The sequence below is a fragment of the Ictalurus furcatus genome, chromosome 14 (genome assembly GCF_023375685.1).
Source record: "Ictalurus furcatus strain D&B chromosome 14, Billie_1.0, whole genome shotgun sequence".
NCBI classification, from domain to species: Eukaryota; Metazoa; Chordata; class Actinopteri; order Siluriformes; family Ictaluridae; genus Ictalurus; species Ictalurus furcatus.
The window spans coordinates 16,607,264-16,679,352 of record NC_071268.1 but is presented as its reverse complement, the minus strand read 5'-3'; the positions used below and the strand labels follow the sequence as shown (position 1 = coordinate 16,679,352).

Here is a 72,089-nt window from a genome sequence, read left to right as displayed (position 1 = left end):
CTTTAACCGGGAAATATTTAGACTTTTTAAGTTTTAAAAAAACGTTTTTTGTAAAAAAAATAAATAAAATAAAAATAGAAAAACTACACACACACACACGTGTAGTAACTGGATGATGATGTCTGCTGTAGGTGACTGCTCTGAGGCGGCAGGTTCGGCCCGTTTCAGGAAAGATGAACAGGAAGGTCCTCCTACCCGAGACTGTACAGGACTCTGCCCACAGAATGCCCAGCACACGCACACACACAGGATCAGGAGCTCCAAATGGAACCAGGTATGAGTTACAAATCTGTATATATGTGTGCAAATGTGCATGTGTAAATACAGTACTGTGCAAAAGCTTTAGACACCCTATTTTTTTTTTAGTACAAACTCTGTTAAAGATTTTTTTTATTTTATGACTTCTACATTATCATGTCAGTGCAAAAAACATTTTAGATTTACAAACATTAGTTTTCTAGCACAAAATGAAATGTTACAGAAAAATGTTTGTATGTTATTAAAGAAAGCAGCATAATACGTAAGAGACACTTTTCAGACAAAAAACACAATGAAGGCTGCTGGGTTTTGCAGCAAAAATAAGAAGCAAGTGCGACAGTCAAAGTCTCCAGAAGAACCGTGATTGGTTCTGCAACATGCTCAATAACACTTACAGCTCATTTCCTTATAAAACTGCACTAATTGTACCTGAGACTACTATTTTTATTTAAATTTTTTTGTCACACAAATATTGACTTTGTTTCATTTACTACTGTTTCCTGCTCTGTACTGTATTTTTAAAAAATGTAGAAACATTTCATTTCATTATTTCTAAAGCATTTCTTTGCATGTGCCTAAAACTTCTGCACAGTACTGTATGTGTTTTGAGGTCATGCCTCTTCTAATAGCTGTATGCGTTCAGCAGACTGTACCATCGCAGACCTGTGGGGATTTACTCTACCCGCATAGCACGGGTTAAATGGCAGAGCCTAGAACGACGCATCTCTGACATCATCATGCAGCGCATGACTATCTCCAACATGGAGGCAGATATGAATCGCTTTCTCAAGGTGAAAAAAAAAAATATATATAATCTCTTAAAAGACCCACCACCTTTCTCATTTTGCACTCATTCAGTAATTCAATAAATTCACAGTTCATAAATTCGAATGTAGCTGTCTTTTTGTTATGAAGTAAACATGAAAATCCAATATGTTGAAGCATAAAAGAACAGAGCAGATGTGGCAGTGAAGCACTCTCATTGTGCCCATAGCAACGGGAGGATCTGACACGCCGGAGAGACAAGCTGAGCAGGAAGAAGGAGAAGATGGCCGCCGAGGGTCCTGAAGTCGAAAAAGCCATACAGTCTCTGAACGAGGAACTGGAGTCCTTGTTGGCCAACATCGACTACATCAACGACAGCATTGCTGACTGTCAGGCCAACATCATGCAGATGGAGGAAGCGAAGGTGTGTTACATTGTTACAAATAAGTGTGGTACATGTGAGATCAATTGGACAAATGATTGCATTCAGAGGATACGGATTATAAAGCTATTTAGAAAAGAGCATGTGTGTTTGCGTGTGTAGGAGGAGGGTGAGACGATGGATGTTTCAGCTGTGATCAGTTCCTGCACCCTTTCAGAGGCTCGTTTCCTCTTGGATCATTTCATGTCCATGGCCATCAATAAGGTACCAAACATTGTATTAACAGTACAAAGACATTTTTGGTAGGCAGCAGGAAATGCATCAACCTTCACTCTATTTTTGGGAGATGATATAGCCATGCTTGGCTTGGAAAACAAATTGACCTAGTATAAGCCTTCTCAGGTTGGTAGCAGTTGTGCAGTGGTGAGAAATGACGATGAGGATAACACATGGTTACATCAGTGTATGTTCTAACAAAGGGTTATCTTTGGTGCACTTTGAGTGGAATGTTTATACTTAAGAATGCTTTGGTGCCTGTTATCTATCTATACAGTACATTGCTCTTATTGAAAGCACTGACAAGTTTCTGACATATAGCAAAATGTCCTTGTGAACACAGCCTTACAGCTGACCCTGTGACCCTTCAGTTCATTTGCATTGTTATAAGTAAACCTCCCACCTTCACATTGTTGTGTATCCTTCTACTACTTTCCATCCAGTGTTGAGACAAAGTGATAGAATTCATTTGAATGTGTCATCTAAGTCTGTATCCACTGGCTCAGGGGCTACAGGCGGCCCAGAAGGAGTCTCAGGTCAAGGTGATGGAGGGCCGGCTCAAGCAGACTGAGATCAACAGCGCCACTCAGAACCAGCTGCTATTCCACATGCTGAAGGAGAAGGCAGAGTTTAATCCGGAGCTGGACGCACTGCTTGGGAACGCTCTGCAAGGTGAGTCTCTCTGCTAATATAGACTCCGAGAGATCCCTCATTTGCTCTGCCCAGCCCTGTGACTACTCATACACTTTATGACTTGATTGCTGTAGCTGTGCTGCACTGACATTTAAAGTTTTAAATGAGATGTTTGCAAATACATAGTAAAATATTAATTTCAACAGGGCTGGTCAGATCAGCACACTGCATGACCTGACCACAAATGTTCTGATTATACTCCTGAATAGATGCTGAATTAAAAATGCTCAAAAAGTAATCTCAGATTTTTAAAACATGACATTTGTTCGTTTTTGACAGCATCTCTTCAGCAGCATTAGACCGCTGTGCTTTTTTCTTTCTTTTTTTGTGTTGGATTGGATTTGTTTGTTACAACTGGGGGAATGTGTTTTTGATTTGTTTGTGTGTTGCCTTTTTTCTGTTCCCCCTATTGCCTGAATTGAAACAGAGCTAGGTAACATGCCTCTGGGTAAGTACCAGATGCCATCCTCCCTGTACCGCATTCTGAATGCATGGGTCTCCTACGTTAAACTAACCACAGACTAGCAGTTTCATCTGCAGGTGCATGAAGCATACTGCTGTGAGGCTTAACTTCATCCCTCCACCCCTCCTTTCCTCCCTTCTCCATGCCAGTGGGTCTTACATGTGCTTCAACCACACAATTAATCACACATTAACCATTTGCATAAGCTGAAAGCCCAGGCCCCTGACAGGTTAAAGAGGAACCTTCCATAATAGCTGGTTCACGTTGGTGAACACCTAATGCTTTTTATGCTCCTCGAGACAACTTGTCCTGAATTTCCTTGCTCTGTAACTTGGACATCATAGCTTTTCGACCCAGCTGGACAGTATGGATCCATGTTTCAAAGCCGAACAACAAGCATGGCAACACTGAGCTCATATTATCCTCATTTGCTTTCTCTGTGATATTAATAGACATCTCAACTAAGACTTATTTAACAATTTTCTTAACTCTAGATGAGAGAGACTATTGCAGCCTCTGAAATACAGTAAAACATCTGGAATGGACTCTAAAGTACTCGGACGTGTATACATTTTTAGCACCATTTTGTTTTTGTCCTGTTCAGAGAATGAAGATGACAGTAGCAGTGATGAATCAACACCGAGTCCTGCAGCAGATGGAATGTAAGTCAACAATCAGTATTTAGTCACTTCCTTTTAATATACAACGCCATTAAGGATGTCTCAGGATTTTTTTTTTAATGGTGTGTTTGTGTAAGTCTTCTGAGTTTAATGAGCGAAACGATCTCATTCACTCTGTCTTGTTGCAGCACCATGACCTCTGACCTAATGAAGCTCTGTGGAGAGACCAAGTCCAGGAGTAAGGTACGCTTTCTGGGTGTCTGTAAATACTTTCAGTGATTGAGTAGTCTCATAGAGGTAAGGCAAGAGGAATGGACCACTCAGTTTTTTTTTTTATAGATGCATACATCTATACTGTGTGTGCAATTACCACAGACAATCATTTCAACTGCAAAGGACTCAACTCATCAGTATACATACACAAATGTATAACAGGAATTCAGAATTACAGCTATTACACTGTAACCATAAAGGGCTTTAGGATGACACAGACATGAATAAAAAGTGCTCTTATGTAGTTTTATCCTAATTTTCCACACCGCACCACATGGTAATAAGTGTCTAGTTACTTACACTTTCCCTGAGGTTTTGTCGAGTACATGCACTATCAAAGTGAAATGGAGGCAAACAAATGGAGTGCTTAATTTACAAATACTTTAGACTGAAGATTTTTATAAAACCATAATCATAAGTGAGTTTTGAGTAAATGGGTTGTGTTCATTCTAGGGATGTCACGAGAACCGATACTTCGGTACCAAATCAGTACCGACATTCTTAAAACGTGACGGTACTTGCTTTTCTGCACTATCGTTGGAACGGATTCTAATGGAGGTACCGAGGTTGCAATTCTTCCAGACCTGATGGGGGCAGCAAATACACACAAGTGTTTTAGTCGGTCCACAAGTGGTGAAGAAGAAGAAGAAGAACGCCTACAAGCACACTGGAAAAACTACAGAAGATTAGCTTAGCTTAACAAGTTTAACTCCGCCCCGACTCGTTGAGAGGAAAAGAGAGGAACGCTAGTATCGGTTTCCGGTGTGCAACCGATGCTATCGTTCATTTCAAACAAAGCGAGGAAACAGCTGGAAAATATTATGTTTGTTTGAGGCAGCTGGCATTGTAGCCGTGATACCAGCTAATATTATACTCCATGTAATGTTTTGCGATAGCCTGTTAATTGTTAACGACGGTAACACATTGCAATGTTATAAACTACCTCCTAATCGGCCATCATGCATCGCCATTCAGCCCGTATCCTGTCAGCTAAATGTAGCCTAATGTCACTAATAATTATTCAAATGTTCATGCTTTTAATCAGTGTTTGATAACTAAAATACCCCTCTCTCTCTCTCTCTCTCTCTCTCTCTCTCTCTTTGCCAGTATCAACCAGAGGAGGATGTCCTCCAGGAGAGTTTTTAATTAATTTTTTTATTTATTTTATTTTTTACTTTGGTATTTAGTATCGTGTACTTTTGGTGGTATCGGTACCGACTACTAGATTTTTGGTATCGTGACATCCCTAGTTTATTCCTCAGTACAGGAGAAACCTTTAACAATTCTTGTTTGTTGTAATTACATATATGCTACAGTTGTGGTAGATGGAGATTAGGTTGAACACCGCTGGAGTATTCTTTTGAAAGTTAAATAAAATGATACTTCTTATCTCTCAGTTAATGCCACCAGTTGATGATCTCAGTTGAGTCTACCCCACATTGGCTTGCAATCGTTTCTGTAGTTCTATAATAGATAACACCGTTTAGATCAAATTCTAGCTTTGTTTATACAGGCTCGCAGAAGAACCACAACACAAATGGAGTTGCTCTACGCAAACAGCTGTGAGCCCGGCCTTGACGCACCCAGTGGAGAATTCACCGGTCCTCTCCACCCGATGGCTGAAACCCCTGAAGGTGGCACGGACGAGTCTTTGAGCAGTACGCTCAGGGAATACATGCTCCCTGCTGCTGCCTTATCCTCTAGAATGGGAGGCATGTAAGTCGGGTAGCAATCTAACAGTTCAGCTTATGCATGCACCAGGACTGCTTTTGCTTAGCTTTATGTATGCCTGAAGCATTTGCCTAGCATCCATGTTTTTCCAGCACTTTTCTCCTGCTTATTACCTTCATGGCATGATTTTATTCCTGGAGCGCAACAGCTAAACTTTAGCACAGGCTTGTTAATTAGCTGAATCAGGTATGAAACAAATCATTAGTCCTACATGAATGAAACTGCTTCATAAGTTGGATCGCCATCATTTTTCATCGATAACAAGTATAGAAGCCTAAAATGATACTATAGCAAAAAAACAACAACAATAAGACAAATTAAAAGCATTGTCTGACATTCTGTAGTTGTGTGTGTGGGACTTTTTTTTTTTTAAACCCTCTTCCCACCTTTATTTTTGTTTGCATCAGCTTGCAATATTTTCTAACATTAGTAAACACATTAGTCATTTAAACCACTGTGACCCTGACCAAGATGTAGCAGTTACTGAAGATGAGTGAATGAAGGCAGTAAATGTGTCACACACTGCCACACAAGCAGCAGCACCATTTACTCTCTCACGTTAATGAACATTGTCTTTCTTTGTCTCGCAAGATTCTGATCTCACGTGAACGAAACGCGACTTATTTGTTGAACAACCATAGGAGCCGAGTCCCAATGCACATCTTTTATCACAGTGTTTATGATTGATATTATATCGTTTGCGAAAAATTACATTCTTTACTGTATAAATGTCTTCCCCTGTATGATTTAGACATGCCAATGGCCCTGAAAATGATTTTGATTGCAGTTAAATTTGTAACATTTTGCATTTAAAATTAGACAATTAAATTTTAAGAATCCATTCATAATTTTATGTTGAGGGGTCCACATAAGTCTCCACATTTCTGTTTTGAACGCCAAGTGTTCTCAAGTTTACTTAAAAGTACACTCCTGGGCCAAAAAAAATGGGCCAAGCCTAACTGGCAAAATATTAAGCTTTTAATGTTCTGAACAGAAAATCATTGGTCAGAAAATTAGCAAGAATTAAACAAATGCACTCCTGAGACCTCCTGTGCCTGCCTGTACCTCCTTCTCCTTATTTGCTCGTTTACTTTTGTTGCAGTGAACTGTTTGGGGGGAAAAGCTAGAAACTGGGAAGTTCATATATATATAGTCTTCTGTACACAAAGATAAAATCATGATAATGATTAAAGTATTTGATGTAAAATTCAAACTAACACATGTCTGGGCATGCAACATTTAAATAAAGTTAAGACAAAATCAAATCAAATAAAAATAATAAAAAACTGTCCAAGTTTAAATGTTTAAAGAAATCAAAGGGAAAAGCTACCATTTTTTTTGCCCAGGAGTGTAGACTACATACAGTTAGGCTACAGATCACTAGGATTTTTTGCTAAAGAGCCTATGTGCTTAATAAGGTGCACATAAAGTATGAATTCCTGGCTTGGCTCCACACAATGCACAATCTGACTCATTTATAGACAATACAACAATTGCTGAATCCTTTTAATCAAGTACCAGATTTGTATACTCTTTCTGTTTTGCATGCTGGCTTCCTTGTCCCTTTTTTTTGCTTTTGTTTTTATGTTCAGTGGATGCTTGTGTTTTTATTTTATGTTTCTGTCTTTTACGTCATTAATGGAACTAAAACTAGACACTCTGGCTCCAGACCTCCGTCGGGGCTGGAAAAGCGAGTGCCGGAAGCTTCTCCTCTCACCCGCAGGAAGACCTATGACAAGGGACAAGCAGCAGCCGACAGGGCTAAAGCCCAAGAGATAAAACAGTAAGATCTAGCACCATCCTAGTGGCTGGAGGACAATCCTGCTCCCTCTGTCTGTGTGAACTATATTTTGTGTAAATTACCTGCCGTATTTGGTGGGCAAGAGAGCAGTACACACAGCAGGATCTCAATTTGGAACTGAACAGTTTTTCTCCCTAACCATGTCCCCTGCTTTGACGAAAGCATGCGGTTTTGCTTGCGGTTGAGCCGAGGTTGCCTGGTGTGAGCATTCCTACACTGAATGTCTGACAGCCTAGTCTGAAATTAGTAAAGGGATTATTTTCCAGACAGCAGCACATTGTGCCATGAATAGCACAGTGTGTTTTTAGGCCCAATTGGTGCCTGATTGGTGTCCAAATCTATGACCATTATACACAGTCATAGAATATAAAGTGTGTAGCTCTGAACATTCAGTGTTCAACTTGCCCCTCAAGTCCAAAACAAATATTTACCCAACTCTGATACATAATCCTGCAATAACATGCTGTAAACCGCACTATACCTACTTCTCTGGACTTGTCCAGAACAGAGATCTGAGCTTGAGCTAAAGAAACCTGGCTGGAAATTTGTGCCTTTTGATTTCCCTGTTTTTTTTTCTTTAGAAACAGAAGTTAGAAGTCAGAAAGCCTGTGAGTAATATGGTCTACCTCATAGCATTGAGAATTAGACATAGCTCATAGTCTAGTTGTGTGTGTGTGTGTGTGTGCGCGTGTTCCTGCTTGGAGAGCAATGTTCAGGGCAAGCAGGATATTTTCATCTGTCTGACACCCTGGTTTTTATGATCAGAGTCTCAGCAAATTAAGTATGCAGAGGAGAGAGAGCACTACTACAGCTGCACAGTATATAAATAAGAGTCAAAGTGCTCCTGAGTGGCACAACAGAAAAACTTTCACCTTGTTTTAGGAGATCGTGAGTTCAAATCCCAGTGACGCCACAGCCATCCATGGTCGGGAGCCCAGGAGAGCAAATCTGCCCCTGCACTGAGTGGGAGTGGTGGATCTCCCCTGTCAGTCAGAGGACTATAAACTAATCAATTCTGGTTATCTGTGAGCTCATGTATGCGGACGAGTGAAGTTAGCTCTGAGGGTGTTCGGCTGCACTGTGATGTACCATGAGCAATAGTTTGAAAAGTTGTGGTGGCTGGGAAGAAGCATGTATTCGCCTTAGTTGGTAGCTGTCATATGATGGGGGAGAGCTAGCTTGTGGGATGGAAATGGTAAATGAATGTATTGGGAGAAAACAGGGCGAAAGAATCAGAGTAACTTCTGTGTAAATGTGAGGTATGCTAATTTGAAACATTCCCATTGGGCAAATATACAATACATACATTATACATATATACATTAATGTACATAACAGTTATGAAACTGTGATAATATATTAACAATAATCTATTTTTGATACACACCGCATTACAATGGAAATATTCTTTAGTATTTCCAGATTAAAGATATTTTTAAGATTATCCAGTATCTCCTCTCACACACATCTTCATGTTATTCCTGTTCTTGCAAGGAATCCATGTAGGACACCACAGAGCAATAAAGCAGTTTTGCAAGTGTTTGTTTTAACTTTTTTAAATTAGCATACGTTCTTTCTGGACCTGAGACACAGAGGTTGGCTCTGTTTCATGAGATGAAGGTTTGGTTTTGATTTGTTTTTTCATTTTTGTTTTCTTTTCTTTTTATGTTGCAGCATGTGGCTGAAATGCTGAACAGTGGTGCATGTATATCCATGCATGCTCTGTTATAGTGTTATCCTTACAGATCACTATATTTTAATGATTGCTGCTGTTTGCGTGGAGAAATGCGTGCAACATGAATTGCTTGCTGTGGATGAAATCAGCCCTTGCTGAAATCAGCCCTTGAAAAATCTGCACTTGGTCTGACAGTTTGTATGTGTGTGTTTATCAGAGGAGTGATAAACCCAGTACCTGCGTCGAAGAGCAATCGCGGGGGTACTCTGCAGTGCGTGCATGTGGCTGAGGGCCACAGCAAAGCCGTGCTGTGTGTGGATTCCACTGATGACCTCCTCTTTACCGGATCTAAAGGTCTGACTCGCGTGTCTGGCTTCAGTCCTGATGGCTGACTTTCAGACCTCCTCTGACTATCCTTTCAGTTAACTTGGTATTAATGAAAACATTTCAGAATATTCTCCTGTTTCAGACTCAGATTTTATTGCCCTATACAGCTTCTAATTTTAATATGATCCAGTTTCAAACTTTGTCCTCTCCTGCTATGATCATTTTAAAGGGGTCATAATGATGCCTTTTAATGTTTTCCTTTTCCATTAGTGTATAATGTATATGTTTGTGCATGTATAAGATCTGCAAAGTTACAAAGCTCATAGTCTCCCACAAAGGGATTTATTCTGTCTAACAGATGACACTTCTCCAGACCTGCCCAAAACACCTCGATCCAAGTCCAGATATTACTTCCGCAAACGTCTACATCACTAGTAGTAGTAATTTTATATTTTACTCTTCACATTTTTACACTTTGAGTACATTGAAGGAGTGCCTTAATTTGTAGTGTGGCAAAAAATCTGATAAAACCAAGGTATTTAAAAAAAGAATAAGCACACTTGCTAAAATAAAAATACATCATGCCAAAAAGTACAAAAAAAACCACCCCAAAAAGAATCAGTAAAATGATTGATTAAACAATCAGCTAAAATAGTTTCATATACAAAAGGGATTATGAATGTAACTCAGAAACAGGGGCACAAGTAACGTGAAGTAAATGGACAAAAATAAAGAAAATAATTAAAATAACTATTGTTTAATGGCCTTTAAGCTGTGTTTTAAAAAACAAGTTACACAAGTTCACTAAAACCCACCATTGGGCTGTGGTCATGTAATATTTGTCATATTTCTGTAATCAGTGCATTGTCTGTTCTCCCCCTCAGACCGTACATGTAAGGTGTGGAATCTGGTGACTGGGCAGGAAATCATGTCTCTGGGTGGCCATCCCAACAACGTGGTGTCTGTACGCTACAGCTCCAGCATGGTCTTCACCGTGTCCACCTCCTACATCAAAGTGTGGGATATCCGCGACTCGGCAAAGTGCATCCGCACCCTCACGTGAGTTCTCTCAATCCCTACAGCACATACTGTAATGCAACGCCCTCAACAGAGAGTAAATAGAGTATTAATCCAAAATAAACCAATATAGAAATCCAAATCCTACAGGGCTCAAGGAGAAACACAGATCAGGGCTTACTGACTGAATCATCAAGAATTAGATTTGTTATTTATACACATCTGATAAATTCCAGGGGGTTTAATAGTTTTATGATCCGCTGTATGTCATGGTCTTCAACAAGGATGACTGTTAAAACTGCTGATTTACAAGTCTTGCACCGAATTCATGCTCTCATGTGCTGAGCGCTATTGGAACGAATTGCACCAAAGTAAGTAGGTATCTTTATGTAAATGATAATGCGTCTTCTTTTCTTTCTCAGGTCCTCTGGTCAGGTGAGCACAGGCGATGCGTGTGCGGCGAACACCAGCCGCACGGTGACTACAGCTGCTGGAGAAAACCAGATCAACCAGATCGCCCTCAACCCTACAGGCACAGTGCTGTACGTGGCAGCTGGCAACTCCGTCCGCATGTGGGACCTTAGAAGGTACACACTCTCAGATTATTAAGCCTAGATGTACTACAGCTGCTTATGTTATAATATGTTTGCGTTAAAAAAATAAATGTGTCTTAATATTGTCTCAAGTTGGTGACAGGAACGTAATAAACTTTCTTTATGTCTCGCTATCGTAAGGTTTGTTTCAACAGGAAAACTGACCGGTCATCTCGGCCCAGTCATGTGTTTGACTGTGGATCACTCTGGCATTGGCCAAGATCTGGTCATTACCGGCTCCAAGGATCATTACATTAAGGTGTGTGTCTTGCCAGTCTATGTGGTGCTTTAAACTACCAGGAAAACTTTTTAATACACTCAGTGATTTATTAGGAAACTATCTGTTTAGACCATATGCAACGTTGATGAATAAGGGCCATTGTATAGAAGTTCTATACTGCTATTATGTTATGCCCTGTATAGTCAGAATACAGTATACAGAAAAAATAGAAAGTAATTAGAAATTTTGCTTAAGTGTGTATTAGAGAGGCATTAACTAAAATGTTTAGTTTATGATTTCATCAAGATATATGATAAAAAGATGCCTCTTAAAATAGCAAAGTTCACCTCCTTTGTCATGCTGATGTTTGCTCTGCCTGTGGCTGTGTAAAATTATAGGCTTCTATTCAAAATTTTCCCGATACATAAGCCTTCAACATCCTGTTGCAAAGTTTAAAGTTATTTGATAAGCTTAACCTGGATTGTTCAGCAGAGTAATCTAGTGCTGCTGACATTTTGTCATTTGCATAAATCAACAGACATTTTTTTTCAAGAGAGAATTGCAAGAAAATGACAGATTTTTCCCCATCCCTGTTGTGTATTTGAAGATGTTTGATGTAACAGAAGGAGCTCTAGGCAGCATCAGTCCTACTCATAACTTCGAGCCTCCGCATTATGATGGGATTGAGTCAGTGGTGGTGCAGGGAGACTGTCTGTTCAGTGGCTCCAGAGATAATGGAATCAAAAAATGGAACCTGGCTCGAAAAGACCTACTGCAGGTAAGCTTGATAAATCTAAGAGCCGCCTTCTGCGGGCTAGAGAGAAGATTAATGTTCAGTCATGCAGTAAGTGAATTTTGTCAAGGCTGTAGTGCTGCATGTAAATTATAGAGCTAAATCAATTTAAAAAAAAAAAAAAAAGAAGTTTTTTTAAAAAGCTAAAAAAAAACAGCCGAGAGTGAACGGGTGTGTCTTTTGAGAGTGTATGTATTGGACTGGAAGAGTGAAGTATCAGATTGTGCGTGTGCGTGTGTGTGTGCATGAGCAGCAAGTCCCTAACGCTCATAGGGACTGGGTGTGTGCGCTGGGCGTCGTGCCAGGTTCTCCTGCTCTGCTGAGTGGCTGTAGAGGGGGAGTTTTGAAGCTCTGGCACACAGACACACTGAGTGCGATCGGAGAACTCCGGGGACACGAGAGTCCCATCAACAGCATCTCCACTAACAGCAGCTTATTGTTTACTGCATCAGAGTGAGTAATCAAGACACACACACAAAGACGCTCACACCCACTGGGGCTATCAGAATGAATTCAAATACTATTTACATTTTTAAAATATTTATTCATTCAATAGCAAATAATCCACCACTGAATGATTTTATATACAATTTTCACCTTTTCATTCACTTATGATATCCTTTTTATTACATGTTGATTTCATTTTATGAAATATTTTTAAAAAATGACCAAAGTATGTAAGTGAAAAGGGATATTAAAATGTAAGTAGCTAACAATTTAAAACCGGCATTTATTGGAGTAAAAAATAAGGCCTTAATTAACATTAAAAGGTCTTAAAAATGCAACAGAACCGACACCGTAAAGAAGATTTAGATTTTATTTTGGCTCGTTGCTGTTTGAGATGGTAAACCCATGGGACTGTGTTGCACTCGGAGTGTTTGTGCGGCTCATCAGTGCTTTAGAGTGGCTCGTTCCACAGTAAACGCCGCTCCACACCAACTTCATCTCCGTCTGGGCGGTGAGTTTGAGTCGCTTATAACCTGAGTTTAGATAAAACACGCGCCAGATTCACTTTGGTTTCACGTTAGAGTAAACTGAAACATTTTTGTGGGCAGAGGTTTACAGCATTTCACCCGATTAGTAATGAAAAGTGAATTTAAAAAACTTGCCAAAAAAAGGAGGTCTTTTTGCAGTTTTCCACCAAAGTAAAAGTCACAAAGTCTAACACATAAAAGTGAATTAAGTCAGAAACATATTACTATTATTATATTACTATTTGTACCCCAAATAAAAAGATTATTATTATTATTATTAAGTATTTTTCAGTGCAATAGTAATATTACAAAATAGCAAAGTTCTTTTTCTATTTTCTTATATTTATAACACTACTTGTTATATTACCCTGGCATTAAATTACAAACTCGTAAGCACTGCTGCGAGGGGGTTTCTAATACAGCTCTGAGAGAGTGATGGTAAATTTGACATCTTTTTCTCTTCTGACTGTCGTAATCCATCGCTCTATATTTGTTTTCCTCTCTTGGAAAGTCATGGAAAGGAAATACTGGATTATTTTTTTTCTTTCACTGTTTGAGCAAATGGTAATGCAAAAAGGATGGATATTTGCTCTGGTCTCCCATATCCCTCTATAGAAGATTACCCTGCTATAGTTTACTTAAACCCAGAAATGGACGCATATGCACAAACACAATCCATTATAACTGATGTATCGTGTAGCATGATTGAAGTGATGATCAGGTCTTAAAATTTTTGTCTTGAATATGGTATTAAAAAGTATTCAGTTTGAAGTGTTGATACCTGCAGATACCCTGTGGAGTCACTCATTTATTGGGCATATTAAACAAGAAGAACTTGCAGTATATATTGTGAATAGTATAAATTGTAAGCAGGAAGTTATTGGAGTTTAGTCACAGTTTTATGTGGCAGTTGCTAAAATTAAAAAATACATATTTCTGCAGTTTTTTTTCTTTGATGCCGAGTCATCTAAAAAATATAACAATCTAGCTGAATATCAGCAATAAAAAAAAAATGCTGAAAGCGAATAAATAAAAATAAATTTGAAACATGAAAGCTCAAAATAAAATTATTTACACTGCCTTCATTGCCTTTGCTTATAATAGTGGCAGTATCCAATTAATATTCCTATATTGAAGTAATGGAATAGAATTAATATAGGACAGCTCTACAGTACAAAATTTAACAAGCCTGTTTTTTGTTTTCCTCTGCCTGTGCAGTGATCGGACAGTGAAGATCTGGCGTGCGAGAGGAGGTCTGGACAGCACTGACATGACTGACGTTACCGATGAACCTGGCAACAACTGACTGTCCTCTCGTGTCTCATGTGGCTAACTTCTCCTTGTACTCTTCCCTCACCCGCTAAAGCAGGACGTCTGACGTATACCAACATAGAAGAATAATGCCTGAATTTAGAAAGGGGATGTAAACAGACTGGAATCTGCTACTTCACCACAGCCATTTCTCTTGTGTGGTCTCTACATGTGTCTTAATAGTGAAGCAGTGCTATGGAAGCTCAATCAAATCTCAGTACAAAGTAAAGCTCCTTTATACTCTGCAGCTTCTCTATACTGATCCTGATTAACCACTGGGAGAACCCTGCTGCACCAGGTTTATTTGAACGTGAGGAGAGAAGGAACCGGACTGTCTGTAGCTGGCTTCAGTAGGCCGGTTCTCTGAGCTTGTATATGAACTCGTGCTTCTAGACCTTTGCACAAGCACTGGGCGCTTTACACACATGATGCGTACTGAATAGCTGTAGCTTTGCATTAAGTGGACTAACTGGAATCACCACGCCTTTAAATTTCTGTCTATATGTTTGAGCCTGAAAATCATTGGTGACCAAAGTGTGAAGTTCAACTGTACTACAATCATTAACTTATTAACAAAGCCAATAATAATATTGCATTCTGTAGATATAGAATGTTGCTCTCTCTCCTGCTTTCTTTGTCTTAAGCCCTACTCAAGCTGGATTAGTTTTACTTGTGAAGGAACTCTAATTTATTGCAGACTGTCCCAGATGTACTATCAAGTTAAAAGTATCTTAACTAGTAGAGCGATTGCTCTGCTCTACCATAATGATGAACCTGATGATCTTTTACCTTCTGTCAAAAGTCGCATCACATTTACAATCACATTTACCTTCTGTCAAAAGTAAAGTAGCTCTCCTTCGGTAATACTAGTCCACTAGGTAATGTAATAACTAAACCTGAGAGAAGTGTGCTATGTTATTATTATTGTTATCGGGTGATGTGCCTGTGGCATAATTCCGACATGGACATCCAAGGTATGACATGTCAATCCTGACTATCTATGGTAATTTAGGAGAAATTACACAGTTGCTTTATCTTGACCAGACAAATCCCTTACATTACATAAATCCAGCCTCCTATGCCTATTTTCTCAAGCTTTCACTCAGCTCTTGTGTTAATGTCCTTGCTGCCTTCTTGTTAACACCTGGCTGAGGTCGTAGTAGGTACACTTACTAGTTCCTGTACTGTGTGTATGTACAGTATGTGGACATAGGGAAGTGCAGTGGTCTCTGTGTGCTGGTGTACATATCCTCCTGCTTCTGTTTCTGCCACATTCATTCACGTTCATCTGTGGCATAAATACATATATAACCCAAGTAGTGCCGATGTGTATGCAGTTACGGTTAATAACCCCAGTACGTTGTGCAATCATGTCTTAGCCTCTAGGTAACTAGCAAACTTGGAAGCCCTTGGCTTAAAATCAGAAAGAGTAGACCAGGATTTGAGAATGCTGATTAGGAATGACTCAGGATATCAGTTTAAACGTTCTCTTTCTGTGTTGTGATGGTTTGAGTTATTCTGCTCACTGGATGGGTTGGTATGATGTCCTGATTTTTCGCTGGGTTTGTAGATGACTGACGTGTTAGCAAGCAAATGTCAGATGTCACATAAATGAAATGCCATCTGTCAAAATCCCACGCCACTGTGAGTGTGTGTGTGTCTGTGTGCTCGTGTGTAAGTTATCGTAAGGGCAAATCTAAGGGACTGAAATTGGACCCACTGGACACTGCAAATAGCTTCTACCAAGCCGTTGTGAGCATTTGTGTGGCCCAGATCAAGGCTTTGCAGTGGAGTCGTGCCTACAGTAACCTTTGTGTGATCTCTGTGTCAGTAAACCATTTTGTCCACTTGAGGGAGGTCTTGTGCTTTGTAACACTCTAGATCAGTGGTTCTCAACCGGGGGCGGAGACATCGGAATGGGGGCGCAAATTGTTTTCAAGAAGAAAAATCACAGACAGGGCATCATCTGTGCATCTCATTGCTTTTCAAATACAATGTGCATAAATAAATTTTAAAAACCCCGCATTCCCTCTGTATTTTCTTTTTGCTGGGGAGGCGGAGTTTAGCCTGCCTTTTATGTAGCTCTCAGTGCAGACCAGTGCTGCCAAATTAGCGACTTTTCAGACCGCTTTAGCGATTTTTTTTTTTTTTTTAAAGGCCCTAACGACAAATCTAATAAAGTTTCTGGACAAACCTTAGCAACTTTCCAAATGTCGGCAGTCCTGTCCTGTAAGCGCGAGATGTTGTTTTCCCGCTGCACTCACACCTCTCTCTGCGTTTGCTCTGAGAGCCGGAGTGTGTGACACAGGCATGAATGAACTGCGCATGTGCACGCTGCGTTGCCATGGACCAATCACTTATCAGCTTCTATTTTGTTCTGAATTTAAACAATTTAATTTGACCATTTATTCTTGTCATGCGTTTATTATTCACTCACACTACAGACACGTTTCAGAAGGTCAGTGACTACCAACCTACCGGATTCCTAATTAGAAAAGGTTTATGGATAAATTCATCGCACGTCCCAAAAGGAGTTGTGGCGGCGATGCGTCGTCAGCACCAACCCCTAAGAGTGTAAAAGACGAAAGTATGACATGAGCTATCTTCAGTTTGGCTTTACGGTGGCTGGGACAGATGCTGAACCGCTGCCCAGGTGTGTTCTGGCAAACACAGTTTCTGGCAAATGATAGCATGAAGCCATGCAAGTTGAAGCGCCATTAAGAAACCAAACACCCGACATTCAAAGACAAACCCTTAGATTTTTTTTTCAGATTAAAGTTATCTTGCCTTGCACAACAGAAACACATCAGCAAACACACATCAGTGTCTAAGAGGCGTCTAGAAGCGTCCTACCACGTCTCACAACGAGTTGCGAAATCAGGAAAACCTCACACTATTGCCAGGCGCTAATCTTACCTGCTGCCAGAGATATCTGTCAAGTCATGTTTGGAGTGAATTTCGCACAGCAGATTGGTGACATCCCCCGTTTCTAACCACACCGTTAGCCGCCGCATATCTGACCTGGCACGCGACGGTAAGTAGCAATTGCTCGCCAACATCATGCAAAGTCAGTACTGTGTCCTGCAGCTTGATGACACAGCTGATGTTGCAGGATGATCACAGCTGCTTACCTGTCAGATATATCAAAAATGATCATATTGAGGAGGACATTCTTTTGTGTCGGTCTCTTCCAGCACACACAACTGGTGAGGCATTGTTGGAAGTTCTGGTGGGTATATACGGGTGCAGGCACGTCATGGGGGAATGTGTTGGGATTTGCACGGACGGGGCTCGTGCAATGACTGGGAGGGTTCATGGTCTGGTCACTCGTGTCCAGCATTTATCCCCTTTAGCAAAGTGGACCCACTGTATGATTAATCCTGAATCTCTCGCATCAAAGAAAATGCCTGAGTCTCGAGTCAGTTTTAAAGCAGGCCGTGCAAATGGGCAATTTCATTAAAGCACGGCCATTAAATGCACACGCGTTTTCCTTGCTTTGTCAGGAAATGGGAGCCTAACATGATCAGCTTATTTCACACTGAGGTTCGCTGGCTCTCCAGAGGTCGGGTTTTACATCGCCTCTACGATCTGCGTTCAGAGGTGAAGACGTTTCTTGGTGCTGTGAAGTCCGAACTTGCGCGGTACCTGGACGCCCCCCAGAGGTTGGCGCAGTTGTCACACCTTGTAGACATTTTCGACAGGTTGAATTTGTTCAACACGTCGATGCAAGGGAGAGATGCCAACATCTTGCTTCTTTCAGACAAAGTCAGTGCATTCGTTGGCAAATTGGATCTTTGGCGTGATGGGCTGATGAATAAAAATGTTGGCATGTTCCCCGACTTCGCTGACTGTGTGCAAGAGACAGGGATAAATATCTCTCCTTTGATTAACACTCAATATGCTCAACATGCTGAAGGACTGAAACAACAATCCGGAGGTTTTTTCAGTGAGGATTTCAGTTCATTTGCTTGGGCCAGAGATCCCTTCAGTTGCCCAGGTAAAGACCTTTCAGTTGACCTGGAGGAGCAGTTAGTGGAATTAAAGAGGGACACCAGATTGCGACACCTCTAGTGCTCTTGCTCTGTCTTCGTTTTGGTTGAGTGTGATGACTGAATATCCTCACTTGTCTCATGCAGCCCTAAAATTACTTCTTCCATTCGCCTCGACTTATCTGTGTGAGGCCGGGTTTTCAAAATTGACTGTCTTGAAACCCAAGTACCGAAATCGGCTCCAGGTGGAGGATGACATCAGGCTTGCGCTGTTCAACACTCTCTGTAAAAAAGAAGCAGGCGCAGGTGTCCCACTGACTAATCTAATACTGTCATGGCTAAAGAGACGCGCCCTTCTTCCCAGTTGACAGCATTCATATGCGAATGTTTTTAGAATGTAAGATGAAATAGTCCACGTTATTACAGCCTAGTTCTCTTGTTCAAAGTAGTTATAGTTATTCAGAAACATTTTATATCATTTCATGTTCCATACCTGTCCGTTATATAAAATGCATAAGTTAATTTAAAAACTCATAAAATTTATGAAAAGTCATTTTAAAAAAAAGTACAAAAACACAAAAGCAAATATCTATCTATCTATCTATCTATCTATCAAAAACAGATTATAGGTTGGTTATATCTATCTTTGTCTGTCTATCTATCTATCCATCTATCTTTCTGTCTTTTAGGTTATATCTATCTTTGTCTGTCTATCTATCTATCTATCTATCTATCTATCTTTCTTTCTGTCTGTCTCTATCTATCTATCTATCAAAAACAGATTATAGATTAGGTTATATCTATCTTTCTGTCTATCTATCTATCTATCTATCGATCGATCTATCTATCAAAAACAGATTATAGATTAGGTCATATATAGATAGATTTGATATAGAATAGATAATCATTATACCTGGTCTCCTCCAATTGGGGGGGGGGGGTAGCTTTAGTTACAAAAGGTTGAGAACCTCTGCTCTAGATGATCTCATCAACTATAATATACAGTTTATTTGTGTGTGAGTTTGGCTTATGCTTGAAGAATCAGACCTGTGGTCACTTTTATTCTTTCTGTGTTATTTATCAATGTGCAAGTGCTTGCCTCCCGTCTCGCTTGCCTTTCAATATTATCATAACATGGTTGCACCTGGGTTCAGGACAGTGTAGTGGCTGAATAAAAGGCTAGACTGTCATTCTATACCGACTACTCGTTCTATGGCATAGTCCTCATAACAAACGCATGAACATCATGGCAAAGGTAAAATATTTATCACCTTGATGCACTTGTGACAACTTTTATTCTCTTTGAAGATATTTTTTCATTCCTGTCTGAATGTCAAAATGCACCTGGCCCATCAACGTGGTTTTTCTCATCTGTGTAGGTGAATTATTTATGACGAAAGTATAAAAGGCATTTTCTCTAGTAGAAGTTGCTCCATGCTGTCAAAGTTGTCTCATCTTCTTTGCATTTTTTTTTTAAAATATATCTTTTGTGCATTCTTGTCATTATGGCTCATACTACTCCAAGTTTCCTTTGCAGTTCTGAATAAAACATGAAAAAAAACTAATAATGCATCGGTCTGCTCCATTAAATCCACAACATTGGTATGCAAAGAATCTTTCTAATGTAAAATCTGGCAAGCTGTTCTTGCCTCTGGGTGACCACAGGCATCTCCCTGATGCCATTCATTAAGACTCATAAGCATGCATGTGAGCTATTAGGAACCCTCAATTCGTTAGTGAATGATTTTAGGTCAAATGATCAAATTCTCATTTGTCTGATTGCTCTCAGTTGGAGTTTTTGCGTAACATTTCAATAAACTTCCAGTGAGTCCTTCATTAACATTTAGATTGCAGTTGCCATGCTAATCCAGGATCTGATTGCGACTGAACAGAAATCACAAAGCTTAACTCTGCTCATAACCCACGGAGACCAAGAAGCCATCAGTGGCTGTGTGCAGTGCAGGAGATGTCACCTGATGTCCATGTGAGGGATTGTGAAATGCCTTTTCACAGTGGTGACCACCAGGGGCATTTGTGTTAACATTTTAAAACGTGTTAAGTTAAATATAGAACATGGCCTCAGTAGGTCATCAGACTTGCATGAGGGAAAGGCACTGATGCATATTAGGTCAGAGGCCAACTCTCTATCTCTCTCTCTTCCTGGCAGAATTTAAGATGAGTCACGGATCATCTCATCTCTCTCAATTATTCCTGCATATTTTAGTTCATTGATGCCTTAGACAGCATGAGCAGAAGAATTTGGTTAAAAAAATTAAATAAAAATTCGGATGTATCTAGGAATGCTGCTGTATTTCTGGCTAAACTGGGTACATAAACACATCATGTGATTGCTTTCAGGGTATAGAATTTGTAAGTGCAGTCGATTTGTTGCACAGCTTGTGTGCACCCTCTCTTCCCTGACCTTCAGTGGCCTTCAGTGAAAAGGAACCTCCACATGACCACCACTGACCAGTTTGGCTGGTGGACTCACCACAGCAGTCACGCTGACAATGGCATCTTAGTGGTTTATTTTGTTGTTGTTGGTTTATTGTTACCGCTGTGTTGAGAATCTTTGAACAGCAACCAAATATCGGTATCTAACCAGCAAAGTGCTGTGGTCCAATAATTGACCATGTTAAAGTATGGAGGTTGATACACACAAGATCTATTACTGTAACCCTATACGATGTACCTTAACTCCTTCTGCCATGACATCATGATTGCTTTATTAAAGTGCCCTGTATGTGTACATACACTCTCAGTAATAAAGTACTTTTCTTTGTTGCTGGGATCGAGTCTCAAGGGTACATCTTGTGTACCTTTGGTAGTCTATGTATCTTTATATCTAAAGCAATATAAGGCACATATATAAGTGGATCTTAAGGACCACTGACACACCTTTAAAGTTGTACTCTAATAAATAGTTAAACATACAGTACATAGATACTTAGATACATACTAAAAGTACAAAACATTTACCCTTGATGATACCGTACCACACCAGCGACAAGTAAAAGTACCTTGATGTCTGAGAGGGTTAGTGTTAAAAATTTAGCGCCGTATACACTGATACCAGTAACACTTTACAATAACAGTAAAAGAATAATCATGCACTATTACCTGAATTAATACTTACTTAAATATGAACTAGTGATGAGTAGTAAGGAAGAACTGACCTTAACTATGATGTGAGTCTTATGAATTCATCGCTGAATAATGACCACCTTAAGTGCATGTTTGTTGGTTAATGTATTAATTAACATGTAAGGGTAAACTAAATAGAAACACTAGTTTTATATGGTATTAGATAATAGTGTCTGCTTAATGAATAAATGTTACTGTATTAGTTCCCCCTTGTGGGCAAAGGAGCAGTGGCCCAGGGCCTAGCCTCCCAGATAAGGTACTAGTTAGTGATACTGGCATAATGGCTTGACATTGGACGTATTAAGGGACCGTCTCTAAATTTACATACGACATCAGTATACATGTTTCTAACTTCAATAGCATTTGAAGGGAATGACTTACAGTCCGAATATAATTAAAATGTTACATGTTAAATTCCCCCAACACATCTAGAACTTAATAAACTATAAAATAACCTATATGCTAATGCAACCGAGGCCGAAATATGAGAAACAGAAATAATGAATGAATAGTTTCGCTGGTCTTCAGGCTATGCAGCCTGTTAGTTCACCTCACCTCCTGATCCGAGTCGTTCTTTCTTTTGTCACGTCATATTTGTCACATCTGTTCCCCAGAAACAGAAAGGATCAGTTCACATCTTGAGTGTTTGGGTTCGAGTCTTTCGTTCATCCCGTTTCCGGTATTGCATGGTGCATTGTCTATGCGGTGGTAACCGGAAGAACGAACGACTCGAACCCGAAGGCTCGAGATGTGAACTAATCATTTCTATTTCCGGTACAGAACAGATGGGATGTTGCAGCGCATGCGCGGTCAAAAATGAACGAATCACTCTCTGAAACAACTCGCTGTTCCCGAGTCATATTAAAGATTCGTTCAGAATGAACGACACATCACTAGTACTAATACAAATAAGGATTTGAAGACAAAATGCGTGGAGAATGGCGCAAAACAGGTTGAGATTAAATGATTGGTGTGTGTTCATTATTAGTGCGTCCTTCTACGTGTGATAAGCATCAGTGTACATGGTGAAAATAATCCAGCGCCACAATGTTGTTTGTGTGCGCAGCTGTATATGGCAAATTATATAAACAATTTGAAATGATGCACGTTTAATTCATATTCTTTCTTATAGAGCAAGTTTCATTTAGTTTACCCATATGTGTTAATTAATACATTAACTAACAAATGTGTACTAATATGTACTTAAGGTGGTCGTTATTCATGCATGATTTCATAAGATTGGAGTAGATCATGTTAGCTCTTCATTAGTTCGTGATTAGTACATGCTTTAACTCATCATTAGTTCATATATAAGCTAGTATTAAATCAGGTATTAGTGCATGGTTATTCATGCACTGTTATTATAAAGTGTATCCCACATACCAAAACAAAGATGCCAAGATAAATACCCAAATACCATCTGGTCAGCAGTGATCCTCTGGCGGTTTCCCTAACCTATAATGTAGGCTAGATTATATTTATACTGATTGGTCCTTTTTTGGAAGGACCACCAGAGATGTACATAATATAATGTTTTCCGTGATGGAAAATGAGGAAAACACTGATCACGCCTCCTGGTGCTCTCTCTTTCTCTCCCGCCTGAATTAGCAGCTCGCCTGTGACGTAGCGCGCGCTTCCGCCGACCCACAGCGGCGCCGAGAATGGAAAGGAGCTCTCCTCACCAAACGCTCTCTTAGTGCCACATAAAGCCATGTCTTCGAGGAACAGTTTCCCGAATTTGGCGAGTATCTGCGACTGGGAGCCTCTCATCTCTGCCATTCCTGCCACCAAAGTTGAGCTCACGGTGTCGTGCAGGTGAGTGACGCGCGCGCGTTCTGGGCTGCCTGGCTCTGTCACGGCGCACGCGGACGCATCTGGCAGGAAAAATTTCCGCTGAAACCAGAAGAAAAGATTTGAAACGCCGCAGTTGGAGATGTTTTCGGATTATTGGCAGTGTGATATGTGGTCCATATCAGTATTTATTTTCTGTTTTCCCGTCACATTTACAGAAACGCGTAGTAGCTCTTCCAGAGCCTCGCTCGTGTGAAACGGAGTCCCCTTTACACAACCCAGAACTGAGATGTAGCCTAATCACGCATTTTCACATTACAGCATGTTTATTGAATTCTGAATAGTTGATTTCTTTTCTGTTCAGCACTCAGTTGCCCTCAGTGCCCTCAGTTGCTGCATGTTAAGAAGTTGCAGGCTGCAGTCATCGTCCAGTTCTGTGCACTGTCTATTCACTGTGTCTGTGCACTGTGTATATGCACTGTATCTATGCACTGTGTATATGCACTGTATCTATGCACTGTGTTTTTGCACTGTGTCTATGCACTGTATATGCACTGTATCTATACACTGTGTATATGCACTGTATCTATGCACTGTGTCTATGCACTGTATCTATGCACTGTGTCTATGCACTGTGTCTATGCACTGTGTCTATGCACTGTGTCTGTGCACTGTGTATATGCACTGTGTATATGCACTGTGTCTATGCACTGTATATTCACTGTGTCTATGCACTGTCTATGCACTGGGTATATGCACTGTATTTATGCACTGTGTATATGCACTGTGTATATGCACTGTGTCTATGCACTGTGTCTCTGCACTGTGTCTATGCACTCTATATGCACTGTGTCTATGTACTATATATGCACTGTGTCTATGCAATGTATATGCAATGTATATGCACTGTGTCTATGCACTGTGTGTCTACGCACTGTGTTTATGCACTGTATATGCACTGTGTGTCTACGCACTGTGTTTATGCATTGTGTGTCTATCCAGGGTGTTTAGGTTGCTGCTTCCCATTGCACTTACTGGTACTGTCATGATTATTGACAGCCCTCATATATCATAATTAGGATTGTAAGATTTTAGAGGTAACCGATAATTAAGCAAATTGAGCATTCTGTTCAGCTTATTAAGGTCAAGTTGGTCATAATAAACGAAGAACGAATCAGCTGGCTTTTATTGGATCATAATTATGCAATACAGTCCTAATAGCAGAGATATTTTTGTTTGTTGTTAGCCTCTGGATTAATTTCCATCAGCACTTTTGAATTCAATACTGACTGTTGAAATCTAAAACTGTCTTCACGAAGTGTCATAATTTCCCCTGACATGATAGCATGATCACTGGTTAGACTGAGCATCCTGACAGAAATGACAAAGAATTAGAGCATCACTGTAGGTTATATTCTTGGGTGAGGTAAGAAATCTGGTGACACACCTGAGAAACACTTACGTCTTATTTCTGCAAGTACTGAAATTGTAGTACTGAACCAAAGCTGTAAAGAAATTGATTATACACTATTCTTTTTAATATAATGACCTGCTCCCAGTCTTTGTCTATTCATAACCTAAATATTTGGATTTTTAATATGTGATTGTGTAAGCAGTTTATGCTTTCATTCACCAAAGTAATAAATAAAATGTCTTTAATATAAAGGTTCCACAAAGTGTATCTCTCTTTGTGTAAAATACATATAATATAATAAAAGTAAAATATAATGTCATTTGTTTACCAGGAATATTATTGCATTTCACAATTCAGTGGTCTGTGATAAAGTTGAACTTTGAATATAAAAAATTAGGTTGCTGAGGTTAGATAGCAGGTTAACTAATTTATACTAGTTTTTTTTAGCCAAATGTATGGTCACTGTACTCCAGCAACCTTAAAAAAAACCCCATGGTTTGGCTTGGGTGGTTTTTGCCAATTGTGTGCAGGCTATTATTTATTTATTTATTTATTTATTTATTTATGATTACTTATTTTCAGTCATACAATTTCTGACAAAGTGTTTGAGAACAGCTTTCTTACCTAATATACATTAGGGTATGTAATTAAACATATTGCTACAATGGTTAAATGTATACATTAACTCTTATACTGATTTTGTTCTTCAATATAGCCTCACATAAATAATGCCCATGTTCCTTACATAATATGTTACCTGTATTACAGGTATCAAAAAAAAGTGTGAATGTTTTAAAGGTGTAGTCAGAAGTTAGATAAAACTGGCTCGAAATCCAGTCTGCACCCCCCAAAACACATGACTGTGTTGCCTAGGCTAGAATGCATAAATGTTTTTCCTCTGAGCAGGTACTTTAGTAAAGCTACCAGGATGTTAGGGGAACTTGACCAGATTTGAAAGCGTGTTCTGACCTAAAATTGCTGATTCCAACTATAAGTCCAAAATTGCAGAAACTGCAGAACTAGCATCGCTGCCAACCTGTCACAGGCTGTGAGTGCACCAGAAATAACACGATAAATGTACATATTAGTGTAATAGACATGTATTCTTGTTTATTCAATGGCCTCAACTATTATAGCTCCAAACAGTGAACTTTCAGCTGCAATGACTCTGCAGTTTTCCTCAGTTTTAACATGTTAGATGCATGTTAAACACTTGAAATAAAGGACAGTTTTATTAGGTGAAAACACAACTAGGTTTCTCTCTCACACAGATCCTAACCTTTTAGTTAACCTTTTAATAGTCAATAGGCAAGGAGTGTCTTTATTGAAGACTGCAGTGTTTTAGGAGTCCGGTCAATACATGCAAACAGAGAAAAGAGAAAGGACAAAGGTGTCATGAATCTAATTCTAAAGCTGCACCAAAGAGCACAGCAAATCTTAAGACTGTGTACTGACCCCAAGAGCATAGTCACCAACAAGAAGGGGGGCTCTAGCATAAAATCCATCCATCCATCTTCTATACTGCTTATCCCACAGGGTCGCGTGGAACCTGTAGCCTATCCCAGGGAGCATCGGACACAAGGTACACCCTGGACGGGGTGCCGATCCATCACAGAGCACAGGGTTCTAGGATAATATTTTTCTGCCATTTAACACCTAATCAAAGTAATGTCTCTATATTGCAAAAAAAGTCATATCTACATTTGCTAGATAAAACATTTACGTATTAACTAACTGTTAATACATATCTGTGCTTGAAACAAAGTGTATTGAAAAAATACCACCATCCATTTAGACTGCATTTCTTAAAGAAATCTTGTTCATGTTAAAACATCTGGCCTCTAAGATTAGTTATAATGTTAAATTACCGTACATCCTACGATACCGCCTATCAGACAGATGACAGTAATGGATGATGCCTCTTTAATATGTCTACTTAAAAAAAATTATTTGCACACCACTATCCTGTCACTGATGTCAACTTTAAGACCTGTTACCTGATCTGCCTGACAGGATGGAGGTATTTCCATAATTAACTTTTTATCATTTTTAGAAGCTGGACAGAGAGCCATATAACAGCTTTATCTAGCAAACACTTTCACATTTTATATAATGCAAGAATTTTACAAGCATCAATTTGCAAACAGGAATATGGAGACAAAGAAAATGGAGCATGTACAAATTTGCATGTGGCTTTTAAAGAGTCATGGCTCAAGTGAGAAAGTTAGAAAATATTTCATATATTTATACAATGCAAGCTCAATATTATCCTTAATTATGTTTTAATGATAACTGATCAGTAAATGAAGTTTTATCCTCTGAATGGTCTAGTGATGTGTTCTTAACATCCCTTTGCCTCCTATTGACGCAGATAGTGGCAGAAACCTGTGTTCTAATGGAATCCTGACCAAATTGGAATCTTTATATACTTACAAGCTTAATGAGCCAGGGATATTAGCTTGTTTACGATCAGCCGTTGTTACTGCCAAGCCTTTATGGATTAGTTCAGCACTGAACATTACTTTCTGTCGTTATGGAAGATAATTGTACACCTCGTGAATTTTAGTAGAAGCTCCTTTAAATTAGAATATGTAGGGATTGAAAGTATTACAAAGTGAGCAGGTGACAAAAGAAGACAACATAAAGACAAGAGTACAGAAATAGCATTCCTGTGTTCATCAGACTGCAATTGCAGGTGACAGCCAGCCTGTAACCTAGCTGGCTGACCTTATCTATCGGACTGTAAACAAATCACTTCTAGGAAGAATAGGTTCCATCTCCCTTATGTCTGAGCTTGCCTTTGAATTCTAATCATGTCTCTGGTGTGAATATTAGGTCATTTATTTAAAAAAATCGGGACTGTTCCACTACCATAACTCACGTTACAGCATACTAACATTATGTATGCTATTATACATAATCTTGACGGAGCGTTTCGAATATTGGAAACAAATATAGTATTCATACAAAGGACGCAAAAGGTTTGCACATTGAAATGCGACAGAACCCATAGATTACACTCTATACGTAAAATAAATGAATTCAGCAAGCTCATTAATTCCGTAGTACATACTGTATATGCACTGTGTATCCTCATTCCTACGGGCTTCATCTCATATGTTTTGAAATGGTAATCCCTATTCTTATTACAGCAGATGTATTCCTTTTCCTCCAAAAGCTGGAAGATAATAATAATAATAAAAAAAAGATATGCAGATTTCTCCTGGCAGAAGTCCCTTTCAGAAGCACATGTACTGCTGCATTAGTTTCTTTGTATAAGAGTTTTATGTTGCTCTCAGCATTGTGCAAAATTGTGCAAAAGTGATGGCCATTTTTTCTCATGAATACAGCATAATGGATTTATCAAAAATAATGACAGCAAGTGTCCTTTGTGTGTAAGAAATCTGTTTTGACTAGTCATATTGAGGTGTAAATCTGTTCTATAATCTTAGAAGAAAAAGTTCTGAGCTGGTAAATTAGTCATATAATAATACAATCATATAATACTATAGTAATAGTAATACAAATATAGTAATATTAATAGAGTAATATAGTAATGCAATAATGTAGTAATAGTAATACTATATTTATATATTAATATAGTAATACAAACTAATTTGGTGAGTTTTTATTACTGCCTTTAAAAATGTTTTAATAACTCTGAAATTTGTCATAAATATTCAGCATGCTCTTATGTTTGCAAATTAGTAGCTTTTTCCACAGCTATATTTTTTATTATGAGTTGCATAGGTTAAGAGTGGGTTTACCATCATACCTTTTCTTCCAAGATAATTTGTGTAACAATGTAGAAACTCTAACCACATCGAAATATCATACAAATTTCTCATCAGATCAAGAAAAGTTGATAAAGCGTCCTGTTTTTGGAGGTCCCTGATATACTGGGTGAATATAGTATTTTGAATGACATGGTAGGACTCTGCTGTTCTGGGATTTTAAATGGAAATGTGCTGTTTTGTTGTAGGGCTAAAGTGTAAATCTTTCATGAGAAGGATTCTCAACACACTTTCTTTCTTTCTGCATAGGCTCTGATAGACTCTGATATATAATGTGTTGAAAGTGCCATAAATGTTGAGTGTTCAAAGCTCTCAGTTCTCACAAGTATTCTGCATAGTATATGATATGTTGTTTGAAATGCTTGAGTCTTGAGTTTGTTAAAGTAGTCTATATAGCATTTTCAAAATATGTTATTTGACCATATTATGATTTTAATATGCTTACAAATAGGCATTTAGATGATGAGAGTTCAGCTGTAGTGTGTCATGCAGCACCTATTCTTTCCTTTTTCAGTGATGCCTCATGAAATCATTTGGCTTATAATAGTGGAACACACACATTCTGTCTAGCATGGAGGAGCCGGCTATCACTTGGTATCAGTTTCCATGGTGTCATAGAGGAGAGAAGTTGTGCATATGCACTGACAGAATTCCTCTGGCCCTTGCTGTTCTACAGTGCCCTCCACTAATATTGGCACCCTTGGTAAATATGAGCAAAGAAGGCTGTGAAAAATGGTCTTTATTGTTTAACCTTTTGATATTTTGTTCACAAAAATACTCTGCTCTTATGGATATCAAACAATTGCAAACACAACACAGGTTTATCTAAAAAAAAAAAAAACTTGTTAAATATATGTGTGCCACAATTATTGGCACACCTATGAATTCATATGAGAAAAATATATTTGAAGTATATTCCCATTGATATTTGACATTTTTTGTAGTACACCTGGGTGACTAGGTACAGGAAATTGTTCAACTATGACTTCCTGTTTCACATGGATGTAAATATGAGGTACCACATAGGCAAAATTCCCTTAGTCATTCATAAGAATGGGTAAGATCAAGGAATATAGCTGTGATGTGCAACAAAAGGTTGTCTATAAGAAAACAGCACAAGCATTGAAAATGCACTTTTCCACCATCAGGGCAATAATTGAGAAGTTCCTGTCAACTGGAAATGTTATGAATCAACCAGGAATTGGACGTGTGTCTATATCGTCTCAACGCACTGTGAAGAGGATGGTTTGAGTGGCCAAAAAATCTCCAGGGATCACAGCTGGAAAATTGCAGAAGTTAGTTGTGTCTTGGGGTCAGAAAGTCTCCAAAACTACAATCCGAAGTCACCTACACTACCACAAGTTGTTTGGAAGGGTTTCAAGAAAAAAGCCTCTACTCTCATCCAAAAACAAACTCAAGTGTCTTCAGTTTGCCAGACACTACTGGAACTTCAAATGGGATCAGGTTCTATGGTCAGATGAAACCAAAATAGAGCTTTTTGGCAATAAACACCAGAGGTGCTTTTGGCGCACACATTTGGCTCCATAGCCATATGGAACAATACTCATGGTTATAAATGGTGGTGTGTTGATTTTGATGTATGTTTTGGATCATTGTCCTGCTGTAATAAAGACAATTTTTCACAGCCTTCTTTGCTCATATTTAACAAGGGTGCCAAGTAGTAGTGGAGGGCACTGCAGATGCATCACTCCTCATCAATCACTCCCACAACCACAAGGAGTTCAGTTCTTTTCAGAGGCATTAACTTTCTGCGTTTCCCTAGAAATTGGGAAAATTGTCCTAGATGTTCTTAACGTTCTCATGGCTTTCACATCATTACTTAAATTTGTTGGGTTTTTTAATGGGCTTTGAATAAGTAATATTGTCTTTTCCTGCCTCTGAAAATGCATTTCACCCAGAGAAACAGTCATGAAAGGTTTATGCTTTAATGTATGACTGTGGGAATAGAGGAGAGATGGCACATTCTGGGTCATTCTCTTTCAACCTTGCATATGTGCCATATGGAGACTTTGTTCAGGGTCCATTTTGATACAGTGGAAATCGCTAGAAACGTAGCATTATTAAAGCTGTTATATTTATTATGGGTTCTTAAAGTTATTGGACTATTTGTCCTGCCACATGAATTGGATGGGTTTAATCCATGTTTAAATCCAAAATCTAATTAAAATCTCAAAAAACAATAATTAATATCAGTTTGAGTCTACAGAATGTAATGGAGTGTGTTCTGTAAGCACGTGGGTTTTTTGGGAGTTTTTTTGCCGTTAAAGGGGTTCAGACAAATTTTGAGAGCCTGTTCTAATAACCTACATTTTTGGATTGTCCCTATAAAGTTATATGCTTCATCAAGTAACTATTCATGATCATGTGTATCCGTTTAAGACCTTATATTTGTGTAACCCTGTAAGTATTTTCACCCTCGATTTCTATTTCTCATCACGCACATGATGACATGCTGATATGTTAAGCTGAGCTGCAGTGTGTGAATAGTTTGATATTATGGCTTCTGCTTGAAGACTCATGCACTGCTACTTGGGGACTCAAGAACCAAAGCTCAGATTAAATCATGGACAAAAACAAACAGGAGAAACATGCATGGCTGCACACAGTCATATTACAAAATATTTGGTGTGGTCTATTGAAACATTCTTCTATCCTTCTTATTTTTTTCTTCTCTATTTTTTTTTTACAGAAACCTACTAGACAGAGACACTTTCTCTAAATCTGATCCAAGTAAGTTTTTTTCTTTAATACCTTCCATATGTCTCACATAACATCGCTTTATTCTGTGCTTGAGTGATCTTAAATGTGATTGCACCATTTTTCCCTGGAGCGGTATATAAAAAAAAATCAAAATGTTACAGTTGTGATGTCATGCTTATTTCAGTCCTCACATGCCAAAAATAGCTTGGTATAGTTGTTTCATTTGAGTGGACCTCAGCTACACTGTAGTCATCATTATTCGCAGCACTGAATGATATTTTATTCTGAAACCTCACTGACAGAAGAGATGAAAACAAATCAGTGTTTACTTTACCTACTGGGGGAGGCAAAATAATCTGAATCAGTAATCAGTCTAGCCCAAGCTATATTACATTTACAGAGCACACTAGCCTGGACGTGAATGTGGCAAGCAAGGCTAATGCTTAAACAGCGTTTCAGAGAATATTACTGATGATTTGCTTTGTGCCAAATGTGCGCGTGTGTATGATTTTCCATTAAAAGTGAATTCAAGTATTTTATGTTCTGCTCTTTTGCATGAATAGGCATGTTAGTCTGTTGTCAAGTCTTACAAAAAACAATCCCACACACATCTCACTTGCAGTGTAGGCCCTGCCCATTTTGGGTTCAAATCAGAATACAAATACAAATGTCAATGTTTTGAGCAGTAAATATCAGAATCGGATAGTGGCATTGCAATACACCCCTACACTTAAGCACACGTATTTCTACAAAACATCGGGTACAAAATGATCAGCACCCACTCAGTTAATATTTACTAAAGCCTTCCCTGAAGCAAATAACACCACTGAGCCTCTTCGTGTAATCTCTAACAAGATTGAAGACACTTCTCCAAGCAGAACATTTTAAGCTGTTTGTGTTAATACAGCTCATATCTGGAGACAAGGACCACTGGGTCATCGCAAAATATAAATTTAGTATGAATAATATGCATTCCATATAATAAGGTATTATATTATGCTGATGCAGATAATTTCTTACGTTTTATGGACTTGTATGGGCTTAAATTATAATTGTGCTTAATGATAATTTAGTTGTAATTTTAAAAATAAATTAACTGACTTGTGTAGGTCAACAGTGATCAGTCTGTTTTGTCTAGAATACTTTATTTTCTCCTTGGTGATAGAGAACATAAAGATTTGATCAGAAGGTCTGAACGATTAGTTAATCACATAATACTACTGAAGATATTTTGCTAAAATATTTTTATATTACTTATCTTACCTTAGAGTAAGGTTTACCTAAGAATTAGGGTGTATTTGTGAGTATTATTGTGTTATCGCAATTAAAAGTCGACTCCAGTTGTGGACTCCTGGTTTGATTCAGTCTCGCACCTCCCTGAGCGCTCAAGTCTTTGTATGTTTTTTGACTGGCCTTGGTACCGGAGAAGGCGTTCTTTAGGTGAAGCGATCCATTTAATTGAGGCTTCAGCTCCGATAGCAGTCTGTTATTCTCAAACATGCAAAGAGAGAATTTGATGGTTAATATAGCCTAATACTTTGTAGTCTCACATATCTGGCATATGTAACACCATGTAAGGAGTTTTTACAAATTAAGCAGGAAACCTACCTGCCACCTTCCTCGACACTCTCCTTAAGGCTTACGTTCCCTCACACAATCTGCGATCGGCAAACTAGTGGTGTCTACTCAGCGTGGCTCAAGGTCCCTTTCCAGGACCTTCAAACTAACTGTTCCTCATTGGTGGAATGAACTTCCAACCTCAATCCGGACAGCAGAATCTGTGACTATCTTAAAAAAAAACAGCTAAAGACCCACCTCTTTCATGAGCACTTAACTAACGCCTAAAACGCCACATTATTTAAATAAAAAACTAATTAATTAATTAATTACTCTGGCACTTACACCTCTACTCTGTGCACTTTGCTTCTCTAGAACTCAATTAAAAGATCTTGTATGGTAGCACTACTATGGTATTGTTCTCCGCTTGATATATCGCTTTGTTTGTATTTCCTCATTTGTAAGTCGCTTTGGATAAAAGCATCTGCTAAATGAATAAATATAAATGTAAATGAAACCTGCAGAGAGTGAGAGAGAGACAGAGAAGGAAGACAAGCTACAAATGGAGAAATTGATCAAATACAGCACTCGATATACAAAAAGCTTATGCACAAATGGAAATGAATCATGTCATAACCTTTCCTAATGTAGCCCATGTAACAAATGTACACTATTTGGCCAAAAGTTAATGGACACCTGACCATCACATCCATATGTGGTTCTTCCCCAAACTGTTGCCTCAAAGTTTGAAGCACACAGTTGTATTGAATGTATTTGTATGCGGCAATATTACAGTTTCCCTTCACTTGAACTAAGGGGCACAAACATGTTTCAGCATGACAATGCCCCTGTACACAATGGAGGTCCATGAAGACATGGTTTACCAAAGTTGGTGTGGAACAACTCGGGTGGCTTGAACAGCGCCCTGACCTCAACCCCACTAAACAACTTTAGGATGAACTGGAGTGCTGACTGTACACAGGCCTCCTCACCCAACATCAGTGCAAGACCTCACTAACACTCTTGTGGCTGAATGAGCAGAAATCCCCACAGCCACGCTCCAAAAACTAGTGGAAAGCCTTCATAGACGAACAGAGGTTATTATAACAGCAGTGGGTGGGGACTAAATATGGAATGAGATATTCAAAAGCACATATGGGTATGATGATCAGGGGTCCACAAACTGTTAGCCATACAGTATAGATTAGTATATATTGTATAGAAGTTTTATAATCACACACCTGACCTAATATGCAACATAGACAGCTCTCCAATTCAGAGCTTGTTTTTTTTTTTCTTGAGACCACTGACTACTCATGAATATTCAGAAACCAAATGACACCAAATGAATTCATATTGATTGCTTGATGAATACTGCTTCTCAGACAAACTTTCATAGGCCAGTCTGGTGCAGAATATAAAGTAGAAGAGGAAATATTCAAATGTGAGGGCTGTAGAGAACGAAATTATGACTCAGTACATTAAAAGAATAAACACACCATGGAAAAGCTGGTTTTATTGGTTATATTCTGAACAATTTATAATGCATCTTGCTGCCAGTGAAAGAATTAGGCAGACGTATGGTAAATAAATAAAATCAGCTTTAGTAGTATAGTATAATCACAATTTTAAAAAATGGTGGAAACAGGCATCCACAGTAAATTGAATTTTCTAAACCAACCCATAATTTTAAATGCTTAACGCTTGTTAAAGGCTTCTTTTTTTACAGTTTGCTAATATACATACTTTTTAATATATGCAAATTTTTCCTTTGTTGTTCCCTTTATGTCCTGCCATCCTCAGTTCATTTGACTTTTGCTTTTACCCACGGCATTGAATTATTCACAAATGTCATATATTGCATCTCTCTCTCTCTCTCTCTCTCTCTATCTCTCTCTCTCTGTGTGTGTGTGTGTGTTTCTTTAACATCTAATCTTGCTATGGCTCAACCTCTCCAAGGAAAACTGAACATTCTTTTCACAAATTACTTGCAAGACATTCATTACTTGCACAGTTGATCAAATTGATCAATTTGTCAAATTGGTACTCATTATTTGGAACCTTAGTAAATCAGGGCCTCAGATTAATGAGTTGATACTTATACAGAAACTCATACAGACTCAGCAAGGTAATATAAGGGTACACAATTAAATTAGCTCAGTAACTAATAGCAGTGTGAAGAAACCACAATAGGTACGGATATGAAAAATTTTCCGAGTGTTGTTGCTGTTGAGTGTTGTTACTGCTCCCTAATGACAGAATACATGGTGAGCCCATTTTCACTATACAACCTACTGTAATATTAAAGATACATGAGCCTGGGGAGGAGTACTGTGCCGAGACGAGGAAGGAGCACTGAACAGAGGCAGGGAACAGGGAAAGATAACAGCAAAGATTTTGAGTCTGCGCCAGGGTGAGGTTCGGATGGAACAAACTGAGCACACGACGATATAGCCTGACCTGTCCAGAATATATCTCTGACCTGTAGAAAAACATCAATACATTTTGCTAAGATGTTGTACACTCCATACACATATCACTAAAAATGATATTGTATTAATGGGTATTAACTAGTGTTATCTGAGGTAAGATGTATGTCTTAGATGGTATTAATGTCTTCCTTGCTTAAGAAAGACGTGTTGTAAGCTGGTATCACTGTGTTACATCATGTAATGTTTATATGGACGTGTGTTAACACTGGCAAGCAGCACCACATCATGGGGGGACAACCAGAGAAGCTGTCCCAGGCCTAAATCTGGTGGGGACCCAGGAGGGGTTTTGACATGCAGAATAAAACTATCTGTAATACATCTATTTAATCAAGCTGTGAAGGTCAATATGTAGGTCTATGCATCATGTGCAGCTCATCTGATAAATGAATTTTTCCTCTAGTTGTAAAATGGTTTGGTCTGCTGCATTTTCCAGCCTTTCGTGGCTAATTACAGATATTTTCCCATTTGTAGGGGGTCTGTGGCTATTAGTTACTTTAATTCATGCCAAAAAAAGAAAGAAAAAAGGAAGATGGACTGGTTAAGTCAAGTTCTTTAAATATTTGAATATTGCATTAGTATGAGTTATAGTTTCATTATGTATTACAGCCGTTTACATTTGGCGTGTTGTGTGTTACGTGTGTTTCTTTGGGGGCACTTGCTAAATAGTTTGTCTCTAATATGCACTGCACATAAGGTGGCAAGCTTCAGTTAGTACTCAAAGTACCATATACCAAAGTACAATATACATGTGGGTATGTGCATTTAGTTGAGAGTGCAGGTGAAGGTGTGCAGATTAAAATGCAATATTTATTCCATGTGATCTACTTCATAAAAGTGTGTATCACTCCTGCTGTGTGTTTGCCTGTATGTATTTGTGTTCTTTTAACTGCGGGATGCAGCTGTTGTACTCCAGCTGATGACGAGCCTCTTACACTCACAGCTTTAAGGGACATACAGATGCGTGTGACTGCAGGCTTCTCATTATTCACTCACACAGCATGGCTGATTTCACTCACTCCCTCTTTCCCTCTCTCTCTCTGTCTCTCTCTCTCTCACACACACACACAATGTGTGTTTTAAATGTACCAACTATCTGTCCTTGCAGCTGAGTCTTCCCATTACATATGTTGTAATTTGACCTTTTCAGTTGTTTGTAAATTGCAAATGTTTCCTTCGTTTTTCAGAATTTAGAGTAAAGTAAAACATTTTAGTATGTGTGGGATGAAGAGGGTTTGCCAAAGTGTGTGACACAGCTCCTTTTTGGTTTCAGCACTTTTTTGGCATGAGTAAGGGGGAAAGATAGGATGATGGAAAATAGAGAGTATTGCATTCTCTCTCTCTCTCTCTCTTGTCTACTCGCCTTCTCTCATGCACACTCGTGCGTTCCTTCCCTGCTTCTGGTGACTTTGTGAGATTTACAGGGCCATCAGCTGCAGCAGTAGTGTGCCTGTAGAAGCTCAGCATCTCTTCTTGCTCTCATGCACCCAGGCACTTGTGCTGACTCCATCTCTTAGCCTTGCTGACGTGATTGGGCCAGTCGCACAAGATTAGAGCGCCTGACTACACACTCCGGCCAAAAGACACAAAATTCAGGGGTTCCAGCATGCTAAATATAGATCTATTCTCATGCTGGACAGCCAGCGCTGTGTGTGTGTGTGTGTGTGTGTGTGTGTGTGTGTGCATGTCCATGAGTGTATCCCTGTATTGTCTACAAATAATGAAGAGTATGAAGTAGAAGGGTCATGATGTGTGTGGATTCTGGCTATTACACAGCTGAAATTCTTCATACACACACACACACATACACACACACACACACAATCTCATCTACGCGGACAAGACTGCTCCAGAATGTAATAAAGCAGCACATAACTCCTGAGCTCTCTGCATAAACTCCTGAACTCTCTGGGGTCCAGTTCCACTGGCAGGTTAGAGATTATCACACACTCAGACGATGATAATGCTTCTTTTTAATTAAGCATATTTTTAGAAGCACCCTGATGGAAGAACAGCCCAGCAGATGGACAGAACAAGAGAGAAGCTCCAAATTATTTCAGACCCCTGTCAAGCACCCTACTGAGAAAATCAGCTTATAACAGCAAGACCAAATTTACCAGCAAGGATTTGCTAGTGACCATGTAGGAAATATCAAGGGTTTGTTTTCTTGTGGGTTTGTTGTTTGGTGTTTAGACATATTTTGTTAAATTTTAGCATCTATTTGAAAAGTAAGAGGGACAGAAAAGCGCCATAATGGTATAATGTTTGAAACAGTCCCTTGTAAATTCCCCTTTAAACACTCTTATGTTGATAAATGTCTGAGGAATGGTTTTAAAACTTTCTGCTGCTCTATTGAGAATGTTCCTTGATGATGTAACACCACACCAACCAAAGGCTCATGGCTCAGTTGTATACTAGATTAGTTATGTATACATTTGTTATGTAGCCAAATATACAGTACATTTCTACAATAGGTCTATACAGTATGTTGCTTGACAAAAAGTGCAGGGAATAAACAGTCAGAACTACTGAACACCTAGTGGTTAAGCAGTTCATTCTTACTTGGAAAACCTGGAAGCAAGTTCTTCAACTAGGTCAGCTCCACTATCTCATAACTGAAAAATATTTGAAGCCAAAAAAGACACGTTTTCACATTGTCAGCATTAAACACTTTTGCAGTCACTGCACTTTAACTAAATCTTCAGTTTTAGTGAAAACAGTAAATGCAGTGTGTTTTCTTTCTTTTGTCTTTGTTTTCTTGCCTTTGTACATCTCAGGAGGCTTAAAACATCCAAGGAGGATTTTCATGGCCACATTTTTTTCCTCATTGATAACATGAGACAAGCCGCTATTTAAACTGGTCGTGCGCTGTATTTATCCAATCATAGTTTTTGACACAGCAAATAAGAACGTTAACCCAGGGATTAGGAATGTACAGTGTGAAACGTCAGATTACGAATACGAAGGATTAATTGTTAACCTCGGGTAAAGTATGAGCAGTGTGAAACGAGGTAACCCAGGATGCCGTTTACCCGGGGTTTAGAATGGGTTAACTATTTCAAGTGTGGAAAGCCCTATTGTTACCGCTGAGTTACCTTAGGCATTAAGTTGAAAATTATTTTCTATAAATTCTATTTAAATAAACCTTCAATAAACAAAATTCATAATTAATAAGGAAAGTACTATTCAATCAGTCACTAGGGTGTGTATATGCGTATCAAACTAGTGAAATCTTTTGCTTCATTGGAAGGTATTTAAAATGTTTGTTCTTTTTATTGGATGTCGGTTAAACAGAAATAAGTTCACATAAAAACAACATGTTTCATTGTATTACAGTGAATTTCCAAAAGCCCAGACGGTTTGCCTTTCAGATTTAAGCTCTGCAGATGTGTCCCTGTTACACACACTGCTTTTCCATTTGCATAATAGTGTTTGGCATCTTCATTGAGCTGACAAGCAAACACTAAAAACTTCACCCCTCTGCACACACAATCACACACCTGCCATTTTTCTGTCTCTCTTCATTCTTTCGTCCTGTGTTTCTGCAGTCTGCGTGCTTTACACTCAAACGGTGGCGAGCAGGGAGTGGAGAGAGGTGAGTGTGAGTGTGTGTGGAATCTGAATGTAATTGCCGCATCACTCTTCTAATGGTGATTAAATGCTTACTCAGTGCCGAACTTTAACACTCCTCTTTAAACATACATTAGTGTGCCTAAAAGAGGAATACACAGTGGCAACTCACTGAATACATCAGCCAGTCAACAAATTCATAACCCCATGCATTTTGAATTCATAACCCCATGCATTTTGATTTCTGTTCAAATACAAATACACAAATACTACAATTTTTTTTATTGCTATTTGCACATAAGCCGATGTTTCGTTTATTTGCTATAAAAGTTCACTAGGTAGTAGCCTATACAGTAGCATAAGTCAAGTGGGATACCCTCTCGACTTAATTTTGTTTGAGGCTATGTCACTATTAATTATTAATCTCGTCCTGCCCCAGCAAAGTCCATGGTCATGAGCCACTACTGAGAATACTGCTCCAGAATATTTAAGGACATCTATATGAGGTTGTGCAAATGCTAATAAGAGACCAAATCAAGTCATAAAATAGTAAAGGGGTCATATCCTGATTTTTCAACGTTTTTAAATGTTAATTATGTTGTTTATTGGGTGTAATAGAATAGGTTAACAAACGTTAATGTTCAAACAACGCATTATTTTTTAAATAATGTACATTATTGCAGTACTATAACGCCCCTAAAACGCTCCGATTTCTTCAAAGCCCCCCCTTCCGAAAAGCCACGCCTTCTTTCTTCATGGCTGCCTTTGGGCAGGATTATGCTGATAGTGCACGCTGTGACGTAGAGAAATTACGGAAGTAAAGCTGGACTTCGAACGAAGCATTTTGAGCAGGTCTGGAGCAGTGTTCTCTGTTAGACAGAATAAATCCCTTTGGGGGAAAATGTGACTTTTGGGACTTTGCAGAGCTTATACATGCACAAACAGATATGTTACACTCCCAAACAGAAGGAAAACATTAAAAATCATGTTATGACTCCTTTAAAAAGGAGCAGTCAGCATGAGTGGCGAGCATTTGCATGTTGTTAGTGATAACATTTTGCACATTTCATATTTGTATGTTTGTTCCATGCAGTTTGGGAGAACAGAGGCTATCAGTAACACCCTGAACCCAGACTTTGTTCGAAAGTTTATCCTCGATTACTTTTTCGAAGAGAGGCAGAACCTACGCTTTGACCTGTGAGTATCAACAGTGTGTGCATGTGAGTGTAATTGTGTATAGCATCCTTACAGACATTCACCATGGCCTTTTAGTGCAAAACATATCCATGGTTTAGAAACTGTGGGTACATATAGCGTATATCTGTATTAGCTTTACTATTACTGCCTGAACTGTATGAACTTGAAGGAAAACCTGTATAACCATTGTGTGGTGGCTGATGTACTTTTCATTGTGTGGCATATAAAAGTTAATTAAATACCATATTCCTGGAATTCATTAAATAGTTATTTTTTCTACTAGTTCTAAATGCTGGAACAAATAGTTTACTATATACTACTAAACTGATAGCATTGATGACTATTAAACACGGTTAAATCATATTACCATAATAATGTATTATAGCAAAACCAAAACAAACAAGTGAATTTTAAAGCTGCAGTACTGAACTTTTGCCTCTCTATCGCCATCTCTGTTTGAAACATAAAATTGCAAGTTAGTTGCGGAGTTATTATATATATATATATATATATATATATATATATATATATATATATATATATATATATATATATTTTACGTGAGTTGTGCTTCGGCACTGCTCCTCTTCATGGATTAATCTGATGGTTTGAGCTATACATATGTGTTGCTTATTAGCTCTAATACTTGATAACGGAGGTGACTTGGATACGGTTTTCTTGGATTAGTGGTGAGTTGGTCTGTCTCATAGATATCAGAAAATAAGTGCAATTTACCACGTTGGCCATAGCAAAACAAACAAACAAATAAACAGCATAGGAAACTTGATACCTAACTGAATCAAGCGAACAAGTACGCTACCATTAGCTAGCTACCTATTGTGCCACTGAAATGTCTTTACTGTTCAGCAGAAAAAAGCCATCTCTGCATCAGTCTTCAGTCTCTTCAGATCTCTGAGTTTTCGTCACTTTACAAAAGCCATGCTGATATTTATTCTTGTTTTAGCACGAGCTCTGTCGCTCTCTCTTAGACTGCAGGCTCTCCGCAGATCCAGATTTCTTGGTTTTGACAACAGCTGATTCCCCAGATGTCAATGATGATTGAGTTTAGAACTATCCAGATTAAAGCAGCCATCTAGATGACAAGTTTAAATTCTAAGCAACTGTTGTAAGAACAAGCTACAACCACTTCACCATCCTCAGCACACACACGTGATATAGAACCGGCTCTTCTTCTTTCTGTTTACGGACGTTACGTAACCACGCATGATATTTCCCACAAAATCCGACCAGACAGCACAAATTATAAATCATTAATATAAGCTATTTGTTCATTTGTTCATTTGTAACCAAAAGTAATATGTACCACAGCTTTAATAAGTGTGATGTGATTTATTATTATGTTTGAAACCACTACTGTTTTGATGTTGGGGTGTGTGCATTTCAAAGATTCACAACGATTCATGGAACACACACACACACACACACACACACGCCTTGCTTGCTTGAAGTTGCTGAAGTATATAATTTACAGGAAGCGAGAAGTTACATTGAGGTATTATTAACTTCAGTCATCAGTTGTCATCCCACACAAAGATCTCTCTCTCACACACCCCCCCAAACACACACACACACACACACACATATATATATATATATATATATATATATATATATATATATATATATATATATATACATATATATATATATATACAGTGCTGTGAAAAAGTATTTGCCCTGATTTCTTCTGCTTTTGTGTGCATCTCATACTAAATAATTTTAGATCTTCAAACGAAATACAACATAAAACAAAGGCAACCTGAGCAAAAACACAATGCAGTTTTTATTTACTTGTTAATTTTTTTAATGAAGCCAAAAAAAATACACACGTACACAAGCATAATATACAGTTGACCAGGCTTGGTTGATGAGCTTGGGTGATAAAAAGAGGCTTCTCTTCCTGCAGTTAACAATATCTGGCTGTGTCTTTTCTTTGCTTCAGGAGCACTTTCTGGGAACATACAGCAAGACAGCATCAGAATAGGAAATAAAACGAAGGAGAGAGGATATAAAGACCAGAAATTGGTTGTATGTGACTCAGTGAAATGTGTTACAGTAGTAGAAGTGTGTAAAGCCCAGTGAAGGCTATGTGTTTTCCTCCTGTCTTACAGTTTTGTGGACAGAAAGAGTGTACTGATAGCCAGGTGGGAGAATGTGTGTTTTACTGGTGGAATGAGAGGAACATAATCTACAGTGTTTCTACTAAGTTACTTGTCTCTCCCTGCAGGTATGACCTCGACTCAAAGAGTGAAAATCTGTCCAAACATGTAAGTGAGTGACGGTGCCTTATAATCTGCATTATTTGTGTGGCAGTCTGGTTAAATCCATCGATTGTCACCTTGCTAGCTCACACGATGAATGTCAGGCTTTGATTCAGGTTGTTGCATAGCTATGTGCAACATGAAGATGGAAATTACCCTTATTTGGTTTGTAATCAGATATCGGTTGTCAAGTGTCCATGGTGCACTGTGATTGATGCACTGCAATGCATGAATGGAATTTTCATTTTAGTCCAGGAAGGCCTGTAATATCTTTTAAAAAATCGCTATATGAAGGGTTTTCCCAGGTCGCCACACATGTGCTTGTGTGTGTGTGTGTGTGTGTGTGTGTGTAGTCATCTCTCATTAAGGTTTTTATTTTTACCAAAGCATATTAGTATCTAGACATCGAATGGAAATGATTTGTAAGTGCAAATCATCCCCTAGGATTTATAAGGTCAGGAATAGGGGTTACTTAGTATCCATCTGGGGAATTTAGGCAAAAGTAGTGTTTCAAGAAAGAATTTCTTCTTTTCCTTGTTTCAGAACTGACAGATTTATAGCACCACCATTATATCATCTTTTATTAGTTGAAGATTTTAGATGCTGCCAAATAAAATAACCTGAGATTGTTATTAGGCTCATATTATTGATCTTGTCGACTTCTCTTACAGTCTAAACACCTTATACTGACAGTTTCCCACCATTCTATGCCTTTTTTTAAACATTTGTGTTACAAAGCAAGATTTGGAGAGAAAAAAAAATCTTCACAAATACACACAACATGCAGAAAGTACAGGATCTGCAGTGATTACTGAACAACCATCTGCACTGTTACTCCTGTTTAACTCAGGGAGACATTACGAGTATCAGTGGAAAGGATTCTGGCATATCGTTACTCTTAAATTGTGTTTTTATTGTGTTGGGCTTTTGTAAATAACACCCTTGTGTTTAGAACAGTTCTCAATAATTTATGTGGTGTTTTTGCAGCTATATTACAGTGTGGCAGGATCATAAAGCACAAAGACTCCTTTATTGCTGCTTTGTGCTATGAGTGCAAGTGTATCCTTAATCCTTTTTGTGCAAGTGTATCCTTGGGGAGAGCAGCTTTACCTGCTGTGTTTTCCTCTCCTCAGTCAAGTGAAGCTCTGGGCTCAGTGCTCTGTATTAAGGAGCTGACTCAGTGGAAATAATTGCCTAGCTTTCCACATTCTGCTGTTACACATCCGCAATCAAAGGCTAATGTGAATCATTGGTTGTACGAAAGATTGAGTTAATGAAGCAGTGATCTTGAATAATTATCCAGATGAACGGAAGGCATTAGCCTCTGAGTGTCCCATGTGAGTAACTATTAATTGCAAATGCTTTGAGCAACAGCAAGTGGTGAAGTTGACCCTGCTGGCATGTTAAATGTGTGTACTAAGGTAAGGTGAGGCTGTTGTGTAATTTATACCTACACATATTTATTTCTCAGTTGTGTGCATGGTGTATTTTTTTTTTTAAATTTATGATTACAAGCAGTGTGACAAATGGGAGAGACATTTAAGACCATTTAAGACCAAAAGTGTAAGCAAGTGTATGTTTTTATTATTATTTTTATTTCTCCAGCTACTTGTTTAGAGTTTTGTTTAGTGTTCGGGAAACCTGGCACCAAAGCTGTTACATGCTGTTACACTATGTATATCACACCTGCATGTTAAGGGTAAAATAATAATTATGGTTATTTTGCTCAAAATTGATATTACTATTATTTCTTACAATTATTAATCACTGTATTATTTATTCAGTTAAAAAAACAAAGAAAACAGGCTTTTATTTTACTTCATGTATAATGGACTATGCATGTTTATAAATATTAGGTCCAAGTATAAATTGGGGAGTATTCAAAATGGGAATATTGTCTTTAAATGGTATTCCATAGGTTTACCACCACCACCAAAAAAAAGCCTTGGACAAAAGTTGCATTGGAATTTATTTTAGTAGGAAAAGCTTTTGTCTCTACTTTGGATTAGCAGACTGCAATCCCATCCTCAGCCCCTTCTTCCTGGGGTTTCGTCCTGGATTTGGTTAAGAAGCAAGAACTCAACAACAACAAAAACTGTCAGTTGACAAAATAGCATTCTGAGCAGTTGAGTGTATATTAGCCATGTGGCAGAGACACATATAGAAAAAAAAACCCAAAGGCCACACCCACTTTGGGCTTAAATCAAGATACAGATACAAATATTTGGAGAACAAAACAGATACAGATGTGTTACACTTCTTCTACATACCCACACTAGTATGCATTTAAACTCATGGACACATCGTGATATGTAAAACATCTATGATATTGTGTGTGTGTGTGTGCCATCAGGACTTCCTGGGCCAGATGTATTGTACTCTTGGAGAGGTGGTTGGCTCCACAGGTAGTCGTATGGAGAGAACACTCATGTGAGTATTGCATTTGAGCTCTCGCTTCACCCCTTCCGTACCTCTGCCTCTCATGTCATTTACTGAGCACTACTGTACATTCAAATCTCATCAATATACTGTTTGTACCTTGAGTTTATCTGTGTGTTTAATAATGCATACTTACTTTCGTTTGTGTATAGATTGTGTACGCATTGGTGCATCAGTGAATGTGTGAATATTTCATGTGCCTCGAGTGTGTATATGTAGATAAATGAATTATAGGTTCAGTGTACAGGGACAGGTCTAGGCAGCACTACATGATAATGATGATGTATGAATGTACCTTTCCCAAGGAGTTATGTAAGAAGAGATTCATGTATCCGTTCATCTTTTCATTCATCATATGTCAACTAAGACATATTTACATTTACATTTATTCATTTAGCAGACGCTTTTATCTAAAGCGACACACAAATGAGGAAATACAAGCAAAGCGATATATCAAGCGGAGAACAATACAAGTAGTGCTACCTTACAAGATTTAAATTGAGATCTAGAGAAGCAAAGTGTGCAGAGAAGAGGTGTAAGAGCCAGAGTATGTGTTTTTTGTGTTTTTTTTAGGGGTTAGTTAAGTGTTCATTGAAGAGGTGGGTCTTTAGCTGTTTTTTGAAGATAGTGACAGATTCTCCTGCACAGATTGAGGTTGGAAGTTCATTCCACCACCGAGGGACAGTTAGTGTGAAGGTTCTGGAAAGGGACCTTCAGCCACGCTGAGTAGACACTACAAAGCATCAATTGTTAACCGATCACAGATTGCGTGAGGGAAGTAAACCTCAAGGAGAGTGTTGAGGTAGGAGGGTGCTGTTCCAGACAAGGTCTTGTACGTGAGCATTAAGGCCTTGAATTTGATGCTCGGGGCTACAGGAAGCCAGTTTAGGGAGATGAAGAGGGGTATGACATGGGTTCTTTTGGGCTGGTTGAAGACGAGGTGTGCTGCTGCATTCTGAATCATCTGAAGGGGTTTGATGGAGCTGGCTGGGAGACCCGAGAGTAATGCATTGCAATAGTCCAGTTTTGATATGACAAGAGCCTGGACTAGTAGCTGTGTAGCCTGTTCGGTGAGATAGGGTCTGATTTTCTTGATGTTATACAGAATGAACCTACTGTTACGACACGGCGAAATCGGCGCGGCAGCTCACAAAGTGTAGTGCCGCCCAGGGACATGGCGGAGGAGGACTACACTTCCCAGTCATACCCGCGCTCGAGTTCGCCGGAGTTCTAATTATGAACACCTGCAAACACCTAAGGTTATATAAGGGCCTCCCTAGCATTAGCCGCTTGCGAAGTAACCGCTCAGCAGCCTCGTCTCTGTTTGTTTACCAAGCCGATTTTCTTAGAAGTGTTTTCCCTGGTGCTCGACTTAACGCTCGTCTCTCACTACGCTTTTGCCTACGCCCCTGATACATAGCTTGCCTGTTCTGTCCCGATTCAATTCTCGTTCTGGATTCTTTCTCGCGTCATCTCTCCGCTCGCCCGCACTTGTCTCCATCTACGCTTCGTAACACCTACAGGACCGTGCAGTTGTTGAAATGTGGTCTGTAAAGGTCAAGCTGTCATCAGAAGTCACCCCAAGGTTCCTGGCTGTCCTGGTTTGCTTGAGTGTGGCTGAGCCGTACAGTGAAGCTGTACAGTGAATATGTGGGTGAATCAAATGAAAACCGTGTTTTTTTATTGCAAATAGGTGTCACAAAAGTGTATCATTGTTCTATATAATCTCCATTTCATCCGATGCAAGCGTTCCAATGTTTTAATGAGTGTTAATGTTCCTCGATAAGCAATTTGATTACACAATCTAAACTCACACATCCAGTCATCGGGCGCAGTGCTGGCTCAGTGGTTAAGGCTCTGAGATATTGAAGAGAAGCTTAGGACTTGAAGCCCTGGCATTTACAAACTGCCACTGTTGAGTTCTTGGACAAGGCCCTTAACCCTCTCTGCTCCAGGCGCATCATTCAGGGATATCAAGCTCTGATACCAGCATCCTAACACAATGGCACATGCAAAGAATAGAATTACACTGTACTTCATTCATTCATTCATTCATTTGCTTTATCCTGGTCAGGGTCGTGGTGGATCCAGAGCCTATCCCAGGAACTCTGTGCACTAGTCCATTGCAGGGCTCCATGCACAACACATTCACACACTCTTTTACACCTAGGATCAATTTAGGATATTAATAAACTCCATCAATAACCTTTAAATATTTGAAATACATAACTGTACAACACAAATGACAGCAATTACACTCTAACAATAAAGATCTTAGATTAGATAGATATAAATGCATTACCAAATGCATTAATATGTAATATTATCTGGAGCAAGCCAGTAGAAAGTCATTTCAGGTAATTATGTTTTCTTGAAAGCTTTGTGGTATGTATGTGCAATCAGACTCACACAACTACATTGGTTACTCACAAGTAAACATTTTTATCACTTTGAACACAAGAGTAGTCCCATTTATTTAATTTTCAGCTACAGATGCAGTAGACAGCTCAGGTGCAAAATCCTGGAGTATTCTGCTGGCTCAAATTTAGCCTATTACTCAAAAACACTTAAAATTCAACATAGAACCAAATACTCACATCTATCTCCGAACCCAGTTGGAGATAGAAAAAAAGACACCAGCCGTGAGTGAGAAGAAGCAAGGGTCCAGATTTATTGGTTCCGTTCCACCACACGAGATCCACACCGATGAGAATTCTCAGAAGTGATCTGACACCCGGAGCTCAAGCTCCAGTATTTATACTGTATTTACACAGTAGATAACCAATATATTTCAGAAAGACTATGATATCAATACCAATAGGGTTAAAAAAGAGCTCATCTACATTACCATTATGTTTTGAAAAAGGCCTTTCCAATTTACCATTATGTTTTGAAAAAGGCCTTTCCAATTTACCATTAGGTTCTGAAAAAGGGCTTTCCAAGTTACCATTATGTTTTGAAAAAGGGCTTTCCAAGTTACCATTAGGTTCAAAAGTGGAGAGACAAAACAATTTAGAGTGACCTTGGCCTCACTATTATCTCGTGGGGGGGGGGGGGGCAGCTTGACTCAGCTACCCTTATAAATGGCTCCTCATGGTTTTCTCTTAAAATTAAGGCCTTCCTTGCGAGACAAGAATCTTCACCATCTGAATTATGAGTAAGTTACATTTTTCTGTATTTCTAGTTTATAATTTATTTTCATATTTGCTCTATATCTCTATTTTATATATAGTTATACTGCTTGCAAAAATGGTTTACTGTACTTCCTACTTCATAATATCATTATATTACCCTTCTACTATCCTACATATCCTACTACTCTTTATTTTTATATTTTATTATTATAAGATATTACCCTTATAATATCTTAATACTCCTTTTTATTATTCTTATAAAGTTATAATGTTGTGTGTGTGTGTGAGAGAGAGAGACAGAGTGTGTGTGTGTGTGTGTCATGTCTACATGCCCGCCCTTGACTGTACGAGAGTGTGTGTGTGTGTGTTTGCACTCCTTAGCTCTTATACTTCTTTTTGACTTTTTGACTAATAAACCATAGTGTGTTACTCTTAAAGTGTGAATCCAATTCGTCAATATCCGCCTAATACCGCTTCTGTGTGTCTAGGTGCCTGTCGTCATTTTTCCTTCTGTCCTTTACTGGAGGGGCTGGATTTGAATCTGACCATTCTTCCCTCCTCTCACCTGTCAGTCCACCCTACTCTCAGTGGTCTCCTTATTTCACCTTTGCTGACTATCCCATGTCCCCAGGACACACCCCATTTTCTTCCCCCTACTGCTCTCCTCAAGATTACGCACCCACCAGTCCTGTGAATTATCAATAAAATTACATATTACTCATACTAGGTCTCCCTCATGTTTATTTCATGTCATTTTTATCCACAACAATTCCTTTAACACATCTTGAACATATACTGTACTGTACATTTTGATTTATTTATTCAATCATACAGCACAGAATAAACTAACTCTTACAGACTACACTGCAGTTTGTAGCCTTCTTATTAAAAATAAACCACACAGGCTAAATCACACTTCAGTTAACTTTGTACCACAACCACTAAAATCAAGAGGAAACAACACTGCTATCATGTACATCTTCTCTCTGTCTCATGCTGATTCTTCCTCAAGAGGTAAAGCAGTGTGTGTGTGTGTGTGCATGTGTGTGTTTTGTGGTAATTTAGGAGAGTGGCCATCTCGCTGCAACAAAGGGGCTACTGCACATTCAAACCAGATTAAAGACTTGCTCCATTTATCCATCGATCTCTGGCTACACTCTATTCTATCATCCAACGATACTGTAGAAAACTACTTAACGAGATTGAAACAACCATCAGATAGGCATAACAAATACATTGTCTCTTGCTGCATTGTTCTGAATGATTCCTTCATGATTCTTTCTGCTAATTTTTCACCACCAGTCCTCAGCAACTGTGCAAAGAATCAATCGATTGCAGGACACATTGGAGTGAAACAGTTTAAGCTGTGGTTTTTAGTCAGATGATTTTCAGTGTTTCCCACAGATCTGAAATATACCTGGGTAGGGGATCACAGGTTGGGGTGTCCAAGTATGTTTAATAGATACTCATTATATCAGTCTGTACAGGATTTATAAATTTTTTTTGTGATTGTTGTGGGCAAAACTGCGATGGATTGGCACACTGTCCAGGGTGTACCCCGCCTTGTGCCCGATGCTCCCTGGGATAGGCTCCAGGTTCCCCGTGACCCTGAAAAGGATAAGCAGTGTAGAAGATGGATGGATGGATGTTGTGGGCAAAAATGCTTGATTTTGCTTTGTTCAAAATTTGCGATACAATTTATATTTTGTGAGTGTTTTGTGCTTATTTTTGTTTTGCAGAAAACTACTTGAATTCTCAAAATTACAATTGAACAAAATATTTATGTATGTATGTTGGTAAATGAGACCTTTTAGCTGTACTCATGTTTGACGCACATGAATCGAAATGGGCTTTGGATGAATGTGCGTTGTGATGACTCACGTGATGCGTCTCGGCCCAAATCTGCAGAAAATCTGTGGTATTTTTGAAAAAGTGCATGTTCCTCCAAATATTGCGGAGAGGACTTGATTTTGTGTTCATTTCAGAGATCGCGAAATCCTGGAGGGACTGTCATACATCCAATGTTGCATACAATTCTTAGACATCTGACTCATCCAAAGACTTTATTAAAGATCTATCTCAAACAAATAAGTATTCCTTCTCATAATATTTTTGAAAGTTTTTTTAATCTAGCCATAATTAACTGCAGATGTGGAGCTGTGTGTTTAGCGTATGGATGCAAGCTGAAATCAAGTCTCCCAGCCACAACAGTTGAAAACTACTGCAACAGTTTGGCCAAAATTGACAAAAGCAGATTTGATGACTGCAGATGCCTGCTTGAATAAGTCTGTAATTGATTATGTGAATGTATATTCACTGCCAAGAATGTCTTATGTAGCTGTTTTGTGTATTACCCAGTATTTTTATAGTAAAAGTTGTAGCATTACCACAATACTACATGACACAAACTAAAATGTGTTTTTTAGGGGCATTCCTGGTAAAAATTGTGGGACCATCATTGTTAAAGCAGAAGAACTTGGAAATTGTCGGGTAAGACCTCTTGTGTTTTTATTTGCTGTATGGGTTTGTACGCATAATCCTCCTTCTTATCCACGTTTTCTGTTAGACGCAGCTGTAATATGCTGCCTCTATGCTTCTGTCCTTTCCATAAAAAACATTTCTGTTGAATAATTAATATACAATATGCTCAAATACTCACATACACACGTGCGCAAGGCCCACTGTACAGCTGTTTATGTTTTGTTTGTTAGGAATCAGTATTGCTGCAATTTTGTGGAAACAACCTGGATAAGAAGGACTTTTTCGGCAAGTCAGACCCATTCCTTGTCTTCTCCCGCAGCAATGAAGATGGAACGTGAGTTTTTTACCACCTTCAAACAGCATTAAGAGTACTATATATGTCATATTATTATCTATTATAACAGCATTATAACCTATTCTCTAACTCTGTCTAGAATAAAATCAGGACTCATGACATGACTAATGAGCTCAGGAATGAGTTCCTGTGTAGCGTGTCTTCATTTTGGATATACAGTATTTAGATATACACTCACTGTCCACTTTATTAGGAATACCTGTACACCTGCACATTCATGCAGTTAGCAAATCAGTCAATCCTGTGGCAGCAGCTCAATGCAAAAAAAAAAAAACAACCCATGCAGATAAAGGTCAATAGTTTTGGGTAGCGTTCACATCAAACATCTGAACAAAGAAAAAGTGTGATCTCTGTGACTTTAAACATGGCATCGTTGTTGGTGCCAGATGGGCTAGGTTGAGTATTTCAGAAACTGCTGATCTCCTGGGATTTCAACAGTCTCTAGAGTTTACACAAAATGGTGTGAAAAACATGCACATCTCAGCATGCACAGCACACAGAAATTTGCAGTGGATGCACTACAACAGCAGAAGACCACATTGCGTTCTACTCTTGTCTACCAAGAACAGGCATCTGAGGCTATGATGGGCACAGACTCACCCAAACCGGACAGTTGAACTGGACAGAAAGAACTTTTTCCAGTCTTCAACTGTCCAGTTTCTTTGAGTCTGTGCCCATGATGTAAACGCTAGAGACTCTTGTGTGTGAAAATCCCAGGTGATCAGCAGTTTCTGAAATACTCAAACCAGTCCCTCTGGCACCAACAATCATACCACGGTTAAAGTCACAGAGATCACACTTTTCCACATTCTGATGTTTGAAGTGAGCTGAAGCTCTTGAGCTATATCTGCATGATTTTATGCATTAGGCTGCTGCCACATGATTAGCTGATTGGATAACTGCATAAATGAGCAGGTGTACAGGTGTTCCTAATAAAGTGGCCAGTGAGTGTATACTTTTTCTGGATACATTTAGATATATGTATCTGTCTAATGGATGATGTTGCACAGATACACCGTTTGCCATAAGACTGAAGTGGTAAAGAACACACTGGACCCTGTGTGGCAGGCCTTTAAAATCCCAGTTAGAGCGCTGTGCAATGGAGACTATGACAGGTAAGTTCACTGGTCTGAAGTAGTCTAAACTTTTACTACATCTAAACATTGTTTGTGAACAAGGTCAAATGTTTCAGTCATATGGCGTAACACATAGATGTTTTGGATTGTTGTGTTGTTATGTGAAATGTGGGTGCATGCTGCAATAAGCAACAATCGACCACATACAGCAAAATCAGCAGAAAACAGTTTAATGATGTTGCCGTTATTCTGTCAGTTTGGCAGAGAAAGGGTTCACAGGTAGCCAAAAGGCAAATATTGCAACTGAAAGTATCCAAAAACTGATCTGAGGATCTGAAAAAAAATAGAGGCAGTTATAAAGCCCGAGGATGGGCATACAATTTATTTCTATCACATTTAGAAAGGGGAATGCAAACTTGTAAATTATTATTTTGATTTTCTTATGTTATTATAAGATATACGATATTTTATAAGATATTTTATCACATAAGATATTTTATATAAGATCTGAATAGCTATGACACCTTATATAGTAAATATCTTGTTGGTGTAAATTACATGTCTTTATTTTGACCTTTGTGTATGTAAATATTTTCACTCCGCTGTGTAGTGACAGTGTAGTTCTTAGCATTACTTTTGTTAAATTGCCTAGTAGCATGCTTGTGTGAAAATTTCAGCAAAATTATTATAGCATTTTAACACTAACAGCCGATTACATGGTGTTAGCACTGCCTTCATTGAGATGCCAAGACTTAGCAGGTGGTTTTTTATCCTCTCACACTGTCTGCGGACAGATACCGTATGTCAAGACAAATGGGCAAAGATTACTCATCATTCACCATATCATACTTTTTTCTGTGAAATTTTGCTTTGAAAACTCGACTAAAAGTTGATTTTGTGGGCAGTGGTGGGCAGTGGTGGCTTGGCGGTTAAGGCTCTGGGTTATTGATCGGAAGGTTGGGGGTTCAAGCCCCAGCACTGCCAAGTTGCCACTGTTGGGCCCTTGAGCCAGGCCCTTAGCCCTCTCTGCTCCAGGGGCGCTGTATCATGGCTGACCCTGTGCTCTGACCCCAACTTCCTAACATGCTGGGGTATGCGAAGAAAAGAATTTCACTGTGTATATGTGATTAATAAACACTCATTATCATTCCAAAAGCTGATTTTTTTTAATTAACTGTTTTTACAGAACAATAAAAATTGAGGTGTATGACTGGGACAGAGATGGAGGGTGAGACATTTAAGATTTGGCAAAATTCCCATACTAAATTTAATATGCATATATATATAAAGCGGAACGTATAATGCCGTGTGATAATTTGTTTTTCCATAGGCATGACTACATTGGAGAGTTCAAGACCAGCTATAGGGAACTGTCCAAAGGCCAGTCTCAGTTCAGTGTTTGGGAAGTGAGTCTCTCTCTCTCTCTCTCTCTGTCTCTCTGACACACACACACACACACACACACACATATAGACTCTCTTAAGTACCTTGAAAAACATATTGTGATATTAGTATTATAATGTACTGTCTGGATTAAAAAAAGAATGGCAGATATAGGCTTATAATACTAAAGTCACTATATATTTGGACTTATGTACGGTATAAATTTTATATGAAAGCACACATAGAGAGAAAAGAGATCAGTCTATCCCAGTAACAGATGCAAGTGCAGGTTTCCTGGTTTTATTAAAAACCAATGCAGCAAACAAACAAAAGGGCTAAGCATTACTCCAAAATGTGAAATGAACAGCAAACAGACAGTCGTCAAATGTGAAGCAGGATATAGTCCAACAAACATCAAAACAGGTAGTTAACAAATGCTCGGACTTGTCACAGATGCAATGATAGAGCGAGACTTCACAAAGAAGCATTGAGAGTGCATGTTTTTTAAAAGGAGTAGTGTGATCAGCTGACTGAGCAGGATTATGTGCTTGAATGAAGGTGATGAGGTTATGGGCTGAGGATCATGGCAATTATAGTCTGCATCTTTGGGGGTTACAGACAAGACCATGAGTCTTCCTTGTTCAGGATGCACATTAATGTTTTCAGTTTTTAAAATACTTCAATATGAAATGAATGCATGTTTTTATGTAAGCGTGTACTCCTTTCTGAGGTACCTTTCTTTATCCAGGTGTGTTTTACGTAATTGGTTGTTTATTCATTCCAGCTCCTTGTTTCATATCTTCTCTTTTAATTTAAACGTTTTCATAGCTGATTGCTTCCCCTTGAAGCACATAACCTGTGGGTTTAGACTCTTGTTAATAATCTTGCACTGATGAGGCCAAACACAACGGCGCAGCATGCAACAAGGACAAATCAGTGGTGTATCAATAGATAGATCTGTAACGGGACATTTAGCAATTGTTCTCTTATCTTATTTACATCCGCATCACCTACTGTAGCATCAGCTGTTTGTGTTTTACTTACATGTCTTCATGTCCATGCACTGTGGTCTTTATTAATAGTATGATTCAGATGCCGAAGTCATGTTCTGCTCAAAAAATGAGGAGTGTTTTTTTTTCTTCAGGTATTAAACATGAAGAAAAAGAAGAAGAAGAAGAAATACCTCAATTCAGGAACTGTGAGTGCATTCTTGAACTGATATGTTTCTATTTTTAATTTATTACTTCTAAGTACAAGTTTTAGAAATAAAAAAGAAAGGCCACATGTATGTTCTAACAAATGTCATTATTGGTAAGACTTCTTATTGTAGGTCCTACATTATATCTTCATAAGCAATGCACAACACCTTCATAAACTGAATATTAACATTCATAAATGATTACGTATCTCACTTTTTGTAGGCATAGCACTCTATGTGCCCAGTGAATCACATCATCACATCAGCTGTTAGTGCTGGGCTATATGTGAGGAATAAAACTTGGTGTCATGGTGTTATAGGAAAATAATCAACAACAGTGTGGTATGATGTGGATTAGCATGATGCTGAGTTAACATCCCAAAGCTGATGATCATTACTCTCAGAGATGCATAGTTGGAAAATGAATCAACACTGACCAATCAGATAAAAAAAATTCAACTGAGCTGTGGTATAAGATAAGATTTTGCAATAAATTATCATTTTGCAGTGTATCCTGGGTACTATGGAAGTTTCTCCTTCCTTGTTTTTTAAGTTGTTTCTTTTGGGAATAGTTTTTTATTATTATTATTATTAATAATAATAATATACATATTATACATACATAAACATTATGCAATACATTATTATACATACATATACATATATACTGTATATACTAGATATATACTGTATGTGTTTTGTGTGTCAGCTAAACTAAATATTGACACATATTGTGTTTTATGAAAACATTTTCAAGTATTGTGGCATATCGCTCATTCTTAACAGCTATGAATATTTATATGATATTTATGAATGATGTGTGCATTGCTTATAGAAAGTGTAATGCTGTGTTTAAGGGCTGTAAATAGGAAGTGTTTCCAAACTTTTGTCTCAACAGGTGACTCTGCTGTCATGCCTCATAGATGTTGAAGTCACCTTTTTGGATTATATTAAAGGAGGGTGAGCATGAGATTATTCACATGGAGTTCCACTGTATGTGTGTGTGTGTGTGTGGCATGATAGATTTTTGCCTTTCTCTTTGTCTACTTATTATATGTTTGCCTAATCGATGTCTCTGACCCAATAACTGTCAATCACACTGAGCCAAGGAGAGCTATTTTTATTTCGCTTTGCTTTTCTCCTCCCTATCTTGTCAGAAGGCTTGCACTAATAAAAGGCTTTGCTACATTAGAGATGCCATAACAACTCACGCTAAAAATAGCCTGGTCTATTCTTAGCGCAGGTCCTGCTTCTTAAACAGCAGAACAAACACTAGAAGAATTCGATTTGCATAAATGTCTTTTAGTATATAGTATTTACCGTGGCTGACGTCCCTGGTTAAATTTAGCACTAATGTAGAGGGTTTTTTTTTTTTAACAAAAAGGTCTAGAGTTTGAAATATCTGTAGAAAGTGCGCATAGTACACATATATGCTAATTAGCTGTTATCAAGAACAAAGGTTTTCATGCAGCCTGTCACTTTGTATTCTTTTGCAGTACTCAGATTAATTTCACGGTGGCAATCGATTTTACTGCATCAAATGGTGAGCTTATCTTTCCAGAAGATTATTCTATAATTAAATGCTTTCATGTAATAATTCCATGTTACCATAGTCTTCATAGACTCTGTGTTCTCTCTGTATTTGTTCAGTGCCTCCATGCAAACTGAGACAAACTTCTCAACCTCCTCGTCCTCAATCCACGTCTTACCATTTGCATAATACTCACTATGTAATGAAATCGAATACATAATGTTAATTCTTGACTGGATTAAAAACAACAGAAATGACATCACATCATGTATCTTCTCTAATACACCACCCACACATAAGATCTTTCACATGAGTGAATCAGGGATATTAATATAAAAAGTAAATGCTCATTATCTAAAGTGCCAAAGATGAAACTTTTTTATTCTTTCTGTTCTTTTCTATTTGTGCACAGGAAACCCATCCCAGCCTACCTCTCTTCACTACATGAATCCATACCAGCTCAATGCCTATGCCTTGGCTCTGAGAGCTGTGGGTGAGATCATTCAGGACTATGACAGTGATAAGATGTTTCCTGCACTGGGGTTTGGAGCAAAGCTGCCTCCTGATGGCAGGGTATCACATGAGTTTGCCTTGGTGAGCACATCATTGTGTATGGTATCAACTACAGAGGACTATAATTTAACTATGAAAAACAGTCTGTTATTGTCGCAGTAAGCTTGTAGTCAGGCTTAGCTGTGAGTTGGAGGAAGAGTCGCAGAGAACAAGCGTGTAATCAGTGAGTGGTTACACTTGTATATGGTTAAGAATAAAATATATTTATAGGCTGTTTGTGTTACAATGAGTGTGTTTGACTTGACCTGCAAGACTGAACAGACCAACAACAGAAGAAACTTTTGGTTTTGAGTTTATAATTTATTTCAGTTCATAGAAGGGCTGTTGTTGTTATTCTTGATGGTGAATTGGTGTAGGCTAACAAGATTAATTATAATTTTGGCAAGGGACGAGGGCTGCGTGGTAAAGTATTGTCCTCGCTCCTGGGTTACAGCACCACAGTAAAATCCCTTGTAACCACTTAATCATTACCTGCTTTTTGTCTGTGATTTCTCTGCCTGTTTATAGCCAGCGCTTGACCGTACCCTCACTGCCACAACTATTTAAAAACAAAAATAATATATGAAAAAGAACATAGAATGAATGCTTTAGTCAAAGGTGTAGTTTATAAAGTGTTTGTCCATAATAATCATAGAATTTTAAAGATACCTTACAAAATTGATTTTAAAAACATCCCAAGCAATAGATCTGGAGCGTCTCTTTGTTTCAAGCTCTTTACATTTTTTCGCCCACAAATTAGCTTCACCCAAATAGAGCTACTGTGGTCTGCCCTTCTGCTTAAGAGGCATCACATAGCATAATAAGGCTCTTTCCAAAATGGTGCCTTAAGTCTTGTAGTCCTACTCCAATCTGGACCTTGAGGATGTATAGTCTGTGGTCCACAGTTAAATTAATGATGAAAGACACTCACTTTATTTAATTTTTTTCACCATTGTCTTTTATGTTGCTTTTTTGCTGATTGGAGGAAGGGGAAAGCATGTCAGTATTTTCTTGCACTTAACTTTGTCCGTATATAGCAGAGGCCTGTAAATATTACACACTGCTCCTTTAAAGATAAACAAGTAATAGAAAGAAAGCCTAAAAGATTAGGGGATCGAAAGTGAAGGATACAAATGTGCTTTTGTTTTCTTAAGGTTGAGATTTCATTTCAGGGTATTGCCTTCCCTGCACACACAGAGCAACCTGCATACGGTATATGGCTACAAAATTCCATATAGAGAAGTATGTATCTATCTATATTCTATATGGATCCTTAACAGATGCTATGCCCATGGCCCATGGCTACCTACTGTTTGCTAACACAGCTTTCCTCAGTTCATATCGTTGCACACTAGCTCCATATGCTCTTAGCTGAGCATCAAGAATTTAGATTTAATTAAGTAGACAGCTCTGATGTAAGGATGTCTCATACAGGCTAGCAAATGATAGGCATAAAGAGCCCTTCTGGAGCTATCTGTCATAGCTCACACAACCTTGATGAGTGCTGTATGGTTCTGTTTTTCTTTTTGATGTGCATGACTTATTATGTCATATTAAAATATTATGAGATCACATTAGACTGGTTTTAGCATCAGTTCATTGGCTGCCTCTATCCTTTTGAATTACAAAATATCATGTAGATATTATATGGTCTATTTTCTACAAATCTCTTCATGGTATAGTACCTTCATACACTGCTGAATGTCTGATAAACATCGTTCCAAATTAAGTGTCTTAAAATCATCTAGCGCTAGCCTTCTTCATAGGAAATAGTGGTGTTTTGTTTTTACACACAAAAGCTCTGGAACACATTAGCAAGAACCAGTTCTCAAGCGCCATCTATCACTGATTTTAAAAAAGGGCTAAAAACATTTTTTTTCACTTTAGCATTTATTTATTTAGCTTTAGCTTTTGTTATAAGCCTTATTTTTACTGGCACATTACTTTATATTATTTTCATTTTTGTACTTTTGCTCTATTTTTACACAATTCTTAAATATATTATTATATTTTATATTGTTATTTTCTTGAATTGCTTGGGATTTTTTTACATTGTCTTTCTCTGTTCTTTACTTCACAACATAAAACATTTTGAGCTGCATCTTTAAATGAATTAAATGTATCAAGGGTGTTATAAATAAAACTTATTAAACATATTTGAAATTTTTAAACAATAATAAGTAAGTAAGTATTTAATGTGTGTGTGTGTGTGTGTGTGTGTGTGTGTGTGTGTAGAATGGGAACCCAGAAAACCCATACTGCAGCGGTATTGAAGGAGTAATAGAGGCATATTACCAGAGTCTGAAGAGCGTACGTCTCTACGGTCCCACATATTTCTCACCCATTATTAATCATGTTGCAAGGTGGGTAACAGAACAAGTGACCACAGAGACCAGCCACAAAATAAACTACACCTCACTGCACACCAACACACTTGGATTCTGGCAGAAACCTAATGATGAGTCTAACCCACTGTAGCAGCTTGCATGCTGTTGGCATTCATAGACAGATCTGGATACAACTCAGCATATATATAATTTAATAATGACGTAAATGGTATGTTATACTATGTATCGCTGTGATTCTGTATTTGTTTAACCCACTTTGTCTTTTTCTCAGGTATGCATCATTAATAAAGGATGGCTCAGAGTACTTCATCCTCCTCATCATTTCAGATGGAGTTATCTCTGACATGGCTCAGACCAAGGAATCCATTGTAAATGTATGTAGTAAAAAATGTAGCGCTACGGAGCTATTACACCCTATAAGGGAACATAGTGTAATATTAATCTCACTGCATAACTTTGTTTGCAAGCTAGATGTACAGTAAAAGTGCTTACAGTAAAAAGCAACAACTTTTAATGGTCTTGACAGTAGATTTGATGATATTTCAGATGAAAACTGAGGATGTGTGAATAGCTGAATTAGGTTAGAAATCACTCCTACTCACGAAGAGTAGATTTGCCTTGAAGGATAAAATATGAAAGACAAAATGGATCACAAAGAAAGCAAAAACAAATGAGCTATAAATTGCATTCATTTATCATTCCCTCTAAACATAGGACTGAAATGTGATTTTCAAACCACAGAATGAGTTCAGTTTAGACCCTGCCAGCTCTGACAGAGAGTTGTTTATAATATGTCAGCAAGTCTTTATCTCTTCCAGTATTGTCTGAGAGCTGTTCATCCTTTTAGTTTTAGGAGCACACGTTTGTATTTTAGGTCTTATCATTATCAAACAGTCTAGCCATGCCCTGTATCTCTATGTAGCATGCAAGCCTTTTTTTCTGAGGCCTTCACATTGTTCTAGTGCTTTTTTCTGCAAATGATATATTATGCTTGGGAAGTTCCTACTGAAATTTTGTGATTGAATCTTGTTTCTGCTTGAAGGCTTCCTGTCTTCCAATGTCAATTATAATAGTGGGAGTTGGATCAGCTGAATTTGATGGTAAGAGAATCATCAGATATAATGCTTTGTAATGCTACAATAGTAAGGATTGTAATTATGTGGGTGTGGGTGTGCATGTATGAAAGGTTTTTTTTTTTAATTTCCCACTTCACTAAGGTGAATGTAAATGTTTATAAGAATTACAGTCTTAGTGTGTGTGTGTGTGTGTGTGAGTGTGTGTGTGTGTGTGTGTGAAGCAGTCATTTGAAAGCTCCAGTATCCTGCAATGAAAACACTTAGTACACTGAATGCTTCTCCTCAATTATTTGTTTGACAGAAATGGTTGAATTGGATGGGGATGAAGTCAGGATCTCCTCAAGAGGAAGGTTTGCAGAAAGAGATATTGTACAGGTAAGCTCTGGTGCCATTGATGTTTTCTGTGAACACTTATATGTTCTTGTTTTATCACAGTTTAAGCACTATTAGCACCATAACCAAAATAAAATAGTATAGCTCAGTAAAATAAAGAAACATTAATAACAAAAACCAAAGATCTACAGTTTTAAGAGCTTATGAACTGGCAAATTGTAATGGGACTGTAATGAGTGCTTTATTACAGGCACGGCCACTTGGAAGGTAAATTAGTTAGTGTCAGTCTTAATCAGGAGTTAATTTGGGATGGAGGGGGGGCTCAGGGGAGCGGATATCCTGCAATTTTGATAAACATCAAGTAGAGCTCTGGTACTATAATTTGAAGGAAATGTAAATCATAGCATGGCATAATGATGGTACAAGTGATTATTTAATACAGTTTTACAATCATTTCTAGCAAAATGATGTTATTTTAAAATTCCTTTAGTTAACGTCTATGTGTATGTACTTTATGTAATTGGGGTCGACCGATAGTGGATTTTACCGATACCATTAATTATGGTGGGCAGTACCTATCGATACCTGATTAATCAGCCGATAGTTTTTAAAACTTATACTGAATAAAAACAAAACACACTTTTTTTATTACAAAAATAAACAGTACTGACTGTACCATGAAAATGTACTGTACTTTTTAAAATGAAATGAATATATAAATATTAATATATAAACTATTAATAAATATTAAAGTACATAAAAGCTATACATCCAAACTGAACCAAAATGTAACACTACAAATAACAAATAGAGACATCTTAAATGAATCAAAAAACACTTGTTAGTGATAGTTTTTATTTCCCCTTTAGAGGCCACTCTGATACTGTATAGTGACAGTGGACCCTTCTCAGCTGCTCCTGCAATGGATGCAACCAGGAAAAACTATCAGTGTGGATTTTTGCCGATAACAGATAGTTCCAGCAATCTGTTACTGGTGCTGATTAATTAGCAAAACCGATCAATCAGTCGACCTCTAATATGTAATGTAATGTATTTGACCATGAAAGCAAAATGTGCTTATTTTGCTAGTTTATAGTCTTTGCTGTGTCTTGTATTTTATCCAGAAAAATCTGATGATATTTTTATATATTTTACATTATTATATCAAACTGATCAAAAAAATCAGAGCTTCTTAACTGAGATTTGATTCCATAAGTTGCAGTATTTCCTTCTGAAACAGGAACTCAGAATTATGTTATGTTGGACTACACGACAAGCGAAATATGAAGAACAGTAAAGGGATTAACAAGAGCCTTTAACTTACTCTTGCCCTGTATAAATATGAAATTGTGTTCTTGCTCAGTCCGAGGAAGTAGCATATTTCAACACTACAGAGCCCCAAGGTGGTAAAACTCCTCTGAAAATTGCCTGTCCCATAACTGCAACCTTGTATAAATTTCTCCCTCCTTTTACCTGAACCAAGCAATGGTTGGCCAAATGAATAGTGTGAGGCAGGACACACAGCCAAAAATGCAGACAAACGATGTTTGCTGCTAACCAGCTACTACTGTGGAGCAAGACCTGCCTCTGGGAGTGGGATATATGTGGTCCTAGAGAGCATTTATTTAGACGAGCATTTTCCCAAAAGTGATTAACAATGAAATTAAAATAAGAAAATCTCCAAAATACATTTCTGGGGAATTTTTTTCAGATATAGTATAATGTTGGTGTATATAACACAAGTACAGAACGGTACTTAAAAATGACTTAAACACCAGTTTTGATTTCAGGGGCAGGTTAAAGTCTGGCCACTCAATTGTAGTTAGTTTAATTTACCCCTGACAGAAACAGATTCATCATAATCTTGTTAAGTCAGTGTAGTACTCCACATAATTACACATATATTGAGTGGATTCTAACATCGTAGGCACCTATGCAAAATTAGACTGATCGAGATCTGTTACAATTAATCATAGACTGTTTACAGTAAAACAAAGTCACACATATTTCACAGATCATTTATATGTATTCCTTATAGTGCAACTTTCTATTTTAGAGGATTTTAGCTCATTTGAATCCATTTCTTTTTTAACTAAAACGCAACTCTGACATATTGTTCGAAAAACATTTTGCTCACAGTCGACATACGCATAATTTTTTTGCAGTTTGTTCCTTTCCGAGACTACATTGATCCAAGAGGGAATCACATCCTCAGCATGGCCCGTCTGGCCAAAGATGTCCTGGCTGAAATTCCAGACCAGTTCCTACACTACATGAGAACCAGAGGCATCAAACCAAGCTTAACGCCTTCTGCTCACTCTTCCAAACCACTGACACCACTGTCTCACTCTGCAGAGTCATTACAGACGCAGATCTGAAGGGGACCATGGTGGTGCATTGGCTCGTGTACTTAGTTTTCCGCACTTGGTCGAGTATTAGGTTTTCTGAATCATACAGTGGCTGAGTTAGGGAGCCAACAGAGACTTCTACTTTAAAATCTGAATATGACAATTAATAACACAGCTCTCATTTATGAGTTTGATCATGTGAGAGGTTTATTTCTAACTAAAACAATCATCGTTATATGCCTCATACTTTTTGTCTTTTCTTTCAAACGACTGGCTGAGCTATGAACAAAATGTTTACAGTGTTTGTGATTTATACAAGCAGATAATTATATACCTCATGTACACTGAAGGAGCTGAAGCTTTTTGTAATGTACCACTTCCTGTATTTAAAGGAGAGTGAGCATGTTTCGAAGATAGTGTTCAGTCTCTTCAGTTTTATTACTAACCATTCTGGTTTCTTCCACTCCACTGCCACACTGTGTTTCTGAACAAGTCTTAGAGCTATGGAAAGATGGGCCTTATTCTTGGTTATGCACTAATTAGCAACATTTTACAATATGGTTCCTTAATTAATGCCCTTAATTAAAGTTCTTACTAACTTATCAGTAAGTAAGCAAATGTTAGTAATTCCTCAATAATTACTAATACTCTTATACTACTATGTTTGTTTATTTAAATGTAAAGATGTATAAACATGTAAAGGGTAATGATTTAGTAAGTAATATTAAGTTACTATGCTGTCACAACCATAATGACCATGTTATTTCATGTTTGAATCGCTGTGTTATGTGCATTAGAGCATTAGTGTCATACACTGTCCTTACATTGTCATTACACAAGCATTAATTACTGATACATTAATGTTACTTATTATTTTTGGTGCCCCCACAAGTACAATAAATAAATCAGTGCCTTTATCCTTACCATTAAATCACTAGCAACTGTTACACAAAATTGGATAACAAGTCATTACAATTTTGTCAGCATAGTACTGATGATTAGCCCGATTTATTTAGTCACCATAATTGTTTAAAATTAGTTATTAAATTGTTATACTCTCATTATCATTGCTGTTTGTTACATTCAAGAGTTGAGAGAACTGTTTTTTTTTTTTTTAAATGGCCTCTTTGCTAAGTTAGTAAATATTAATCATTAATTAAGGAGCAATGGAACAATGTTATCAAACTAATTTCATGTGTCAGTAATTGATGCTTCTGTAATGACGAAGTAAGGACAGTGTATGACAAGTGAAGCCATTATGGTTTTGTCAGCATAATAATTTATTATTAGTTACTAAGTTATTAGACTTTAGTCAACATAGTGGTTTATTATATGATTAGTAATTATTGAAGAACTGTTATGATAATTTTGTAAAGTGTTACAAAATAAAACACAGCAGTACTGCAGCAGCTTTTGCATACACGAGTATTAAAATAATGCTAGCCAGGAATTAACTGTAGCTATAGAAGCATGTAACTGCATGCACTTTTAATGTGGACTGTGTATTATACTGAACAGTTACAAGGTTTATGTGGTGTATGGAACTTAGGTGCTGTTGAGCAAGAACATTTACTGAAGTATTGCACTTTATGATTGTGGAAAAATTAGAGCACAATTTAGTTTTTAATTTACATTTAAACTTAATCAGGTTCACTTTTGATTTTTGTAGGTTCAAGTGCACTGTTCATTAACAAACACCATTTTTATCCTCCATTCAGATACCATCTTGGGTCTTAAAATAAGACTAAAATGTTCATAAGTCAATAAACCTGTTTAGTGATTTAATCAGGATGTAGTAAAGATGTAGGAAATTTACTTCTACCCTATACGTAGCCTAAATGATTTTCCCCACACAAAGCGAGGAAACTCAGAACTTCATCTATTCAACATGACAAGATGCCAGTTTAAAATGTATACCCGCACATGCTGGCTCACATACTGTATTACCCTTATAAAACATGCATAAACTGCATCAAAGCTTAAAACCTGTCCTAAGAAATGGCTTTTCCCCCTGTCCATTCATCCCATCTATTAAAGGTGTAATACAACTCATGCAATTCCGAGATCTATTATGGCACTGCCTTAATTTTCCGAATAATTAATATTGCTAATCCAAGACAGAAACCACAATGAAAGACAGAAACATAGTTTCTGACATCAGACCTGTTGGCTGAATAATGCATGAAATACCAGTATGTCTTTGGAAAGGAAATGAATTAAAGATAAAAATGAAGAACTCTGGTAAGTCTACATACTAAAAATAAATGAAGGAAAATGAAGAGAGTAAACTGATACAGAGACAGAGAGTGAGTGATACAGTGATAACAAACAATGTACTAAATTGTCTCAGGTTGGAATGTCCTTTGCTGATTGCAATAACAGTACCTATGCTAATCTTGTTCAGTTTGACTTGTGCACTGGTTGTATGTGGATGCTTCATTTGAGATTTTGGGTCTTCTGTCATAGGATTTTGTCACCAGAGCACAAAAATAATTGCTATAATACTGTAGTACTCACCTGTGAAATTAGTATATTTTTGCTTTATTAATTTGTGATCATTCAAAAAAAAAATTATAACACTACTACTTGTTAATTCATGTATTTCTTCATTACATCATTCTTATATTACTATTGCATGCATCATATTCACATGTGCATTGCTTTGAAAAGTGATTAACCTTTTGTATTTATCTCATATTTTTATACCCGCTAATTTTTACAATATCATGGAGTTTGCCTTAATATATCACTGAATTGTTGGATTTATGCCATGCCTTCACTGTATGTTTATTGACTAGGTATATATCCTTTGAAAAATATTTGCTTTAAGATACAGTTTACTTATAGTGTAGTTGCATGATTCCAGCTAAATTAAGCTGGCCATTGTCTAAAACAGAGACTGGCTGTATAATACAAAAAAAAAGTGCATAGCATTTAATAAATTGATGTTACTTATTTCATAATTATTTGCATCTGTAATTGAATATGGAAATGTAGCATAGTATAATATATAGTATATAGTCTCTGGTCTATAAGATTTCATATCACTGACTAGAAAATCACGAAGCTGAGGTCATTACAGTCTTCATTTCCTATTAGTAGGAGGGGAAATGCTAGTTTATTAAATATTTTGAAAATAAACATTTCTAAAACATTCTATAATGTTCGGGCATTTATTTAGATGTTTACTGCTCCACTTTTCCTGCTCTAAATGGTGTGTTGGGTTTGAAATGTATTTTTTCAGCTGTTTTTAAACAGTTCTACTGTCACGTATCGTGACGTAACGGAGATTAGGACGGATGCAAGTGCAGTAGAAACAGGTTTTATTTAAGAGAGACAGGCAGACAAATCCAAAACGTAATCCAAAAACAGGCAAAAGGTCAGGCGATCGCCAAACAGGCATACACAGGGCTAGGCAGGAATCAAGGTCGTGGACACGGAAAATAGGGTCGAGATACAAAACATAAAACTAAACTAACGAACCTAAACATGAAACATGACATGAGCTATGACTATGAATTTAAACATGAAACTATGAACTTTGACTGTGGTTCTCTATCGTAATTTCTTATCAATTCTAACTCATTATTCCGAGCTGTGTGCTGGGAGGCGCGTGGTATATATACAAACATAATCAGCCTCGTAATGGCTGATGGCTGAGGGCAATTCAGACACACGTGAAATAACAACCAATGACAGAACGGGGAGGAGACATAACAGAAACACAAACAAATGCACGAGTCGAAATGTCACGATTGTCAAACAGGGAAAAGCAGGTGCTCGCGCACCTGCTCGTGCACGCGCGCTCACATGCTCCACAGCGCGCTGCTTAAAGGGGAGCTCGTGACATCTACACATTGCTTATATAACCTGGACAAACCTCTGGAAGACAGATTGCTATTGGAAAACTGCAAATAAGTGTGCCTACTCTCTTTATGCAATTATCTGCTTTTGTGTTACATACAGGATGCATCTGATCAGATATTTATAGAGCAGAAAATGTCAAGTTATAAATAGAAAGGACAATCTGCAGTGCCCTCCACTAATATTGCCACCCTTGGTAAATATGAGCAAAGAAGGCTGTGAAAATGTGTCTTTATTGTTTAAACTTTTGATCTTTTGTTTTAAAAAAAAATCTGAAAAATACTCTGCTTTCATGCAGATATCAAACAATTGCAAACACAACACAGGTTTATCAGAAAAAAACCCCAACTTTGTTAAAAATAGGTGTGCAACAATTATTGGCACCAAATACTTTCTGCTACCTCCCTTTGCCAAGATAACAGCTCTGAGTCTTCTGCTATAATGCCTGATGAGGTTGGAGAATACAGTGCTGTGAAAAAGTATTTTTCTCATACTAATGTTTTTCAGAAATTAAAACAAAATCGAAGATAAATCAAAGACAACCTGACTAAACACAAAATACAGTTTTTAAATTATAGTTATTTATTGAAGCAAAATAGTTATCCAATGCCAACTGGGCTGTGTGAAAATGTATTTGCCCCCGTAGTTACTAATTCCTCAAATCTATGAAATGGCATTCATAATGGGGTTCAACTGGACTAGACACAACCAGGCCTGATTACTGCAAACCCTGTTCAATCAAATCAATACTTAAATAGAACTTTTTCAACAGCATGAAGTTGGTTAAAAGGTCGTACCTAGTAACACACTATGCCAAAATTGAATAAAAGTCCAGAAATGATGAGGAAGAAGGTGATTGAAATACATCAGTTTGGGAAGGGTTACAAAGCTATTTCAAAGGCTCTGAGACTCCAAAGGACCACAGTGAGAGCCATTATCTCCAAATGGGGAAAGTCAGCACAGTAGTGAACCTTCCCAGAAATGGTCGACCTTCCAAAACTACTCTTCCAGGAAGTCCCAAAAGACCCAAGGACAACAACAAAGGACCTACAGGCCTCTCTTGCATAAAAGTCACTGTTCATGACTCCACTATCAGAAAGACACTGGGCAAAAATGGCATCCATGGAAGAGTAGTGAAGTAAAAACTACTGCTAACCCAGAAGAACATTAAGGCTTGATGATACTCAAAGCTTTTGGGAGAATGTTCTGTGCACTGATGAGTCAAAAGAGGAACTGTTTGGAAGACAGGGGTCCTGTTACATCCGGCATAAACCAAACACAGAATTCCACAAAAAGAACAAGAAGTGTGATGGTGTGGGGATGCTTTGCTGCTTCTGGGCCTGGGCAACTTGCAGTAATTGAGGGAAACATGAATTCTGCTCTCCACCAGAAAATCCTAAAGGAGAATGTCTGGTCTTCAGTCCATAACTTGCAAACTGGTTTATGCAGCAAGACAAAGATCCAAAGCACAGGAGTAAAGCCTAGTCCTAGAAATAAGTGAAAGACTGATCTTCAGTTATCAGAAGCGTTTGGTTGCAGTTATTGCTGCTAAAGGTGGCACAACCAGATTTTAAGTTTAATGGGGAAATAATTTTTTCACATGGATGATAGGTGTTGGATAACTTTTTTTGCTTCAATAAAAAAACTCTATTGTGTTTTTACTCAGGTTGCCTTTGTTTCATGTATTTCGTTTGAAGATCTAAAACTATTTAGTATGAGATATACGCAAAAACAGAAGAAATCAGTCAATACTTTTTCACAGCACTGTACATGGCAAGGGATCTGAGACCATTCCTCCACACAGAATCTCTCCAGATCCTTCAATTTCCTAGGTCCACGCTGGTGGACTCTCCTCTTCAGTTTCACCCTACAGGTTTTCTATGGGTTTCAAGTCAGGGGACTGGGATGGCCATGATTTTGACCTTGATTTTGTGCACAGTAAACCATTTTTGTGTAGATTTTGATGTATGTTTTGGATCTTTGTCCTGCTGGAAGATCCAACCACAGCCCATTTTAAGCTTTCTGGCCGAGGCAGTCAGGTTTTCATTTAATATTTGTTGATATTTGATAGAGTTCATGATGCCATGCATACTAACAAAATGTCCAGGTCCTTTGGCAGAAATCCAGCCCCAAGACATTAAAGAGCTACCACCATATTTAACTGTGGGCATGAGGTACTTTTCCATATGGCTACCTCTCTGTGTGCACCAAAAGCACCTCTGGTGTTTATTGCCAAAAAGCTCTATTTTGGTTTCATCTGACCATAGAACCCGATCCCATTTGAAGTTCCAGTAGTGTCTGGCAAACTGAAGACACTTGAGTTTGTTTTTGGATGAGAGTAGAGGCCTTTTTTTCGTGAAACCCTTCCAAACAACAGACTTTCTGACCCCAAGATGCAAATAACTTCAGCAATTCTCCAGCTGTGATCCTTGGAGATTTTTTGGCCACTTGAACCATCCTCTTCACAGTGCGTTGAGACAATATAGACACATGTTCAATTCCACGTTGATTCATAACATTTCCAGTTGACTGGAACTTCTTAATTATTAAGCTGATGGTGGAAATGGGCATTTTCAATGCTTGTGCTATTTTCTTATAGCCACTTCCCATATTGTGAAGCTCAACAACCTTTTGCCACACAGTTATATTCCTTGGTCTGACCCATTGTTATGAATGACTAAGGGAATTTGGCCTATGTGTTACCTCATATTTATACCCCTGTGAAACAGGAAGTCATGGTTGGACAATTTCCTGTACCTAGTCACCCAGGTGTACTACAAAATTTAAAATATCAATAAGAATATACTTCAAGTATATTTTTCTCAAATGAATTCATAGGGGTGCCAATAATTGTTGCACACCTATATTTAAAAAAGTTTTTTTTTATAAACCTGTGTTGTGTTTGCAACTGTTTGATATCCACGAGAGCAGAGTATTTTTATGATGTTTTCTAAACTAAAAAAACCCAAAAGGTTAAACAATAAAGACAATTTTTCATCGCCTTCTTTGCTCATATTTACCAAGGATGCCAATATTAGTGGAGGGAACTGTATAATGTACAGGCAATAGCTCTTTTCAGGTAAAGTGACACTGGGGATGATTGTAACACGGGTCAGATATAACACCCTCAATATCTCTGATAACACCCTCAATATCTCTGATATTGACTGTGTGTTATAAGTTTTTTGATTGGAATCACAGCTGTCATATACATGTTCTGGATAATTTGCAATACTGAACCAATAGCTGTGCACAAAAGGTATTCGAATTTATAATATCCGAGTCATTTTATTGTGCTTGTATTGTGCTTGCATTTTATTTGTTTTCTCTTGTAGAAACAGATTTTCCACAAGAGAAAACAAATAAAATGCAAGCACAATACAAGCACAATAAAATGACTCGGATATTATAAATTCGAATACCTTTTGTGCACAGCTATTGGTTCAGTATTGCAAATTATCCAGAACATGTATATGACAGCTGTGATTCCAATCAAAAAACTTATAACACACAGTCACTGTTTAAAATTCAAACTAATTGATTTAAATAATGAAAAAAGCTTCTGAAATATACACTAAAACCACATTTGTTTAAAAATGAGCAATAATGATCCATTGCTATTGTGTGCCACATGATAGGGGAGGCTTGAGGGGGCTTTAGTTACAAAAGATTGAGAACCTCTGGCCTAGGCATGTGTTATTGAAGACTCAGTTCAGGCTATGCAAAATACTTTACTGCCCTCTTCTGTTTGTTTAGGACTCTGGCAATGTGGATTACAGTACATAGATTTGTATTATTCACAACTACACTGATCTTTTACTACATGGTCTTAGACATCCTATTTTGTTTGTATGGGCACCAATATATATATATATATATATATATATATATATATATATATATATATATATATATATATATATATATATTATATCTGCATTATTGAGTCAATTAAAAAAAAAATCCAAAAAAACTTTTACAAAAAAAATTATAATAATGTTACAGGAAAATTACTGTATGTCAGTCAAGAAAGCAACATATTATACAATACACCACTTTTCAGACACAAACCAGAATAAAATCTGTCTGGTTTTATCTGGAAGATAGGGTATGATAACAGAAACAGGTATGACAGTCTCTTGAAGAACTGTGGCAGATTCTCCAAGATGCTCTGAAAAACCTACCAGCTAATTTCCTTAGAAAACGGCACAAAGTGTACCTGAGACGACTGATGCGTTTTTAATCAGCAAATTTGGGTTGTTACACTTAATATTGACTGTGTTTAGTTTATTACTGCTTTTAATAGCCTCATGGATTTGTTATGAACAGATGTTTAATTACATTATTTTGGAAGGCATCTTTGCTTTATAGCCTTCTTTGCATGTACCTAAGCTTTTTGCACAGTACTGTACAGTATGCAAAGTCACCTTCACTTTGCAGAATTTCTGCAGATGTGCCTACAACTTGCACAGTACTGTGTATACCTGTATACAGATGTGAGACAAAGCCAAAGCCAGAACAGATTCAGTGTGTCTTTGCATCGATGCTACACGTCTCTGGACCTGTACAGGAGGAATGAGCATGTGTATATATATATTATGACATCTGCATTATTGAGTCAATTAAAAAAAAAATCCAAAAAAACTTTTACAAAAAAAATTATAATAATGTTACAGGAAAATTACTGTATGTCAGTCAAGAAAGCAACATATTATACAATACACCACTTTTCAGACACTGTTCTTCCAAAAGAGTGCCCTTTCTTAACCATATACACCTTCATTAACGTTTCCTTAGCAATAAATAAAACCGGCTCCAGCCTCCAGATATTCTCTTAGGTTCTGTATTTTTGGTGAATCACACACTGGCTTGATACCAAGTCAAGACAGCAAAATATGACCATACCATTACTGAAGAGTTATTTGAGCATAATTTTGAAATACTACGCTTATCAGCTCTGAATACGTTTAGGATTAAATTTGTAGTACTGTAAATTGTAGTAGCACAATAGTCCTGTAGGTGGCGGCATGAACATTTAATCCACGATTCTCCACAAACCTCTCCGTAAACGAAGAAGACGCGTCGGTTTAACGTCACTTCCGTTTACAGCGCCTAAACTCGAAGGCTGCCATGTTGCAGTGGAAAGGCTGAGCAGGTTTAATAGTGAGTGTGGAGAGATTCCGTCTGGTCAGTGAACTGAAGTCAACCTCCCGAGGATTTACATCAGTTTATTGCGTTAATTTAAGCCTCCTGAGCCGCAGAATGAGCGGAGGGACGCCGTATATCGGGAGTAAAATCAGCCTGATTTCCAAGGCCGAGATTCGCTATGAGGGAATCCTCTACACTATCGACACCGAGAACTCCACAGTCGCTCTCGCGAAAGGTGAGACGCTAACATGCTAACTCCTGATCACAACCCGCTCAAGTCATGAACACGTACGAACAGCTGTGTCGCGTGCACCGGAAATTAAACACCGCATTTACATGTATATACTGCACCTGCAGAGACATTGACAAATTAGCACGTTAGCTAACTAGAAAGTTAAAAAAAAATCAATATTCGTTTAAAAATGAAGCTGAGTTGTTGGGTCTCGGACACTTGGACTAGCAAATGAATAACTAATAATAATGTGGAGCTATATAGACAGCTAGTTAGTTAAATATCTAGCTACTGGATTGATGTTGCTAGCTACATATCTAGATATCACTTGGCCCAATAAAGTTGTTTTGTTAGTAGTTAAATTCATTTATTTACCCTTCTGGTATATTTCTGTATTTATGTGTATGTGTGTGTGTATGTATGTATATATGTATATATATGTATGTATGTGTATATATATATATATATATA

General features: G+C 38.0%; 3 protein-coding genes across 9 annotated transcripts in view; all 3 read left to right on the top strand.

Moving 5' to 3' along the window:
• Positions 1-16,197, top strand: part of kif21a (kinesin family member 21A) — a 43,920-nt gene extending 27,723 nt beyond the window's left edge. For 2 of the 6 annotated variants that reach the window (XM_053640973.1, XM_053640971.1), the window contains exons 18-34: positions 132-274; positions 902-1,049; positions 1,253-1,447; positions 1,568-1,669; positions 2,188-2,353; positions 2,802-2,822; positions 3,442-3,499; positions 3,646-3,700; positions 5,244-5,446; positions 7,116-7,244; positions 9,155-9,291; positions 10,149-10,323; positions 10,704-10,868; positions 11,016-11,133; positions 11,702-11,872; positions 12,141-12,340; positions 14,080-16,197. In XM_053640973.1, the coding sequence (XP_053496948.1) occupies positions 132-274; positions 902-1,049; positions 1,253-1,447; positions 1,568-1,669; positions 2,188-2,353; positions 2,802-2,822; positions 3,442-3,499; positions 3,646-3,700; positions 5,244-5,446; positions 7,116-7,244; positions 9,155-9,291; positions 10,149-10,323; positions 10,704-10,868; positions 11,016-11,133; positions 11,702-11,872; positions 12,141-12,340; positions 14,080-14,167 (2,274 nt within the window). In that variant the 3' untranslated portion in view covers positions 14,168-16,197. The remainder of the gene's footprint in view (positions 1-131; positions 275-901; positions 1,050-1,252; positions 1,448-1,567; positions 1,670-2,187; positions 2,354-2,801; positions 2,823-3,441; positions 3,500-3,645; positions 3,701-5,243; positions 5,447-7,115; positions 7,245-9,154; positions 9,292-10,148; positions 10,324-10,703; positions 10,869-11,015; positions 11,134-11,701; positions 11,873-12,140; positions 12,341-14,079) is intronic. The other 4 variants (XM_053640972.1, XM_053640974.1, XM_053640975.1 and 1 more) reach the window with 4 other exon arrangements.
• Positions 16,198-22,852: 6,655 nt separating this feature from the next.
• cpne8 (copine VIII) lies at positions 22,853-62,830 on the top strand. The gene is made up of 20 exons (XM_053641854.1): positions 22,853-23,120; positions 31,015-31,055; positions 38,620-38,666; positions 39,735-39,838; positions 42,087-42,126; positions 44,474-44,550; positions 50,120-50,183; positions 50,405-50,508; positions 51,540-51,644; positions 52,792-52,833; positions 52,936-53,011; positions 54,133-54,186; positions 55,085-55,146; positions 55,683-55,729; positions 56,130-56,311; positions 58,505-58,632; positions 58,889-58,991; positions 59,660-59,717; positions 59,995-60,068; positions 62,192-62,830. Exons 1-20 carry the CDS (start codon positions 23,017-23,019, stop codon positions 62,402-62,404), a joined length of 1,725 nt encoding a protein of 574 aa, XP_053497829.1. The 5' UTR covers positions 22,853-23,016; the 3' UTR covers positions 62,405-62,830.
• An 8,462-nt stretch (positions 62,831-71,292) lies between these two features.
• Positions 71,293-72,089, top strand: part of lsm14aa (LSM14A mRNA processing body assembly factor a) — a 12,202-nt gene continuing 11,405 nt past the window's right edge. Inside the window, exon 1 of one of the 2 annotated variants that reach the window (XM_053640987.1) lies at positions 71,293-71,621. In XM_053640987.1, coding sequence (XP_053496962.1) covers positions 71,501-71,621 — 121 coding nt within the window. In that variant the 5' untranslated portion in view covers positions 71,293-71,500. The remainder of the gene's footprint in view (positions 71,622-72,089) is intronic. The other variant, XM_053640988.1, reaches the window with a different exon arrangement.

Bases quoted from the DNA above. Each gene is read 5' to 3' on its own strand.
- cpne8 (XM_053641854.1), top strand. From the start codon at position 23,017: ATGTCTTCGAGGAACAGTTTCCCGAATTTGGCGAGTATCTGCGACTGG. The intron at 56,312-58,504 runs GTGAGCACATCA...GTGTGTGTGTAG, and splicing joins TATCACATGAGTTTGCCTTG to AATGGGAACCCAGAAAACCC. The intron at 58,633-58,888 runs GTGGGTAACAGA...TCTTTTTCTCAG, and splicing joins ATTATTAATCATGTTGCAAG to GTATGCATCATTAATAAAGG.